General features: G+C 40.8%; 1 protein-coding gene across 1 annotated transcript; it reads right to left on the bottom strand.

The window, feature by feature from the left end:
* Window positions 1-21,496: 21,496 nt before the first annotated feature.
* On the bottom strand, window positions 21,497-27,023 carry LOC113134613 (Krueppel-like factor 6). Its single transcript, XM_026314069.1, has 4 exons — window positions 26,701-27,023; window positions 23,894-24,470; window positions 22,590-22,713; window positions 21,497-21,771 (listed from the first exon to the last, which is right to left on the bottom strand). Exons 1-4 carry the CDS (start codon window positions 26,800-26,802, stop codon window positions 21,720-21,722), a joined length of 855 nt encoding a protein of 284 aa, XP_026169854.1. The 5' UTR covers window positions 26,803-27,023; the 3' UTR covers window positions 21,497-21,719.
* Window positions 27,024-72,089: the final 45,066 nt, after the last annotated feature.

Below are 72,089 nucleotides of genomic sequence, written 5' to 3'. Positions count from 1 at the left end.
GAAACATCACACTGATATTAAACTCTGGTACCAAAATGCCTTATGGGTGTCACTTTGCTTACTTTCAACATGTTTATACTAAAGTATTTGCTAAACTCAAGCTGAGCATGACTGCTCAGTTGTCATGTCATGTTTCATTGCACCTTGTCACCTTGAGCCAATGACAAATGTGTTAAATACAATAATCGACCAATGTTCATTCATACGTATCAATATCAGAGCACGACCTTTAGCCAACCTCTAACTTTCTAACAAGCCACAACAGTAAAAAAAAACAACAACACACATTTTATCACCACACATTTGTGACATCAGACACCAGCTGATAATATTTAAAAAGGCATTTGAAATTTTAGTGGATTTGTTTGCCATGTCAGACCTCTTCTTTATCTTGACTTGGTGTCCATCTGGCCCACCTTAGAGCAGCTACGGGGACACCTACATCTGCTGGACTCATTTTTAGTGGATTTTGCATCTTTCTGGCTTTAGTCTACTGTACTCCCCATAGTAACAGACCACACACATGGCCCCTGCACCAACGCACGCACACACAGTCAACATGGCAGGATTGCTGGTGTTTGTCTTGCTAGGTAGGAGAAATGAGCAGAGATAAGGAGCTGTGATCCTCCTGTTTGTTTACGTCTCTATCACAGCAACCTGACAGCAGTCACACTCTTCAAACAAAGACAGATGGCTTCCAGGAAAATCAGGAAAAGTCTGTCTTCCTCTTGTTCCCTTATCCTTCCATCTATCTATAGTCCCATCTCTGCTACTTCCTATCTTTCAGTGGAAGTAGCAGCAGATTGAATCTGGACAAAGAAAGCTTCTAAACTTTATTAGCTGCTAAAGGATTATTCCATTAACCATAGTCTGTTGTTCGACAGAGAGTCTGCTCCGGTACAAAACAGGAAGAGGATGGTGTTTTTTGAGATCAGACTTGGATAAAGCTTTCAGGGAACCTGGTAACTTCAGATGACAGGAGAACAAACGTTCTGTCTAAATGTTCTTGTGCTTTCAAGATGAAGAGGAAATGCATCATAACAAATCATCTCACCTGATGAAAAAATCTGTAGGTTATATATTTGTACCCACGTCATATGCAATTAGCACTTGTTACTGGAACACAGTTATGGCTCAGTAGGTCCCTGCTTATCTACTGGAAGGCTCCCTGGGTTGTCATCATCTCATAGATCTTCTTTGTCATTGTTACAGTAACGAACAGCCTTGGGTTGAAGCACTAAAACTATGTGGTGAGGTTCTTCAACCACTGGAGGTCATCTATGTACCAGCAGAGCACATTAATTCATGCTAACCTTCTGGACCATATTTATGGCCATGATAATGGATGATTATTGCTACTGACTTTCACTTTAGCTGGCTGGTCCTGTGACTTGAATGACTGTAACAAAAATGACTCAGGGTTTTTTGCTCTGCCACAAATTCAATTTAAGTGTGGTCAAGTTTAAGGAGCTAAGACTAGTTAAAATACCTTCATGGTTAAAAGACACCGGTGGTGACGATTGGTCGGAGACAGGCTGCTAACCATGGTTTTTCCAAACTCAAGTTCTGTGTTTGCCCCGTCCAACCCAAACTCCTTTCTAAAGGCCTGGTCCAACCAGAAAAAACAATCACCTCTGTGCTAAAATATGTTGTTTAGTGACTTCTGTGAATTAGCAAACGACTGCCTACAACTTTCAGTCATAGTAACTTTGTGAGCTAGCTGCCATGCTAACTGTCTGCAGACAGAGACTTCCTTTGTCTGGTCTCGTCAGTTCTCCGTTTCCTCAAAGATCTCTTTCAAGACAATTTGTTAATAATTGATGACACAAGTGAAAACAAAGTTAAGCTGTAGCAGATTGATGCAGATTTGCTCTGCCCTTGTGACAGAATCTGCTGATTGTGGCAATTCCAATAAAATGATTTGATTTCACTGCAAAGTTCTGCCATTTTACTTGCTGGAATGTTTTGAAGTAGCTATTACAATCTCATGATATAAACACCGTCACTATAGAGAGGATAGTTGTTTTGCTTAGCTGCAAGAGGTCACTTGTTAGGAGAATATCGACATCATTTTAGAAATGTGAACAGACAGCCAGAGCTTTTGTTTTCCTGGTGAGGACAGTCCTTTTATGATCCGTAAGGGTTGTTAACACTTAAAAAGTTGCTGTTCTCTCCCACTCATCCAATGACTACCTTCACTTCCACTACATGTTGCCAAGGGTAAATGGAAATTTTTTTACCTTTGTTATAAAATATTCTATTCACCAGCATTCACCTTCTTTTTTTTTGCCACTGTGACAGATCACACATTTTTCAGCTGCCTGGCTGCTTCTGTGTAAAACTTCTTTCTAGCACATTGTAGGAGGTATGTGGCAATTTCTGTTTTGTTCATCTCCATTTGTTCTTTAAATTAGAGAAAAAACTTCATGGGGAATTAATTTTCACATCTGCAGCCACTGACAAATTCCACAGCCTGTTGAATATTGTATTACTAGTGTAACTTTCTTTTTTTATTCTTTACTTTTCAAGATTTTTTCAAATACCACGTCATACAGCTTCATTTCTATGAGAGTTTGCAGTATATTTTCTCTCTTACTCTGACATTTACCGATGTCTGCGAGAGCCCGCATGAATATGTGGGCCTATTTCCTCAGACTAAAAGTATCTGTGCATTTCCTTCCCTTAATAATAAGTGGTGCTTCACTTCTCCTGTCTTTTTCACAAACTATTCAATCTTCTATCAAACAGCAAAGAGAAACAGCCTTTTCCTTCACACTTTAAATACTCCTGCCATTGGTTTAGCTCTTGCCGTTGGTTCCCTTGCATACTTTTGTGTTTGGAGTCAACAGGGGATGGCATATTCCAGAGAGGCCGGGTAACGCAGTTTGGGTGAATACAGACGAGACGCCGGCTCCCTTGTCTCTCTCAGAGGCAGTGGAGCGTCCACTTCTATCTCACACACTGGCAAGCTTCCACCCAGCTATCTCATGGCTTTCATTTTAGGGTTTATGAACTCACATGCATGCAAGAGTGAACACATGCATGTGGGGAATAGAAAAGTGAAAACACACATTGCTGCTGCAATTGAGATGATTTCAGGCTTTTTACTCAAGTACTGTACTTAAGTACAGCTTTGATTTTTTTTATTTTTTTGCTTTTGACTGGACAATTTTTGACATATAGTACATTTTCTAAAACTTAATTTTAAACAAACACATTTAAGGAGTTTATATCATCAGAATGACAAAATGCTTTGTGACAATCATCAGCCTGTTTAACCCTCGAAGCGATCTGAAAGCAGGACAATCCTAAATTTTGTGTTAAAATTTAATTCCATATGTTCAGACAAAGGAACCTTTGTAATGAGACCATTTGATATTAGATTTTGTTTACCTCTACACACAGCACAGTGCTGACAATGGCATAGTTGATAAATAAGCAGGCAGTTAAGCCAGTTAATCTAACTCACTTTATTTGAAGGTAAACTGAATGCAGCCCCATCCAGAATGGCAGCAATAACAACTGCAATAGGATTGGTGGTTGGGCAAAGACAGTCAGTGTGTAAAACTGACACCAGTAGACAACTGTGGTACTGCAACAGAAAAATCCCCTGTGGCACGACAAACACTTTCCCAGTAGACTGCCATTATAAAATAGACATCTGTCTGTTGACAGGTCTGGAGTCGGGAGGTTGAAGTGCACCCGAACATGATATGCTTGGTTGCATCAGTATTGGAGCAGTGGAAGTAAAACCAAATGCATCATTATCCTCCCACATGAGAAGCTGATAAATTATGAAATCAAAAGGAAACTGCATTGATGTTACATGTTTCAAATAAAATGCATGTGTATGTGCTGTCACAAAAAGTGCCAGATAAAAAATAAACAAACTGAAGTCAATTAAAGTTCTTAAAATGTAAAACAATTACACAGGGAAACTTAATCTATGAAACCTCTGCAGGCAGCAGGAATCAGGAGTAATAACTCCAGGCTAACATGCTAACAAGCACTGAGTCTATTGCGACTCTGGTCCATGAATGAGTCTGATGAGTCCTGCCAGGTGATTTCTGCATTTTATTTTACATACAAACTGCAGTTCAGTTTATATGTAAATCTGTGCATGTGTGTATGAGAGTTGGTATCAGCATCAGCCAAGTGGTGTCCAGCACAGCTCTGTAGTCCTGACCAGTCTCACTGCACATAACTATGGTACGTCCCGAGGGGAAACTTGATTCAGTCCCTCACTGCCTGCACTGCCTACAGCAAGCTCAGGTTTGTCACAGAGCACTTCCATTTAAAGAGTGCTCCCATTTAAAACCTGATTTGTAATGAACTCACAGAAGTATCAATAGAGATTAGTTCATTTTTCAACATTAAGTCCTTCAAGAATGGAGACACCCCCACCACAATTGTTCTAGACTTTCATTTTATACCTATTATTTCCCAATTGTGGCTTTTATTCAAGTTAAGGATTCAGTTCTTCTCTCACCTGTCTAGGAAGAAACAAATTCACAAGGTCCAAGGCGATGAAACCCTTTTGTAACTAATTAGATCGACTCAAAATACAAGGTGTTTTACAAATATGGCAGTTTCTTCACTCCTGAAAGGAGGCAATTTAGGTTCTCACCTGACAGGGAATTATTTTATGTGTCCACATACGCTTGAAGACATATGCAAACACTCAGGTGGGCTGAAATACCAATGCATAGCCTATGTGCATACACTCAGGGATGAACACACACACACACACACCACATTTCAAAATCCAATTAAGCTGGGGCTGTTGGATCTCAGCCCTACATGCCAAATGGCTTTGAGTGTCTGCGCGTCATCCGCTGTGTGAGACAGCTGACAACAAGATTATGGCCATGAGCGGTGCATTTGTGATTCGGCCCAATGATAGCATATTATTAGCACGGCGGACGGGAGCAAATGCGTCCTCCGCCACGTGATGGCTTGTGTCATTTCATGCAAGAGAGGAACAATGTGAAAAAGCTTTTTTTATCATGCGCCGCTGATGTTTGACATATGCGCTTGAACATTTGTGCATGAATGAGTAGGCCTGTGTGTGTCAAGGTTTCTGTGTATGTGCCTGCAAAAAAAAAACAAAAAACAGAAAGAGATAAGCATTTTTTATGCTACAGAAAATATGAGAAAAATGTAAGTCACATAAAAACTCACATCAATTTTAAAAAAAAACCTTTTTTGCTATTTAACTTTACCCAAGAGAAGTTTGTAAAAGGTTGAATTGTACTGAAAGAAGCAAAACATACCCAGTACACTTCCAGCCTCCAAAGACGCTGAGCTACTTCTCAGGCTTGCAAAGCTGCAGCCTGCCTGTTTGTTGTTGTCTTGGCTTGAAATTCTTTGAAAACAGGGCATGGATGCCAAGAGAGCTTTGACATCTGAGATCCAGAGCTTTCCTACAAGCACAGAAAAGCAGCATAACTGTGACAGCTACAAAATTATAATAATTGATCATCACTGGCAAATATGGCTCATTGCCCAAAGCTCACCCATAGTTCTTTGATCTGAACACTAAATTGCAGGTTTTTAATTTTTTACCCACTGCTACATGTATTTCCCACTTCAAAACACATCTGTTAAATATACCCTCAGGATTCTTCAGCATTGAAAAACTGAGATCTCCTGAATAATTTGAGGATGGTATAGTTTTATTTTATAGCCATCAGCTTTAATAATTTAAACTTTTGAGAATTTATGTTTCTAGTTTGGTATAGAAGTTGCGTGTAAACACCGGAGAAGGAACCAGTTGCATGCACATGAAGATGCGACACACTTTATTGTTGCAGCAGACTTCAGCACACTTTCATGCATGTATGAGAAGAGCTGGACATTCACCACAAGTCTGGTGCCAGTGTCCTTGGCAATTGGACTTGCTGCCAGATTCCTCCAGGGGCCAACGGTGGCCTTGCAAACAAAAAATCCTGCAGCTCTTTGTATAATGAGTTTGAAACCATAAAAAATGCCAGCAAAACACTGTTAAAACACAGAGAATATGAGGAGACCATTCAAATCTGTGAAAAGCATACTGCTGATATTGCTGCAGAAAAGACCCACATATTGGTTTTAATTAAAAATCAGCTTGTGCTTCTTGATTGGATACAGAAATATTGCATTTTCTCATTTTGCATGCTGAGCAGCTTTGCATGTTTATGGCTCCTAAAAAGGATCCACTGTGGGCTTCACCAACCAAATTTCATAATTTAAAAAATGTAGATACTCTGGACATACTGTACTGGACATACTGTAAATATTGCACTCTTCAGCATTAAGGCATTACCTGAGTGTATCCAAGCAGCCATGTGCTGCTACAACCCTCACCTTTCTTTCAGCCTCTTTCAAACAAAGAAGCCAAACACTGTTTGGAGCTGCCGTTGCAGTCGGGGAACTGCTGCCACTCCAAGTTCACTTTTTCAGAAGGACTTACTGTGGAATTGCAGCACATGGGAAAGAAGGAAAAGAAAGAATGAAAAATTGAACAATGAAACTATGGATTGTTCTGCAACAGGAGAATGCCCTTAAAACCCTTCTGTATGTGCTTACAGTGTAGTTTTTTTACATTTCCCTTGTGGAGTCACTTTGTAGTTTTTTTTGTATCCCTCCATAGTGCGCTCCTCTTGCCAATTAGCTGACAGTTCTTTTTTATTCTTTTTCAAAATCTCAATTCTTAAAAGTGAAAGGGAGAAAAGAAGGGGGGGAAAAAACTGAGCTTATCATTACACCAGAGCATCGCCCCTGCACCGTGCACCCCCAGTCACAAAACCTCAGGAGGTTCACTCAGAATGGCTCGGTGATCAAAAGGCATGAAAATGACATGTTGTTTACACTGATTTGTGTGGAGTTTTGGAGGGAGAGGGGTACTTCCCAAATATTTGGAGTAAGGGGGAGTGGGAAAATGTCAAAATGCAGCATGGCTTCATGGACAATTAATTTTTCCTCTATCCACATGTCAGTCAATGATACATGTCGTGTTCGGAACAAATGAGCGTTAATTTAATGGGGAAACAATCATGTCACAGTCTTTGACCCCATCATGGCTCTAAATCATGTTTAAGTCTCAGCTGAATGTCCTGAGTTTGATTTAGAGTTGGAGGGAAATGGAAACAACCGTAGCTATTACAGAAAAAAACATATTTCAGAAAAGTGAATTTCAATATTTAGAGACCCAGCCTCAACTGAGTATTTGTACTTAACACTCCGTATCTTATCTAGATGTTAAACTCCAGTGGTTAGTACAGTGAATCCACACACACCAGCTAATACAAGAATTACAGGTAGGACCACAGTGATATATGACGGGTTCGAACCTGTCCTCTGAAATGAATTATAAATCCTTATATCTGTCGAAAACAGGCTGTTTGTTTGCCTGTCACACTCCTACTACCCAGCTACATTCCCAAATCCCATACTTCATGTCTTCCAGTAAAACATCCAGGCCGCTGGTTGTGTAACGGTAGTGTGCCCGTCCATGTACCCAGGGGACGCCGGCTCGACTCTAGATCACCTGCATGTCTTCCCTTCCTCTCTCCCCTAATCTCCTGTCTCTCTCCACTGTCTTATGAAATAAAGGCAAAAACTGCCCAAAAATAATCTCATTGCCTCACAACCTGGCTACTAAAGATGGTTTTAAGTATTAGCAGCTGGTGCCACTTCCAAAACACATCCTGAGCTTTTCCCCTTCGAAGGAAAAAGGTGAAGCCATAAGTCATTTTATTTGCAAGGACAGGTGACCATAAAACGTTGCTGAAATCCCAAATTCAGGTGGATCACAGTAACCCTAGAACAGAGGCAAGGAATAAGTAGCTGTCAGCTTTTCATTGAAATTAATCCAGCTGGGGAACTGGCCTGAAAGACTGTTGCTGTGGGACTGTCCTCCTGTATGTCGTATAAGCCAGCAGGTCATTACGATCAACAACTACGTGTTGTAGTTAGGTGACATCTAGAGGTGTGTCTGTCTCATTTTCATTTAAGACTATTGGGCATAACATCATATTAACTGTTTAAGCTTTAACCATCAAAATGACCTCAAGTCATAAACCCCCCCCGAGCCCCGCCCCTGCCTGTTGTACAGCACGTTATCAGTGTTGATATCTGCCTAAGCAGCTGACGTAGGGGACACAGCGGTGACCTAAAGAGTTGTGGGCTAAACACAAGTTAAGCCGAGCCAGTGTTTACATGCAGCGCAGCGGTTTGTTGCAGCGCGAGTCCCGTGGGATTCCTGAGAACAGCTGAGCCGAGCTGTAAACAAGAAGCCCGGGGATCTTGAGAAAATAAGATGATAAACCGAGGTCACATCCATTTCCCCCATATATTCAGAAAGAGAACTATGGCCCTTTCTATTCTCTATTAGTTTTTAAATTTCAAAGAAGTAGATAGTATCACCATTTATACAAGCGGAAAATCGGTTCATAGAAAAAATGAATGATGCATAAACAATATTAACAACAGGACTGGGCATTTAGGTCTGAGGGCCTAAAATAACGACATGTCCTGATCCCATCACATGTTAAAACACACGTCTCCTGTGCTCCAGCGTCTGAAAATGGTGGAAAGATGAATTTCAAACAAGATTTTAGAAACTTTTCTCATTATCTTCTTTACTTGCAGAAAGTTTTTAAGAAGCTCATTTAAAGGTGCAGCAACACCTTCATTTAAACTGCCGTCAACGTGCTGAATCTATCGGGTGGGTGAAGGTATTAAAAGCAGGATTTCTGCACACATGGCTTTGAAAATATCAATACACATTACAGCATGTGGAGAGCAGATTCTATTTTAACACTGGCAGTGAATTTGATCATCTATGTTTTTTAAACAGGGCTTTTACAAAAAAAAAAAAAAAAAAAAGTCCAGGACAACAGTTTTGGTTTCTCTTTATTGTTTCTGTTGAAGGCAAGAACCGTTGCTCTGTGCTAACACCGCCATCTCTACAGAGCCCACTCACCCCATAAGGGTGACGACCTGCTGCAGAGTTTCGGCTCATTTGACTCACATCAGTTGGCTTTGCCAGACCCATCACAGAGGCAGAGGAAATAGTCAAAGTACAACAGGTGAAATATGCCAGAGCAGAGAGGTACGTACGATAAAACTGCAGCTTTTACTGCATGTTGACGTGTTGACACGGGGAATAGGACAGTGCTTGTCAGATTACAGCACAATCAAGCCATTGCTGGTGTGCAGCCTTATGTAACAGCTGTTGACATGCAGTGCTTTGACATGCTTCACTGCTACAGGTGTGTGTGCTGCCCTTCAAGGGTGAATGATAGGACTTTTATTTTTAGAAGAAAACAATGAATGCTTTTGAAAAAAGTGACGCATTCAGCACAGGAAACTTCCTTGTCATACATCCTCATACATAAATCTACTCTTACTGGGCATCTGTTGTCGCCTTTTCTTTTTTTTGCAAGACATAAAATCATAGTGAGTTTGTTTGATATTATTTTGAAATTATTAAGTTTTTAAATCAGGGAGTCCAACTTTACAAAGTGGAGCTCGGCTTGTAATTGGATTCTGAGAGCGATGTTCCTGTGATTGTGTCCGTTGTGACAGTTCACATCTGTCTGTCTCCCTCTATCTCTTTTTCTCACACTGTGTCACACACACACACACACCACACACACACACACACACACACTGCCTGTTTCTGCATGTGTCCATGAACACAGGGGGGGCTTTACTCATGTGTTTGTGCGAGGTTAGTCTGTGTATACGTGTGTACAGAAGCAAGATGTTTTTGTGTGTGTGTGTGTGTGTGTGTGTGTGTGTGTGTATCCAGGGCACATTGACTGGACAGGGAAAATGAGAATGGATGGGATTGTAATTACTGAATGGAGATATCCACACAGTGTGAAATTAGAAAAGGCTGGGCAAAAACCTCCCACGGGCACAGTCGGTAAAGAGACAGTAGTTGTCATGGTGATAGGTGAATTCAAACAGGGCTTCGCAAACCTTCAGGGAAAAAGGTGCGAGTGTGTTTGAGTGAGTTTTTCCTTTGTGTGTGTGTGTGTGTGTGTGTGTGTGGGTGGGGGGTGATGGTGGTTTGGGGGATGCTTATGGATTTTTTTGTGAAACAGGAGAGGAAAGTTGCTGTGACCTTGATGAAGACTCACAGGGTGTTTTCAATTTATCAACATTCAGACCGTGCAGTGAATTTTACCTGAGCTAACAGTGGAGGAGTAAGACACAAGGACATCATTTCAACTAGGGATGGGGTGCACATACTACCCCGAGAACTCAGTTCTACCCTTTTAGGGTTTGAGCGACTCAGCTTTGAGTTAGGAAAATGCCGGTATGCTCCTCTGTGTTGTCTTCAGCTGTTACTGTGCAATCACAGAAACATCAGCACTCTTTGCCCTCAGTTTTGCCTCTCAGGCAGCGTAGGGCCTGACTGAGTCATTTGATTAGTGGAGCTTTTTTTTTATTTTTATCCTTTTAATAATCTCTGACAGGAAGTTCTGCAGCTACTAATGAGCGCTGAGACCTCTTTGGTATGTTTTTAGAAGAAAAAGAAATCCATAAACAGTATTTAGATTTAGATACAGGTGATGATTATGGTCATAAAAGGGGTATTCCACCGATCTTCCATTCACTCACCACAGAGTACCACTCACCCTGTGGAAACAGTTGTATAATGTCTTGTGGTTCTGGAAAAACTCTCTGCAGCCTGGGGCCGAGACTTGAGAACAGTAAATTGCAGGATCTTGTGTTTCTGGAACTAAAATTCAGGATTTCTTGACCTCTGCTGTTTCAGATTTGACCATCGTTACTGAACATGTCTCTTATGAGTATATTGGTGTAATATATTTGTTGTAACCATTTGATATTCTCCTTAAAAGACTCTGTTGAACATCGGAGATAAACTAGACAAACTAAAATATATTTGCAATTTATGACATTTTTACATGTTGGATAGTTTTATTGGATTTTTTTTTTTTTTTTTACCCACCAAAGGGAGAATTTTGTTCCAGACTTTATTGTATTCCTTCATTCACGAGTGCAAAACCTAGGGTAAATTAAAGTGCTGAAAAATTACAGTGCTAGCAACTCTAATGTTGAATAAACACATCAATACTTTCGCAAACTACAGTTACTTTAAGGACACAACAGTGCCCTGCTGCCAAATGGAGCCCAAACAACTGCTCTGGCTTCAGGGACACACGCCGTTGCCAAAATACTATGTAGACTGTTTAAAAGGAAAAGATTCAGAAACATTTTCAGTTTGCTGCCCCATTCATAAAACATTCACGTCTGTATCCTCAGGGTTATTCATATTCTCTAAGGCAAAGTTGATACTGGCTCCCAATCTTTGCAGATTAATTTTCCAGCATTTTATTTTTTGCTTTTATAGCATTTTAAGAGATCACAGCTTCCTTTGAAGACTTTGGAGTCAGTTTATTTGTAGTAAAACCTGTTACAGTCCTGTGTTGTTGCTTGACATTCAGCATGATGAATATTGCTGGTGTTTGGACAAAATAACTGTCAACAAGGTCACTTTGCTGCTGAAGACTATCAATCTGTTCAAAACGATAAGTGGCAGTTTCATAAAACACAGTCATTTGGTTTGTCTTAGGGCTGAAACGTGGATTTTTCAGTGTATTACCTGTAACTCTGACAGTGTTGGTCCACTCCAAGCTGATTTTTGAACCATATTCCAGATAATATTATTTATAGACTTTCTTTTCTTGCCCTGTGGATATCTATATACATTTGTTGGTTGATAGGCTGTGTGAGACAGACCACATTTTAATGGCTTTGGATCTAATTACATAACGCAATGATGAAATCACTTTCCACACAATAGAAATTCAAGCCCAGCTGCTGCCGCAAAGCCCAGTACTCTGCTTAATTTTATTAAAAGTGCAGATTCTCACAAATAGTTTGAACAAAATTTAATAACGAGTATAATTTTAACAGGCAAACATAATTTCCTGTAACAGCGTTTACACTGGCTGGCATGTAAAATTCATCAACATCTACATGAATTAATGGAACCACTCACCATGGTTTTCATGTTTTCTATTTTTAAAAAGAAGCACTGTTGTCACTCTGATTCATTCATTCTGATGCACTGCACTCAGTTTCACTTGCACATACCATCATAAGGAAACTCAAAACTTCCTGTAGTTTCCCAGTAACAGCCTTCCCAGAAAAGGAAGCACTTATAGCCACCTAACAACAAAAACTATGTGAAATACATGGGAAATTATAGGTAAAACATAGGAACCTGAGAGCTGTTTCTAATAATAACTACACTGTATGTCAAATCAAGGCCTTGAGGCTACTGGTTTTTTGCTAATGCCAGTAAAGTCGTTGAAGTTCAGCTGTGTTGACATGGAAGGATAGAAACAGAGATAGTCTCGGTTCGCTGAATAGCCAGAATTCAGTTCATGTGGCTGTGGCGGCATCTGGGAGAAGATTCCGGCGTGGGACACACTGAAACCTCTGGCAGCGATCCACCTATTTCACAGACTGCATTACGTAACCACAAGTTCGAGACAAGGAGGAGTAGATGCCTTTGTCAGAGGTCAAAGGGCACCCTGGAAGGATAATGGCCTACTTTTATCACCATGCCATAGTAATGAGCTTGTTCATGAGCTCGGGGAGGCGAGAGTAGGGGAAAGGGAGGATGAGTGGGTGTACAGAGGGGGAGGAAGGCTGAGGAATGGCCATCCATCAGGTGCTGCACCTAGAGTCTGGCCAGAGCCCCAGCCCCCTCAAACCTAAAGACTTCTTCATCACTGTCTGTGTACATAAGGGCTGGAAAAGCTCAGTACAATATAGAGAGGAGAGCAGAAGGATTTCCTCCAACCAGCATGTCTTATTTTCTTCTAAATCTCCATGCTGAGCAGAGTGTATTGTGCATACAGAGCTTTGCCTTTGACACCATACACTGTGGTTCGTGCCCAGACTCATACCAACAGTCTTACACAACTTTTATTTAATTTGTCTGTGAAGGCAAATGAATCTAGACACATGAAATATGACACACGATGGACACGCAGAACTGACTGTTTACATCCAATCAAATCAAATAAAAAAGCTTTAACGAGTAGCTACCAAGATGTTTATCTGTTTGTTCCTTCACGTTTGACTCCACAATACATGAACCACAAAACAAACTGCATCTACATAATATTTATAGACCTAATATGGTGCCACCTTCCACAGAAATTCACAGAAAATACTGTGCATGTACAAGTGAGACCACAACACAAATCCTGGTGTACATCCAGCCATTACCATCCAACCGTGGAGATCAGAAGACGCATGTGTGAGTCATAGAAGTTACACACAACCTACTTGTCCAGGTATGTGGACTATTATTGTTATTTTGCAACACAAAAAACCAAAGTTGAAGAAGTTAAAGCTGAATCATTTTGCGAGCTTGGAATGTGGGAGTTATTTTTCTAATGTGGATTAGGAGAAGAACAGTTTCATATTGGGAGTCTTTGTGTAGCTGAATCATATACGGTGGATCCTGGCCTCCTCCTACACATCACTGTCAGTCAGACGCTTGCTGGGCCGCTTGCTGCGAGGTATTTAGAGCTGTTGCTTAAGCAGGATGGATGTTGTCACTAGATGAACAGTGCACACTAGATTCAGCTGAAGCCTAGTTAACACTCCTCTGGATGTTACCTCTTTAATTCATTATCACAGCAGTCCATAATAGGACTCAGCGAAATGATATATGCTCTGACGAAGGCTTCAAGCCCAAAAGGTCAAAACATGTCAGCAAATTTGTCAGTTCATTAGTCCAACTCTCCAGAAAAAAAAAAAAAAATCAATTTTATTTTCTCTGGGTGAAATCTACCAGACAGAGTATTTATTGCATGATATTTAGAAGAAGCTTTAATGTTTACTTATGCTGATGTATAATTTTAGGTCATTAATGGAAATGACTCTGGACAGAACATGTTAAATCAGCAGGGCTCAGCTCAAGAGTGAAAACCAGCCGGAAGGTTTCAAGCTGACGAGGACTTGACGGACTACCATCCCCACGTCGGGTCGCTGAACCCCACTTCCCTTCTGGTTTATCAAGCAACCCCCCCCCAGGCCAGCAGGACATATGAGCTCTGAGGAGGGGGAGATGTGTGTGTGTGTGTGTGTGTGTGTGTGTGTGTGTTGTCTGTGTGCATACATATGTGCATGGGGTGAAACCTTGCTCTGGGGAAGATCTTGCTCTCCTCGTCAACCTTGAATGTTCTCATTCATTTAACTGATAGCTCTGAATATGAATAGCCTGCATTCTTCAGATACTCTGGTAAAGATTCAACCCAACAAGTCCTCCAACCTAAACGCCTATAAAGTAGCAGCAGGCATACCAGACCTTTGTTGTTATGGTTACAGTATACTGGCGGCCGCATATAGGACCTTCATTGTCATGGTCCTAATAATAACCACGAGGTCGAGCTTATCGAATGGTCACAGTTCTTATTAAACCACCGAGGGTGATGCAGGGAGCGTTAATGATTTAGGTTAAGGTAATTACTTCATTAAGGTTCATTTAAAGGAACTTGTGTTGTCGTGGTTACAAAAATAAACAGACATTTTAGTGAACGAATGGTCTTGATTAAAAGAAACAACATTGAAATTTGGTTTCAAATGGGAAACAAACAGCAGTTTCCTGTGTTTTGTGACCCATGGACCCACCCTGACCTACTCCTCATGTGGACTTTGTCTGTCTTTACACTCTGTCACCAGACTTCCTCCTCCGCTCCCATCATAGTTACTAGAGGCCGCCTGACAATGAAATGTATCTGTGGGTGATAACATGCTGATTACAGACGACATATAGGGCTGCTTTTATTGGAGGACAGTCTCCCTCAGCCAGAAGGAAGATAAGGAGCAAATAAAAAGAGCAAAGCAACAACTCTGCCAAAGTTGGGGGGTCGGACTCCTGCTAGACCTGCCCCAGCATAACTGTCCCTACATACAACAGGTATTTCTTTTCAAATGCATTAAAAGCCCAGCAGGTCAGACTTTGAGACAAATTCCAACCCTGAAAAGAATAAAGTTGCTGCTTTTGGCAGGAGGAACTGGAGTAACAGGTTGTTGTGGCTAGTCAGACCAGTCAGGGCTCTAGGATATCATCTAAACAGTTTGGGGCAATGTGGGGGTTAAAATGACATAGGAAGGAATTTACGTTCTACAAACACCAACAAAATACACACTGTGGGTTTTTAAAGGCTAATTCTGACATTTTTAAGAGTTAACATCTTTAATTTTGACTGTTTATAGATGAAAACATGAATTTAATTAACTGGATTTAGTATTTCTCCACCAAAATGACAATCCTAGGAATTTTTGGATTGTTTGAAACAATCCGGGGATAAAATTTAAAGTGAGTTACAAGGTTTTTATAATATTTCATCAGTAGTGATACAGTGCAATGCAGTTAAAGTTCCTGTTCAGGGATTTTGTATTTGACAACCCTTAAAACATAAGGACTAAACCTTCTCTGCTAATGAAGTCTTTACACTCTGTCCTCTTCCTTCACTTTTGTTTTTCTGTGCTCAGAGTTGTTCTCAGTCACAAATTGTTCAGCTATCTGGCCAATAATCTTTCTTCCCATGCTACAGTACATGAATCAAGCAGCTGCTGGACGCCTCTCTATAAATATCTTTGTGATTCTGTTTCTTCAGACCTATTATTGCACATCCCACCACCTCTTCACCACCGCTAAGATCTTCAGATTGTTATGGGAAACTCAGACGAGTTATTCCATCTACCTGCTGCCTCGTTCAGCAGCTCTTTGGATCAAGCTGATTAATTCCAGCTGCTAAATGTTAACTAACTATGCAAGCACTTCATCTACACTGCCCCACTGTATCTATGACTGCGTTAGTCTGATGGTTCTTAAAATACAAAAATTCAACACATCTATTAACCGTTTAAAAATGTATTTAAAGGTGTAGCTTTGACAAAGCTGCTAACTAAACTTTAACGTGCCTGTGTAGAAACATGGATTGTGGCATATTCCTTCATGTAGCCTTCCCTAAAAACCACATATACTCAAGTTCTCTGTAGGGATCCACTTTCACCACTAAATTGACCAAACCAGAGTACCATGTCTCTAATTGTACACACAGTGGGAAGCCTAATAGCTCTGGAGGAAGAAAATAAGGCCAGTTTGAGTCTGTCACGGTCATGCATATTTAATTGATAGTGCCATTCGTAGAAAAAAAGTGTCAGCACACTGACAGAGAAGTAAAGAAGCTCTACAGATACAAAAATAGCTCATCTGTTTGCCATGGAAAAGGGAACAAAGTGAAAAAGAAACTGTGATGAAACGTGAACGTTTCTGCCAAAGGAACATCTTACAGACTAAGTCACTCAAGACATATAAATGGGCCATCAGACTATCAGCAAAGACCAATCAGGGCAGGAGGGGTGGGTCCACAAGGTGTTCCACATGAACTCATCAACTAACTAGGTGTGGCCACACAACCTGCTTGGAGAGCAGACTGTTTACACAGAGATAATTGATGCTACATCCAGGAGGTCCAAATGAATGAATGATCCTTCACTGCTCTGTAACAGCTCACTGTCCTGTCAGTTATTAGCTTGTTTTATATTTAATTGTTTGTACATGCATTTATATGAGTTCATGCAGGATTAAGAGATAATTGAGTTCTGTCTACAAATGCATTGTCAGTGTAAATATGCTGCTCTCCATGCAGGCTGTGTGACCACACCTTAATGAGATCATGTGGAGCACCTTGTGGTCCCCGCCTCTCCTACCCTGGTTTTCTTTGCTATTCATTGTCTGTGGAATTCCAGGCTCTGTTGTGTTAGCTTTATAGTGTTTATAGGTTTTAGTTCTTCTCTTTCTACACATGACATGAATGTATTCTTCAGTGTGGGAGCAGTTTGTTTGTTTGTTTTAATGAATAGGCCAGTCAGTCTTGAAGACAAACTTATGATATCATATTTTAAAACGTCTGCCTTCAAACACAGTTACAAGTCGGGACTCTAACATTTAATTGATATAAATGCCCACACAACAGTTGGCGGTGTGGTGATGAAAACACTGTGCTCAATTATCCAACTTCTTGAATCTTCAGGATAAATGAGATCCTGTGAAAGACAGACTAAAAATGTTGGCCTCTATCCACGAATATTGAATTGAAAATATGACTGCTCTTTATTTTTATCTCATTTTTCCTTTATTCACACTCTCATTTTGTTTTCTTTACTATTATTATTATAGTGCAGTTTTTAGTTTGGGCAATTTGAATTAAAATACCAATAAATATATTTTTTAAAAAACTACTTTTGAGTGCTTCAATTATTTAGGGGCTTTGGGGCACGGATTGCGGCTGACTCTGAAGCAGTGTTAAAGCTGAATCACTTTGTGCTTGCAATAGAGGATGAAGAGGCTATTTGTATGTGAAGTGTGCAAAGCTCTTATCTGGGATTTGTTTGTGGCACAACTTAATTTGCATACATTTCTTGGAGAGTAAGATGAAAACGCGGCACTCTTTGGCTGGAGCAGGAGGCGCAGATTGTCCCCACAATGCACATTCCACCAAATGGCTCCTGTTGTTGTTCTGATGCTGAACCTCAAATAAACTTCTCTTCTAAACACCCTGGACATGAATATATCTTAGAAATAAACGGAATATTCTCATTTTTGACAGATATGTGCATATGTTTCATTTCTATATACCAGCAGCAAATATCTGGAAATATGATCACATCCAAAAAAGACCAAAGAGGAGGTTCTTGGATGTAGTGAAGGAGGACATGAGGATAGTTGGTGTGGGTGAGGAGGATACAGAGGACAGGGTTGAATGGAGGCAGATGATTCGCTGTGGAGACCCCTGAAGGGAGCAGCCCAAAGGAGAAGAAGAAGAAGATGGTCACATCGAAAAAAACTGAAGGTTTAAACAAGCCGCTGGTTTATCCAGATTCTCTTCACTTATTGCAGTAAAACATGCTGACAACAGCCCAAAGTAGGGTAGACAAAGTTAAACCAGGAACCTGTAGGGGACTGGTCTTGATCGCTAATTTACAGTTTGCCTTCCTTCTGTTGTTCCAGTAAGTTTTGGTGATGTGGGTTTGTTTAAAACCTGTCTAATCGTGTTTCTTCCTCCAGTGGACGTCTCTGTCTTCCCAAATTGCTTTGCTTCCAAAGCTCAACAACTACAGGATAAGTCTGTCAATATTCTCATGAAAAGTCCAAAACCAATAATGAACTGATCCTACGAACTGTGCCAAAGCCTGGTGTATCTTTTTTTTTATCTCTGTGCCAAAGACCTGTATCATTATCAAAACACTATTAAAAACAGATCAATGAACTGTTGTGTTGGTTGATATGTTTGATCATTACGCCCAGACGCAGGCAGGAAGAGAAATTGGACAGCTCTGAAACACATTGTTGGATTTAGTCTTTTTTATGGACTTTGTTAAAGATGAGAAAAACGTGAAATAACACCAGGCCATGTTATTATTACTGATATTATCGATGGCATTTAAGACCCAAGAATACTTTGATATGAGGGTTTTGAAAAGAGCTGCAACCCTTGTTCTAGTCACTGAATCCCTGCTGGTACGGTGCTGTGGTCTAACTGACCCTGACCCTTGACCTCTATGGGAAGCTGGGTAACAAAGATAATTTCTCCTTTGGGAATCTACTGAATATCCTATAAACAAACACTTCCTGGTTGACTCTTTGCTGGGAGGACTATAGAAGAAAGAAAAACAGAAACCACATGTAGATCCAATAAATTCTTTTTATCGATTTTTCCAATAAAAAATACATTCATACAGAAACTATTTTACAAAACAATTCCAAATGAAAAAATCTTGTTATGCCATAAAACAAACAAAAATAGAGCCTCATTTTATCTCCATGTTTATCCAATAAAGATTCAATAGCTAAAGATAGGGTGCCTATGAAGGGCTTTGAAAAGTTGAAAGAAACCACATGGCAAAAAAAACCCCATAATACTTAGCGGGCACCAGAATGCAAAATGATGCCAATTCAAGTGTCCAGAACAATTCGCTTCTGAAAAGTATTTTGTTTTGTTTTTTCTTGATGATAGGCCACAGGTATAGGCGCTATGGATGCCTTTTTAAAACATACATTTGCTCTTATCTTTCTTCAATCAACTCAAAAACAAAGATGTTACAGATGCAAATGAAGCAGAATGGAGTGTGTCTATTTTACAACAATTCAGCCTCTTGTCTTTATTGGTTCATCCTTAGAAACAACACACTGCACCTGCGTTTGGTCCCATACCCTTTCAAAATAGAAGCTTCCTTACAAAATTCTCTTAGTTTACAATGTACATAGTCTTTGCATTTTGACATTTCTCAGTGTAAAAAGACACTCTACTAATTTTTACTGTTAACCAGGTTGACCTGTGAAGTTGTTGAATTGTAACAAGGCTACCTGTGTTGCTGACTACTGACAGACACTCTTAGGTGTTATGACCACTTAAACCAGCCATACTCTTGCAGCAGACAAGTTCTTTTTCACTTGCATTTACTTTTTGACAGTATATGGACATTGTGGTTCAAAAAAATGTTTCCTCGGCATAGGGAAAATGGTGGAGTTTATCCATTAATGAACTGAAGGGATTGCAAAAAAAACCCATGAGATCAGATAATTATATCAACTCACAATGAAGTGTGTTGAAGTCATGTAACTAAAATTAAAACATATAGTGAATATAGCATACAGTGAAGTTGATACAGACATACATCTGGTCCTAGTCTCATCTCAGTTCAGTTGCAGAAACTGACATAAACCTCTAGACCTGCAGCACAGCTCGGGTGAACTGGTTAGACAGGTTCAGGTACCGTTTAGTCAGATCACGGGTTGTTTAAAACCAGGACTGAGTAAAGATACCGACTCACCCCGAGGGTGAGACTCATTAACACACACCATCAAAACAGACTCATGATTGAGAATGTTGTCATTACTTTCAAGGGCACGTCTTCTTCTGTTAAACTGTGTACACTTGTGATACCAACGTATAGAAATCCCCCCCAGTGTTAACGTCTTCTTTGCCGTAAACTCATTAAATTTGTCACAGCCTTGGTGGCTGAGCATGCCACACTTCATGAGAACATGTTTCCAAGACTCTGTACCTTTGACAGCAAGTTTCAGTCCGTCTGATGCGAATCCACACCGCCTTATACTACACAGTAGTAAACCATTATAAAATGGAATTGCTTTTCTAAGGACTTCACAATTCTGTGTCCCACCTGACATTTTGGAGAAAATTCTGATATAGTTATGATATATTCAACAAAGAATGCTCAAAAATGTAAAAATGGCAGTTACTATGAAGCTGATACTAGTTACTTTTCTGTTATTCTGGAGTTTAGGAGTCTTGTCGCGAGACAAAACGGCAAAGGTGCGACTGTATGGATCAGAGCCTTTATAAAGCTATTCAATAACACACTACTGCATTCGCAACCCCCATTTGGTGTGTGTGTGTGTGTGTGTGTGTGTGTGTGAGAGAGAGAAAGAGTGATCTATTTAACAGGACAAGGCCACTTACATAAGGCATCAGTAAGGTCAACAGTGCATTTACAGATAGAACAAAACAGAAGAGCAAAAGTGAAGAAAAAGAAACTAAAATCCCATAATCAAGACAGTGTCCAAGCAACAGTGGTATCCCCAACTTATCAAGAAAAATAACAGAAAAAACAAAATGACTGCCTTATGTGTTTTGTACAATACTATGATACGGAGTAATATGAAGATAGCTGCTCTCAAATGGAATTTTGTTGTCCTATAAGCAAACAGGTGAGCAACACATCCCCAGTTCCCATGCAACTTCTGTTATAATGGCAATAACTGTTTGTGTACAACCGTTTTTTTTTTTTTTTTTTTTTTTTTTTTTGTTTTTTTTGCTTTTTTTGTTTTTGAAGATACAGAGCTGACACAATGGACAACAAAATGAGCTTTATAGCATGTATGTTTTGAGACAGGCTACGTAATACATTGCACATTTAATAGCTGCACTAAACAAAACGACCTCCCACTTTTAAATAGGGAGCTGTAGTTCCACCTCCGGGCCAAAGGGGGCACTCTGTAGCAAAACAAGCTCTACCAAACAACCCCATACTCCTTTTCCAAGCCAACAGACTCAAACAGCACAGACATTGCTATTTTTCGCTTGCATTCATTCTCAGTGAGACAACAGATATCCCCCCCCCCCTCCCCCTCCCCAAAAACCTCCCTCACATAACAGCCCCCCTTCATGTCATTCACTCGCAGTTTCACAATGCAAGCTCCATCCGTTCCATAAAGCCAGCACAGGCATCCAGTCGCAGGCACTCACAGTCCCCATGCGCACAGGCAAACACACTGTCATTGGAGGAATGGCAGCCCGCAGGAGTGCCAAAATCCTCCAGGAAAAAAGCGTTGAACACCATACAAAAGAGTCTCTTCCCATCTTCTGCAGCCCAGATTTTTCCCGTTTTTTTTAAAAATTTTCTCAAGTCTGTCCCCACCCTCCCACTCCTCCGTAAAAGCCTTTCAAGAGCAATCTCCACAGCGAGGTGTTGGAGGCACTAAGTATGGTGCAAATAATAGCCTGCGTTGCTTCATGTTTTTCCACTGCCTGGAACACGGCGGTGCTCCTGTTAACACTCCCAGGACACACCGGCCTCGCTGATCCCCCACAGGTCAGGACAATCAACCAGAATCATCCCTCAGAACTCTCAACACGGAGGCCATCTTAGATGTGCCTCTTCATGTGCAGCGCCAGGTGGTCAGAACGGGAGAAACACCTGAAGAAACCAAGCAAGAGAAAGAAATTCAGCTATTGGATTGAAGACTGAATAGTTTAATACACCAGTATATCGTATTTCCAGACATGCTTCTACATCCCTCAGTGCAAGGTTTCTGAGGAAATCCTAATGATTTTACATTTTCAGTTAGTTTTAGAACAAACTGCACAGCATTTGTCCAGCATGTACGGCGTTAGCAGTCCAGGATATACACACTTAGCAAACGCACTGACAAACTGAACAGAAGAGAGATGCTACACATGAAGTTATTATCACCGAGCTGCATGAAAAGTGGAACTAAACCTAAACTGACTACTTTTCTCATACTTTGGTCTCATGCAGTCTCCTGTTCCAGCCTATAATATTGTGTCTAATGTTGTTATCTGTCCTTACACAAATCACATTGAGCTGTTGTCGTCTCACACCTGCTGGCTTCCAGCCATTTGACCCTTCACTCATCCCTTTGTATTAACCGTATTTCCATCCAACCCCCTTTGACCCCGAGCCATTTCTATCAGTCCGTCCTTGACCCCTCGTGATCTCTCCATCTCATGTGTCATTTTCATAAATTACACCTGTTTGGAAGTAAATAATCTGGAAATCGTCTGAAGAAAAATCAACAGGTCATTGTTAATTTCACCACTAGAGAAAATTCAGCTGCTGTGTTGCAGTGTGAAGATATGGGACTCTTAACTTCCTTGGCTGCTTGTTATGTTGACAATCCAAAAATATTTTTCCATTTGTACTTGCTGAAGGCCACCCACCTTATGTGTCAGCTGTCATAAACGTGTACTGTGCAAACTTTCCAGTGTTCTCACCTGTCGCAGTGACTGCATTTGAATGGCTTTGCTCCAGTGTGCTTCCTGAAGTGTCTGGTGAGTTCATCACTTCGTGCAAAGCGCCACTCGCAGCCCTCCCATGAACACCTGTAGGGCTTCTCACCTGTAAAAAAATATCACCAGGAATCACAAGATCAACATCCATCAAACGTCCACCAAGAAGATTTGTGTACATTTTTCAGCCACTTTGCCTTTAACAGGTTGTGAAGAGTTCACCCTTCAGTACTTCTAAACACACGGCAGCCAGTCTGCACATGAAGTTTGTCCAATAACCCTCCTTATCTACTGAGCGATGGATTATTATGTGATTATTTACACTTTGACAAGTGCACAATTGCAGCAACTGAGTCATCAATCGCAGCATCAGAATATCTGACATTTTCACATGTAACTTCTCAGCCAATATTATATAAATAGTTTTCTTCAGTCTGATGGTTGTTGCCCTGTTGATTTAAGAGTAAATTGACCTGACTATTGCACCTTCCAAAGATAAACAGCCTTGTTCCTTATGGGTCTTGGGAGCTGTGGTATGCAGCTTTAGGGAGCTGCCTGACACCTTATGTAATGAGGGAGAGCTTCAAGAAAAATCCAAGACTGTTCCTAATGGTCCTAAAGGGCACTGACCATGGGGATATGGTCGGAGAAGAATGCTGGGAATGCGGCTTCCTCTGCTAATGGGCAGCACAACTGTAAACAGCCTGGCAGAGGTCAAAGTTGATGAGGGAAACGGCTCAAATGTCAGATTCCCATAATTTTCCTTTTTTCTTTTTCTTTCTGTTTTTTTTCTTTACTGTGAATGCAAATGAGCGAGTTTCTGAGTCTTTTCCCAGGGTGAAATCTGAGAACTGTTTTGCTTTCAGGCTCCACATCCTTTGGTGCTACTTGGCCACAAAAGAACATCCCTCCCCCTCCCTTTCTCTCACTCTCTCACTCCTTCTCTCTCTGTCTCCCTTCCCCCTGCATGAAGTCACATTCCTGTGTGTGAATTAGGTCATAGTTGAGGGCATTCCTCCTGGCAAACTATTCAAAGTATGTGGGAGAGTTTTCAACACTCTCGGGTTAGAAATCAACACTTAGGTAGATCATACTCACACTTTAGAGAAGTTTTCGCTCTTCAAATGTTAAGTTTTACTTTTCAAAAAATGTTTTTAAAAACATGATGTCATAACCAGTCTGGCCAGTATCCCATCCCCCCCCCCCCCCAGTTGCAGCGAGTTTGCACTGGTGACATGACCATTTACTTGGCGGTATTTTAAAAACACATGATTGGTGTACATCCTTACCTGTGTGCGTGCGCTGGTGTGCCTTGAGGTGTGAGCTTTTGGTGTACACCTTTCTGCACCCGTTGAAGTGACACCTGTGCACCCGCCTCCTCCCATCAGGTGATGCCTCCCCGCTGGTCAGCCCCGACCTCTCCACGGTCCTCTCGGAGCCCCCAGTCCTTATTTTCCCAGGCGATACAGTCTGTATCCCAGTCCATACCTGGGCCACAGACCCCTCCTTGCCCAGCTCAGGTGAGGATGGCGGCGTGCTGATGATGGCAGAGCCCAGTTCTTCCCCACCGTCTCCCAGAATGTCAGTCAAAGAGCTGGAGGTGAAGTCGAGGGTAGGGGAGAGCTCCTCAGAGCTGTCCGAGGCCTCGCTGCTGGCGTCAGAGTTGAAGCCGCCGGCGTCGAGGTGCTGGTTCTCCTGATTGTCTTCCTCCTCCTTGATGTGGGGAATCTTTGGGTCTGGCTCGTTGGCCTTGTCCCCACAGGCAAGCATCAATTTGCTCCACAGGTCCTCCTGGCTTTCAAATTTGAGGTCCGTGGCTGAGACATAGGGCTCGCTCTGGAGGTACCTCTCCAGCTCGAGGCATGTCTGTGTGGAGGGAAAATTAGATAGCAGTGAGTTCACAAGTGCAAAGAGCCTAGGGCCTGTAACAAAACACTTCTGTTTGACTGGAAAGTCCCTAAAACACCAAAAAGTGACTTTTTTTGTTGGAAACACAAACTCTGGTGTTCGACACACTATAGTTGATGTTAGCAGCAGCAGCAGCAGCAGCAGGGTGAAATGCTGTGACTCTGTAACACTATTGGCTCTGCTTCCTTCCTGCCTGCATGAATGAGGCAAGACATAATGTCCTATGCAGAGGATAGTCAAATACTGAAGCTGCCCTCTGAGGTCATATCAGGGAGGATTACAAGCACCACTGTTCCTTCTGAGAGCATGCAAGAACAAGGTGCTCTTACCCAAGAATGCATGCATGGTTTTGTGTGTGTGTGTGTGTGTGTGTGTGTAAAGGTGTGTTATAGTCGGTCATGAAATTTACATATGCTACAGAGTCCCCCATTGGGTTAGGGAAGTGCTTGTAGATCTTTTAAATCCTTCAATTATTCAACATAATGTGGATTTAATAATGCATTCGGAGGCATCGCTAGAAATAACATAGCACACCAGGGACTGAGAGGAGGGAGGTCTGGTTCACGGGGGTCCATAAAAAGCTTGGCATGAATACTGCAAGAGCCGCTGTGGATTGTGGGCTTTTTTTTTTTTTTTTTTCTTTGAAAAGGAAGTGACAGAGCACTTCCTTATCCTGTTGTAGTCACCAAGCTAGATATGAGAGTCTCTGACATGCCTGTGCAATTTCCTAATGAGGAACGTCCCAATTTGCAGCATACATATTTAGTCACACAATCCAGTTGAATAAAGCAGCTTGGCTCCAAAGGACCACTAGATAAATATCTTTTCTAACTTTGTTTTATTTAAACTTGTGGCTCTACATGGATCAGAAATAAAATGAGTAAGGGAGATATATTTTGGCTGCTCACAGCTGAGAGTTATTGAGCATGATCCAAAAGAGCCACATCACCGGAGACTTTCAAAAGAAATGTGCAGACTCAGCTTCAATGAATTCAAATGTAAAAGGGACACGACACTGAAATAACAACAATTTCATTTAAGTATTACAGCAATGCCATAATGGATCATGTGTGTAAGGATGTTGCATAGACACAGACACACTTTGAATGGAGGAACCAGTGTGATGAGATTGTTATGTATGAAAATGGCAAAGCAACTTCACAGACACACTTTAAATCTCATGTGTGGGAACATCGTAGTAACTTGGGAATGAGAGAGGCCGCATTCAAGGCAAATGTTTCTCGTCAGCAGTGCTGGATAGATCCCAGGCGAGCTTTAAATGCCTGGGAGGGCGACTTGGCCCGAAGCCCGAACAGATCTGATAGACGGAGAGATAGAAGAAGACCGGTGCGTGTTGCCAATTCATTTCATTTCCCAACACGAAACAAGAACAAGAGTAAATTCGCCTTCCTGTCGTTTGCAGTATAAAACTCCACTGTTCTGTCAACTAGGGACCGCTTGGTCGATCCAAATTGGAATAGAAATCAGTCTCTTTCTGTCAGTTTGTCTCTCTCTCTCTCTCTCTCTCTCTGTGCGTGTGTGCGTGCATGTGATAGAGAGCAACACGGAGCAAGAGAGGTAACGCGAGAGAGAGAGAGAGAGAGGATGAGAGGAAGGAGGAGATACGCGCAAAGACGCACGGGTCTCCATTCACTCGCTCAATCTGTGTTTTTTATTTTATCACAAGCCGAAGCGTCTGAACGAGCAGCGGGCATGAGCCGAGAATACCTGCAACAATATTTTCAGCTGTGAACGTGACGCGGAAAAACAAGCACATGCACGCTACAACGTTAAACGCAGTAAAATGACGACGTAAGTCACTTTAACATTACCAAAGAATATTCTGACGGTATTTCAGCAAATATCAAACAGCCCTAACACATATAGTCACAATGTACCGTGAGCACAGTGTCAGGACATACCGATATATCACAGAATCACAGATCTGCCTTTGGGGAACTTGCATCACTTCCCCCACAAAAATACGCATAAGATGAGTTTAAACACTGAAATTGATCTGAAGTCTAAACTAAACTAAACACGGGGTTTCATAAACAACTTTGGCATTTGCACGTCCACCCGGAGCTGTCAAGTTTCCCCAAATTACGCACATTCCTCACACTTCTGTAAAATCACACACGAACATGAGACGATGTGTCAAGCTGCGTATTTAGAGTCAGATCGTTACCTGCTGCCAGTACTCCTCCAGAGATGGCAACGCTGAAAAGTATCCGGTGTCGTGCACAATTTGGAGCTCCTGAAAGATGCTACACATAGGGATGACATCCATTGCACTCCTAAGATGTAGCCACAAGTAGAAGCGATATCAAGCTTGTAGAGCAAACTAAGCCTGCTGTGTTCAGAGAGAAGCCGGAGTCTTGGCTGTATTTGCATGTATAATAGTCAGGAGTCGTGCGCTTCCAATGGAGGGTTTGAGCGTGTGACGCACTGAGAGCGCAAAACACTGAACTCTCCAAAAGTCCGTCAGCGAACTGTAAACTTCCCCCCGATTCAAAATTACAGACAAACCCACCCCCATGTGATTACATTACGTTTCTGCAGGTCTACCAATGGGCTCACAGCAGCGGACTACCCGCCTACCAGACCACCTTTGGCCAATAGTGAGCCAGAGCCGACTCATCCTGCCTGTTGTGGTTGGTGCGTGGTCGGAAGCTTCTCCAGCTGCCATTGGGCTAAATCAGCGCTATTTTTAGAGGCCTATATAACCCAGGCCTCTCTCGTACCAAAACGAGGAAGTGGAGTTTTGTAGTGATTCTAACGGGGCTCAGCTTCTCCTGCCGCTGCTCCGGAGAAGTGCTGGCGGCTGGAGGCGACAGTGAAAGCAACGTTTCAGTTTCTAAATCACAATTAGACTGTTTTTAATTCGGCATCTCTTCTCTTGGTGACTTAAAGTTTGAATATGAAGAGGCTGCAGTGAAAGTTTCAGTGCTCAGTGTTTCTCCTGTTTGTGCATTGTGAAAAAAGACAATACTCTGAGTCGCCTGCAAACTCAGGGGGATTGTTGAAGATCTGATCAATTTCTCAGCTCTGTGAAAGAAAAAAAACTTGTACTTCTTTTCATAGCTGTCCAGAGATCCATAAGGATTATTATGAGTCTCCCTGTGACCATATAGACAGTTTAATAAGCCATTAAAGTTATAATAGAGTTGCATAAAGATGATTATTCACAAAATACTGTGCAGGTTATTGTAGTGGCAGCAGCTTGAGGCATATTGTCAGGGACATGTTTGCTTCTGCTGCAGATAATGTACGTGTGTGTGTGTGTGTGTGTGTGTGTGTGTGTGTGTGTGTGTGGTGATGTGAGTGTGTTATATAATCTTTATCACCTGTGGCTCTCTTTCTAGAAAAGACAGCTTAGGCCTACTTCTCCTGCAGCAGAGCGTGTTTACTATTTTCGATTAACATCATGAAACCACAAAGTCGGGTTACTCGTTTCCTCTAGAAGCAAAAAAGCAGAAGAGAAAAAAAAGAAAGAAAAAAAAAAAGCGCGGGCCAGTAATGGCACATCAAATCCCAATATATTTCTGATGACTGTAGAATAAAGTGGTATAAATATGGAGTGGCACTTAAACAAGAATGTATTTCTGGAAGAGCAGCAGTAAAAATCCCTCCTTTGAATGAAGATAATCGTTGCTCTGCTGTGATCAGTGCTTCCCCACATCCCTCCTCCACAAAACTAAAGAAGCATGAAAAATAATAAGAGCTAATAGGCCTACATGTTGGTATAGGAGAGATTTATGTCCTTGATGTGCGATCTGCATCAAGCTCTTTATGTTGTTAGAATAAAAAAAACTTAATTTGTAAAAAGTAATATCTCACTCCATTATGGAATGGCTTTAACACACAGAGGATCCAATCTGTAAATGCTTTTATTTTGTTAAATGAGGAGTTAAGTTCCTGTGCTGTGTGGCTGGTATTAAGCTCCCTAATGCCTAATATACTGTACATGTGAGTAAAACTGCATATCTAGTTGCATAAGATATGGGATAAAGTTGAAGTCAAACAGAACAACAGGAGCATTGACGATTTAAAGGCAGGCGATGTGACAAACAACATATTTGGAACAGAGCGCCATTGTTTGACCCATCGGCCTGGTTGAGCGCCTCCACAACGGAGTCTCTTTTGTTGAGATCTCAGCTGTGGGCACATTTGAAGCACTCAGCAGCATCACATTTTGTCATGAGTGTAGGGGGTTCAAGAACAGAGAACACATGGACAGGGTCTCTGTCCTAACACACACGATAGGTAATAGATGGGAAGCGTCATTCTTCCCTACAGCATCAGTGATTCAATGTTGACCTTATAAACAGCGTAAAGGGACAATAGAGTATTCATATCAAGGCACATACTGCATGCACCTTCAATACTTCTCTTTATATGCAACATAGAGAATAAAACAGGCATGGGGAATTGGCCTGTGCATTAATTTAACTGTTACGTGTTGAGAAAATATGAACCAAAATCAGTTTGTTTCCTGGTCTGTCGTTAGTTCAGCATATGCTATGTAATCTGCAAACAGGATATTTGTATGTTTTGTGAGTGTGTTGAGTAAAGAGATGAAAGATCACGACTGCTTGTGTTTTATCAGCTTAGAAATATTGAATTTGTTTGATATTTGCAACTTTGGTGAAGATCAGATCACATTTTATGACCAATTTATGCAGAAAACCAGGAAATTGCAGAGTGCGCCATTATTTCTTCTTGCACAAAACACAAGTGTGTTTGTTACTTCGGTCTAAATAAGATGTTCAAGCTAAATTCACATTAACAGCAGAAGTCATAAATATCTGAATGTGACATACTGTCAGCAGGTTAGGGTTTATGTTTCAATTCATGTTTGCATATATAATAATAGCCATAATGCTAACACTTTGGAGTGATAGAGCCAAATCCATCCTACTATATGTTTAGACTGTGTGGAATTAGGAAGCAGCTCCTACTAGCTACTTTCCAGTTCAAGGGATTTTGTTTCATATCTTTTTGTTGTTAACTACAAAGCAATTTTTATGTAAAGACCTAAACACCAACTCACTTGGGCTTCTAACATTTATATCCAACTTTATTATTACTACAACTGGTTATTGATCTGTGTTTATGATTTGAAACTCACACCAGTCATACTCCTTCGAGGATTCAGCATATAGTAGTATATATATATATATATATATTTACTCTCTCTCTCTATCTCTCTCTATCTATATATATATATATATATATATATATATATATACACACTGTTGTTCTAGTGTCAGTAAATAACATGTACGCTTCCTTCTGCATTTAGCATCTCTACATCATCAAGTGAAATTACTGTGCATTTCTTATTCGTGGTATTAGAGGCTGCTCAGATTGTGATGTAAACACAGCATGAGTCATGCGACTGTATAGAAGGAGTGCAGTTGCCATGAAGCAGTGACTGATGTTGCTGGTGATGCATGTGGGATGCTGTTCTGTGACAGGAAGAATCCATAGCAACAAAATAATGAGCATAAACAGTGTGCAGATAAACAGCGCTGCTCTGTACGGGCCTTATGTATATGTCTATTGGCAGATGTCACATGGACCTTGTGAGTTGCATGTGTGATCACTTTGTGAGGATATATCTGAATAACTGCTGCTGAGTAACGTGCAGAAACATGGACCTTACAACATGTAACAGAAACCCAGACAGAACAATGAGAAGAAGCAGATGCATGTGAATAATCATCTTTTACATGATTTGATTTGTATTTAATTGTATATATTAAAGTTAAACCCCAGTTAGGTCAGGTTAGGTTCCTACATGCATTCACAGGGATACTGCAATGTTATTCTGGCCCAAGAGCCAAAACCATGACTTTAATATTTATACCATAGCTGAAAACCACAAAAGCAGCTAGCACAGGAAATACATAGACCACAAAGTAATTCCGTTTTATAAAAACGTAAACATAATGTCAGGAATCAAGCAGAGAAAACAGGCCATTTCATCCAGCACACAAGAGTTTAAAATCCTGCATTTGGAAAGCTTGCCAAAAAATGGTCACTCACTTTTAATTAGCTGTCCTAAAATTCTATGCACAGCAGATAATGGCCAGTTCTTAATTTGCAAACAGTGTCTGGTGTCTGATTAGAAATCCACCATTGCAATTAGGCTTAAAAGTTTTGTTGTGGCCATTACAAAAGAAATGTCAGATAGCATAACAACAAATGACAATGATATAGAGGCTGTGCATGTAGTTAAGTCTACGTTTCTGACTGATTGTCTCGCAAATGTATGCCGTTTGGGTGGAATTACCAAGAGAGCTGATTTTGCTAACACACTCAGTGTAGGGCACCCCAACTGCCTGTCACTTGAATCTAATCAAAATGCAAAGATATTCAGAGCGAAGAAAAGTACAGTATGTAAAAGTGCAGAGCAGGCGCACTGAGCAACAGTCTGTGGAGTGACACTGCTGCAAAAACAAGCGGAGTTAATGTAATTGGTTCATTACATAATGTGTCTCAGCGATCTTGTGTTTTAATGGACTGGAGATGAATCAGAATCATAAGACCTGAGACATTCACAGTAAATGTTTTGCAGCGCAAACATATGACAAGAATGTTCCTTTAAATCCTGAAAAAAACCCAAACAAGGCATGTTCTGCCCTTCTTCACCGGCTGCTGCTAAAGAGCCTCCGAACGAGGTTTTTCAGGCCCCAACGGAACAAGATGGGATCATCTGAGTAAATATGAAGCTGACATCCACTTCCTAAAATAAATCAACCAAACATGGAGGCTATAATGTGTACAGTGATACATGGACAGGGTTGCCAGATTTGACTAATGCCAAATAGCCTAATAATCAGATCCTTAAAACGATGCAGGTCTTTTTTAAATTATATTCTGTCCAGCCCCCTGCCAACCCCATTAATGTCTTTACTTATTTAAGAAGAGGAGGAGCAGAGTCCCTGGCTTGTAGCCTAACTTATGGTTTGGAAAAAGCAGTCCAAAACATACAAAATAGCCAAAATGACAACAAGCCTTTAAATTAAATCAGGAATAACAATCTGGTAACACTGTGAAAAGCTGTAATCAGTCAGTGGGACTGCCTGTGTTTTCTCCAGCAAGTTTCCAATGTGGGTGATTGTTGACGGTAAAGACAACATAAAGTAAGCTGAAGAAGGGCTCAGTAATCTTTTCCACTGAAGGGTTTCTCCTTTGCATTATTGTCCCTGTCAGCACGAACCATATGAAGACAATTACTCTGGCTATTAATGAGTGCACACCGGTGTTCCTTCTCGGTAACTTCAGCTCCAAAAGACAAACTTTTCCATTTGTTGCACAACCACAGAGTAAATGGGAGAAAATAAACATATTTCAAGACATATAAACAGCATGTCCTGACAGTAAGCAACACATCTTTCAAGTGCTGTTTGCTATTATCCATAGTGGGACTACTGTACATCTTAACACACATGTATAAATCTGCCTCTGGATAGCAAAGATGGGAGATGAGAAGAGAGGTAGTGGGTTTTTCCATGTTTATGAGGCTGATTTGAAACTTAGATGGCAGATGGTTAAGGGGAGAGCAAATTCCTATTTATTCAAACTGATTTTACAGTGTCAGTACATTAAAATCAAAAAGTAGAGTCAATAAATGAAGTACAATGAAAGGGATTTTTATTTGAGAATGGGAATAGTATATAAATGTTATTAAAACCACATGCCTGATATTGTGTGGGTCCCCATTGTGCTGCAAAAACAGCTCGGACCTGTTTTTTCAACACACCCATTTATTCCCCAGGTAAATCTCTCACACACACACACACACACACACACACACACACACACACACGGCCATCCATATGATGGAAAAGAAAATGTGATTCTTCAGACCAGGCCTCCAGTTGTGATGCTCATGTGTCCATTTGTAGGTGCATCCAGTGGTGGACAGGGGCCAGCATGGACCCTGAGGGGTCAGAGCTCTGATGGACTGCGTGTTCTGACACCCGTCTGTCACAGCCATCATCAGGCCTTTCAGCAATTTGTGCTACAGCAGCTCTGCTGTGGAATCGCAGCAGACAGGCTTTCAGTCCCCACACACTTCAGTGAGCTTTGGGCACCATGACCCTGTCACCAGTTGTCCTTCCTTGGACGCTTTTGGTCAGTACTGGCCACTGTGCACTGGGAATACCCCGCAACACTTGCCATTTTGGAGCAGCTCTGACCCAGTTGTCTAGGCACTACAGTTTAGGCCTTGTCATGGTCACTCAGATCCTGTCTGTTTTTTCAAGAACTGACTGTTCACTACCTGCCTAATATGTCCCACCTCTTGCACAGGTGCCATCCTAATGAGCTAATCAATGTTATTCACTTCACCTTCCAGCAGTTTTAATGTTGTGGCCAATCGGTGGAGATTATACATTGATCAAATGTGGGGAGCAGGTTATTTTCTGGAGAACAAACAGAATCATGATGCCGAAAAAAAAAAAAAAGGTTTATTACATCCGAGACTATAATGTGATAGAAGTCACACGTTTGAAACTTGGACATTGTACAATAAGACATATCAAGTACAACAATCTAATTAGAGGAGCTACAATCAGAGTAATCCTCCATCTTAATCGAAACGCCAAGGACACAGTTCTGAGAAAGAGCCTATAGCAGCAGCCCAGTAGCCAGGTACACAAAGAAAGGTCAACTCCAGCATCTTTCCCACATCTATCAACTGTACATTCGATGAGTCACGACTCTGCTTCATCCGATCTAAGAAACACATCATTTGTTCCCCTCGGGGATGGAGGCCAGGTTAACTGTTTGCTGGAATGTTGCATTCTGGGTCTTAGTGGCCCAGCGGAGCCCTAACGCAACGATCTAAGACAGCGAGAGAGGAAATGAGAGCCAGTAAGAGTCAGATGTAGGGGGATGGAGAGTGTATGTTTGGCTCAGCATGTATGGAACGCTTTTAAATGACATACCACGCAGTGTTGGTAAATTTGTTGCTGGTGACATCATTTCTTAAAAGCAGCAAGTGACAACATGAAGCACTTTCCCAGCCATCAGGAAAACGCAAACATATGGAGTCCCAGAGCATTTGAAGACAACTGGCACAGCTGATGCTGATCTCAATGACTTTCTTGTTCTGATGTAGTGATTCCAAGAAAAAAAAAACAAAACAGAATAACAAGTAGTGGTGGGGCAATTGTATTGATGCGCTAATCGCTGTGTGATGTCATCTCGCCACCTCTTATGGCTTTTTGAGTAGCCAACAGCTACTTTTAACGAAAGGAAGGAGGCAGTTGAGCCCCTGGCAGCCATAATATTTTGGCATTGCAGTGGTAAAATTGTGTCCTGCAGTCCTAATCGGACTTTGAAGTGATAGTAGATGTTTTATGATATGATTAGCATAATACAACATCAATTCATCCATGAGGGTAGAAGACGATAATGCATCCTGATTTCATAGTTTCCTTAGGATGCTGAATAATTTAACGTAACACCATAAAACCCCCATACATTTAATGGTGGGGATGATATAATGTACTGACCTTCAATGTTAATCCAATGAAGGAGCAGGATACTTGTGGGCGTGTAGCGTTTTAGGTGCTATTACACAGCAAACAAATGATATGATGAGTCCACATGGTGCTGTATGTGTAGATGCATGACTGTCAGTGTAGTAGTGAGCTGCCAGATGGTTGCACTGCTGCAATAGAGCCTTTAAAACAAATGCAGTACAGTTGTTTACTGTAGTTTCTTGCAGCTGTACTTCTACTTACAGCACCAAAGACCACAAATTAATGGATGCAGCTGTTACTGACTGAACTGAATAAATTTATCTCAGGTTGTATCATGACTGGCTAATCATTTTGCTGCAACACAACACAGCAAAAACACGGTTCTGTTGTGAAGGTGTGAACAGCAAATAAATCTCCGCAGTTGTTCTTTGCAAGGGGAAGATATGGCTGACACTTCTAACTTGGAGTTTGCAAAGTATTCCATCTGCACATGTCTGCACACGGGTTTTAAGTTAGAGCTTTTTCACAGAACCAGGGTTTGAGGAAGCAATGAGCCTGACAAGAGACATTGAGGGCAAAACAAGAATCACAATCACAGATTATTATCATTTTATTTAACTGTAAGTGCATTTCATTTCTGGATTGTGCTGACTAGTCCTTAAACATACAATATTTTTACAGATCCACTTGTAAATTTAGCAAAATCCACCTATAAACAACCTGATACTTTTTGTGCATAAAAGACTGTCATGCAAAGGTCAATATATTGTTTTACAGTAAATGCATGGACGAGTGCATGTATTTAGTAGCATCATCATTCTGCTATTAATCATGTAGTACTTTACACACTCATATATGCATTTACTGTAAAAAAACAAACCTGTTTACCTTTGCAAAAAAATGCCCACCTGTACATGTGTGGACTTCTATCTGTATCTCTGAATGTGTGTGTGTGTTATTCCACTCGGTCTATGTGGGTATACCTGTAATCAAAGAGGCATTTACCGAAATAATCAACAGTGGCCAGAGTGAGTCATTTTTAGGAGGGGCCAGTCACAGCTGACTATGAGTCATCTTCGTCTCATGACCGGGTGCTCCTTGGAAACAGAAGCCTCCACTTTACCTTGACCAATAAACTGTGAAGTGTGTCACTCTGCTGAACTTATCCACTTCAGTCCACAGGGAAAACATTCCCATGCTGAATATTGTATTCCTGTAGAAGATATGACAGATCAGCAGGGTGACCGAAGCTCACGGGGTCACACGTTTGAGCCCAGTGAGGAGGTATTTTTATATTTGACTAGACAGAATCTTACTACTCATTGATATATTTTAGACTATACATTATTGTAATTGTTTTATTGTTTGCATGAGTTTTTTTCACAGATAAATTCCCACAATACCCCAAGAATTTACTATAGAAATAAAGGAAAAGTGAATAATTCAACATCTTTGAACAAGACAGCGAACCATCCATTCCACACGATTGCATCAGCTAAATGTGCGAGATGTAAAAAATGTAAAAGATAAAGTATTGATTTCAGTTTAGGGGCGCGCAGCTGTTATCATCAGTGAGCGCTGAGGTCAGTTGCTTTAGCTTTGCTTTAGCTCAGGAGATTTATCACCTCTGTTGAATCGCAGCGAGGGAGAGAGATAAATTGAATGCTAATCCTCGGTGGAATAAGGAAGCAGCTTCGCTCCAAAGTGAGATATATGTGCGATATCAGTCGATGCATTTACGCCACAGAATGTGATTGATTGTGCGAAATGAAAACACCAACTTATCAACAATTATTACTGAGGGGTAACTTGAGTTCTTGGTAGGAAAAGTCAACACTTTTCAGTGTTATTGAATAATACACCTAAAGTAGTAACGTTTTCCCTTTATTGATGGCGCAAACAAAACAAATGACATAAATCATCTCCTTCATGGTGGTGGATGGTTTTAAAACTCAGCATGTCTGGAATCTGCCGCCAATCTACAGCTCTCCACTCTCTCATGCTGTTAGACCCTTTCTATTGTCCTTTCAGTTGTTTTCCTCTCATGTTAAGCAGTGGCCAGTCATAATAACACCAGTTAAGTGCAGGTCGCGCCGTAATGAAGCTCAGCGCCCATCATCTCAACAGTGCAGGGCCACCGGTTTCAAAGGTAGGGTCAATTTGGTTCCTCATCTCCATTATCAGCCCTACACTTAGAGAGCGCCTTGAATTAATGAGTTGAATCATCAGAATCTCAACCTGACAAAGCTGAAAAAAAAAAAAAAAAAAAGATGAGTGCAGGTTTGAAAACGGCTAAACTGCACCTCAGGAGCTTATGGCTGAATGAAATGAATGAAACATGTACATGGTCTGTTAATGCTGTGTAAAAATATCATTTATCCATGATGATATGTGGTACCGTGCTCCACCGCTGATGGCATCTCTTACAGGAATCAGGTTGTGAACGTTTCTAACATAATTATGTCTTTTACATTGTACAGCACGTTGTTATGACAGTCAGAGTCACAGCAACACAAATATGAAAGTTGTATTTTTGATCATTACTTCCCCAAAAAAACTTTCCAGCTTGGTGCGGCAAAAGTGAAATGGCGTCATCAGCACTATGGAGAGCTAAAAATGATTTGTAGGTTACAAAAACCTGCACGTACGATCCAACTAGCACACATCCTGTTGTTCACGAGAGGAAGGAAATCGCCGTATCCTTGCAAATGGGAAATGCAGAGGACACAGATGAACTGATAGGAAAAACAGGTAGTGGAAACAAACATTTGACAATGCGGCTAAGGATATGGCAGCGGCGTACAGACACAGAAGAGGGTGGAAAGTTACTTAAAGGTCCTTGCAGCCAAGAGAGGTTCTGTCCCAGTTTGATCCAGTCTAAGCTTGTTTTTCTTGATCATTTTTCTTTCCTTTCTTGTTTCTTGGTGTCCTGCTTACTAAGGAGTGTCCTTTAAGCCAAAACGATGAAAAATGTCTTTAGTGAGGTATGGTAGATGAAACAGTTCAGGGATTAAAACCAGATGCCAGACATTTTTAGGAAACAGTGTCAAAAGATGGAAAAAAAGTAGATTTTGGTGTAAAGACAGCCTTGTTTTATGATTATGTCTCTGCTGGTTGTTATGGAGAAGCCCTTCAATCGGCAGAAATGGTGCATTCAGGTTGCTCGGTTTTATTTTAACTGTTGTCAGTCCAGGGAGGTTTGGCTGAGCATTAATGTTCCTGTTTTCAAACTCATACATTCATGCTGGGCAGCCACACTACAGTGCTTCACTCAGCTGTATTCAACAGGATTCACCTCATCGTCACAATTCAAGTCCAACCCAAAGTTCAGCATGCTTGTGGAGTGTACATCATGGGAGATTTTTTTTTTTTTGCTCTTATCCTCCCACTCAGCCAAGCCCCTGCAGCTGTGAATGTGATGATAGGAGTGAATGACCCCAGAGGACCCTGCACAACCCACCCCCATCCAGATAGATCTCCGCTGCTATTTGGGCTGTACGTGCCATCCCATAATGCGAACAAACAGGAATGTGACCTCTTCCTTCCCACTGTAACCCAGACTTGGAATCCAGCCCTTCTTTCCTCCACGCTCCGAGGGGAATCCTCCAGCCGAACAGTGGCATTCCACATCCTGTCCCGACTCTTATGCAAAGACAAAACTGAGCTTGTTGGAAAACTGAGACAACCTGAAAACACAGAAAATGTTAAATTTAATGATGGTCTGGAAATACTGAACATTTGATCAGTATTTGTAAAAGTAAAAAAAAAACAAAAACAAAAAACAAATCTTTGCTTTGCTGTGAGTGCAGAATCAACCTCAGAAACAAACTAAACCCACTTACTGTACCAGACTTTTGTTGTCACGGCAACAACACTACGACGCATACGCCTGTCCCACGTCAGGTGTACCTAAGCTTTGTTGTCATGGAAACATTAACATGTTTACAGTTATGCAATAGTCTTGGTTTCGTCAGGTTTAGATGCAAAAACAACTTGAGTAGGTTTAGGAAAAGATTGTGGTTTGGGTTCAAATAACTACTTCCTTAATGATACAGGGCCTTCGTTGTCATGGCTACAATAATAAACACAGTCGTGGTTGTGGATAAAAAAATAAAAAATTCACGCTGATCTGTGGGGAAGTCCTGTGTTTCCTGACCCTCCTCATTCAATCCCCCCCTCACCACAGACTTTGTCGCTCTGTGTCTTATGTCACCACTTCCTTTTTCGCTTATGTCATAATTACTGCAGCCACTAGAAGCCGCCTAACAATAACACTGTTGTCGGTAATAAACTGCTGGCACAAACAGACCATTTTTTTCAGGCTGCCCACAGAGAACACCACCACTGGGGAAATCAGGATGAGATTCATGGTTTCATAAAAGCTTTGGTCAGCAGTATGACCCAATCAGAAAGCTGGACAGATCCATATCACTGTGCAAACACTGGGAAGCTGCTTAATGGCACTGGCAGAAAAAAATCGTCTTTGCTTCTGTCCTGCTCTTGCATATTCAAATTATGTGTAAATCACATTATGATCTCACAATAGCTGTTTGTTGTAAAGCCCTCCCAACAATTTGCTTTATTCATTTACACTTTGCAAGACAAAGTGTGTTGCAAAAAAAAAAAAAAAAAAAAATGATAGCAGGTTGGCCGGACATGATGATGCCAGCTCTTAAAGCTGAAGCAATTTACGCTTGTAGTTGGTGAGGAAGAGGCCTAATAGCTGACGGACTGCTCCCTCTGAGAGCTTGTTTGCACCACAGCTTGATTCACAATTTTTTTAGTGAATCAGAAAACACCCCTGTGGACCTTCCACAAGAAAATAAAGGGGAAAAAAAAATGCAAATTGCCCTTACAATGGAAGCTTTAGCCTTTTTCAGATGGGAGACATTTCTTTCAGTGTGGCTGAGTGACTTTTTCATGCATTTATAAGTGATGCATTAATATGTGATTGCCACCACTCATTCTAGTAATAATTATAATCGGAAAACCTACTGCTGTTGTTCCTCTCATAAAGTAAATCTGCACAGAGAGCTCGTGTTTTCAAAATCTACCTTTGCTTCACCCGAGATAAACTGTGCGTCCTGTCACTCATTGTCTTAATGCACAGATGGAGTTACGTTTGTCAAGTCGGCATTTTAACCTGGTAAATCCCAGCTCAGTGCGATCAACAGACGGTGTAGTCCTGAGGTTCTTTGACACAACAGAAAGAAAGAACAACAATTACGAGAGAAACATTGCAAGCTCCTGAGATTGGCCATGGCAGGTCTGAATAGCCTCTCGGTAATTTGGCTTTCCTAAAACTAATCTTATGTTTCATGAATCACTTCTTACGCAATGCCAATGCAATGCATTAGTTACTATGACAGAGACATTTGATTCCCCACCTCTTCTTGGAATATTAATCCTGTGCAAAAATTTGAAGGGAGTGGAGTGGAGTTCAGTGATCGTGCCTCTTGATGTCATTGGAATTTAAAGTACATTCATAACAATATTGTTCTTTTTAAAGAGCATGAGAAATTGTTTTTTTTTCTTCCCATCTCAGAAAACTATTCTCTCTCAATTCAAAATGTTTAACAGGCAACGTTTTAAGCAAGTGCAGCTTGGCTTCATACAGTTGCATTTTGCTTCAGCATGTAAGTGATAATCTCAACAGAAATTATAGGAAGACCTTTTCAGAATGACAACCAGGCAGACTATTTCTGTGGGGAAACCCCCCCCGTGTAAATGCATGCTTTCCAGTACAGAGTGGCAGCACTCACGTGTTGCAACTGTATGAATCACTCCACTGCAAACAGTGAATGAGAGAGCTCAGCAGGAATAATAGAGCTGTATTTACACAAGCTGTGGGTTTTAATGTCAGGGTAATCTTAGGCATTTGTGAGTCACTCGGCCCTTCAAACATGTAGTTGCTGCAGCCGCACTGGTAACTAGGCAATCATGTCGGTTTGTTGGAGTCCTGTGTGAGTCACACCAGTTGGGCCCGGTGAAGTCTGAGTACATCTCGTGTTTAGAGGAAAACAGGGTGGCATTCCAAAGTAATGGACTCTATATTCGGCTCTGGAGTGTATGTGTGCTTCTCAGTATGTCGGCTGCTATGTCAATGCAATTGCATGTGGGAGCATTTTGTGTGTATGTCAATGTGTGTATGTTTGATCTCTTACATGAATGGCACCCCTTTTTTGTTTTGTGCCACCCTGGCTCTCACTGACAATGAACACTGTGATCATAGGCTTGTGTGTAGGTCGTTTTGTGTATCTGTTTTTGAGTCTGTGTGTGGCCAGTGTGTACTGGGGCAGCCAGTGTGGCAGAAGGACACTCCCCAGAGCCATCCAGTCTAACAAACAAGCTCTGCTGTGTTACAGCTGCTGTAGTAAAGTCGATTCAACTGTGCTGAACTTTACTTCGCTACACTGGGGAACATGTGAAGTGGATACAAAACAGAAGCAATATTTCACACAAATTAAACAAGTAAGGTGCTCAGTTCATATAGTACATCAGACTAAGCTGAGCAGACAAGTTTGGCAATAATACACTTATTGCAATGCATAACGAGAATTTTATCTGCGTTGCTACATCAAACACATGAAACAGAAGTGATGGGAACAGTCAGTGCCAGCTGGAGATTAGATATATTGAACTCCAACAGCAGGCAAACAAGTTCAAAAGGAGCAGGTAAGATGGCAGAGTCCAAAAACAGGCAGGACAGAATACCAGAAATACGGGTTGAAATGTAGCCCAGAAGATAATCCAGCTGAGGGTGTGGCAGTGGACCAACTTTATAGCCGGAGAATAATGAGGGAATTGGAAACAGGTGAGCAGGTGTGTAGGGAGTCAGGTGATCGGGAAGGCAGGAAGTAACAAGGCGAGTGTGCAGGATCTAAATTGACAGGACAGTTGATGCAGATGACAAAGGCAGACCACGTATGAATAACTGAACTGTGAACTATTTTACTTGTGTTTTTGCCGGTTCGTCAAATGTTTCTGTTAAGAGACCAGAGGTAAAAGTTCCACCTCTAACCACACCAACAGTGCTATAGGATGTTTGGTTGTAGGCAGAGGTGTGTCGTACTATTGCAGCCTGCAGTATATTTTCACATCATTAGAGCAATTATAAAAATTACATGAACGTACATCAATTACATTCATTTTGATGTGCAGTTCACATCCTATCACTGTTGCTTGGGAATTCCTCGAAACACTGCTTAACTAGACGTAGTTGTGACGTTACCTAAATATCTAAGGAATCTAAAGAAAGACAAAAGAGTTGAAGAGAGATTGGAACATTTTGTCCACCAGAGTACAACATGTATTCATCTATTGAAGAACTTGTATAAGGAGTAATTAAAAAAATAAAGGATGTTATAATTCTCCTAACCTGTTGAGGAAAATCTCCAACTAGTAATTCGACGTGTGTGTCCGTTTGTGCAGAGCTTTCATGGTATGATGAGAAGAACTGTTCTTCACAACGAAAACTTTTACTATTGAGAGTATTTTTACTTTGTACAGCTACTACATACAAAAGCACTGTCAAGTAGAGTTCTGATGAATGAGTATTTTTGTTCACTGCAGTATTAAAACTTTTACTTGAGTAAATGTTCTACTTCCTGTGCGTGTGTGTACTAGCAGGAGTCAGGTTGGATTGGGCGTAACTTTATGAATGACAAGCAGAATTAGACAAACATGCATGCTCAGCAAAGCTGCCTTGTTTAAAAAGGCTAAAAATATTTCTGTCATGTGTACAGTATTATGGCTGACACAGCTATCAGTAATTGGCCTGGCATGTCTTTCTGTGAAATAAGGGGAAACTGACTCATTATTAGCTCCCACTGTGGTCAATTTCCACTGTTCACTCTGCTGGAATGTAAAAGTGAAAATACTGACTTAAAATCTAATTTTCTTCCACTACACCGAGATGAGTTACAAAGATGAAGTCGAGCTATTAAGACCACCAAATGCTTATTGCTTGAGGGGTTTCAATTTTCTGCGTCTAACAAGAATTAAACATTTATGGCGCCTTAAATGCACATTAATCAGCATCAATAAGTGTTAATTAGTATTGAGTAACATTTACCTTGTTAATCAACCTGAAGCCATGTGCCCACGGTGGAAAATTCATTTTCCGACTCCTGTGGTCGTGTCATGTGGTGTTACCCACAATGCAGAGCAATGACAGTGCCAAGGGCTTACCGGGGCAGTCTGTCACTCTGTCCCAATTCTGTGGCTTGTCCACACTGAAGCTTCTTCTTATGTTGACTCTCACACACTCAAAAGTGTCAAACGCTTGGGATGCCACACTTCAACACCTACTGCTCCTCCTCACTTCTCACTTTCTTTCAAAATCTGGAGGAAAAAGTGTTTTGCCTTTATGTAACTGGACTGTGCAAGTAGCACTACTTAGGATGGTAAAATCAGACTCACATGAAATACCCAAGTAAACAAGTAAGACCGATATTAATAATCACTTGAGATACACACTCACAGTACATCATATTAAAAGAGCAGCTGGTTATAAGCCTGGATAAATCTCAGCTAAAAACAAAGTGCAGCCAGCTCTGTGGATCCTGCCCCGGGTTTCTTCATAATCAGTTTAACAGTCACAAACACAGAACCAGCGCTCGTCCACGGTTAATCATTTTGCAGCAAATAACACACACTTTAATAAAAGTGTGTGTATGCGTGTGTTTATGGCATGTGGTGGATGGAGGGTGCCAGGCTGGATCGGCACAGGACGAAGTGACAACGGTGGCGGGCTAATGACACACGCCTCAAGCTGTTCTCACACCTGCCATAGATCTGCCTCATTCGCTTGACATTAACATTGAAAAAACGGGCCATCTCAAACACATGCAAGCACACATGCAAATACAGCAGCATAAATGCACGCAAACAGAAAAACAACACACACACTGTTACATCCACACACAAACAAACAAATAGGCCATTATCCTTGAGAGCCCAATTAGGCAGTAAATGGGAGCTGAGTTGTTAGAGTAGGAGAGTAAAGCACACACGACTGGGTGACAGGATCGGGCAGAGAGTATGGAGGTTCAAGGTAACATTTAAAGGCTTATCTTTTGTTAACACGCAGTAATTTAACATTTTCTTAAAGCTGATTTAGGTACAATTTAATATTTAATGGAAAGTCTTATTACCCATGTTGCGGCATAAAACAGCATCCTCACCCTCAAATTACTCATTTGAGCTCCCAAATTACAAATCATTTCCCTAAATTACTACTTTGTGTGCTATTATCTCAGTTTAGTAATTTGTACTAAGGAACTATATAATTTGTTTTCTCAAATGAACAATATGTGCCCCTAAATTACCGAACCATGGCCTTAAATTTCTGAACTCTGTACAAGACAGTTTTATATGAACAACCATACAGCTGGTGAAGACAGTGCATCATTTACCAGCTAACATTCCTCTCAGGAGGTGGTGGAGTCCAAAGCAGAGCTAAATGTTGAATGATTACTGGACTCTCATTGATCAGGTAGCCAGAAACAGGATTCCTGGTGAGTGCTAATGTTGCTCTGGGTTTGTTAAATATGATATAAGCAATTGTTTTAATATGTCACTGTCCTGTTTACAGCATGTTATGCTGCCCCTGGTGGCCTAAATAAATAAATGTATATAGGTTTAAATTAATTCCCCCCTTATGTTGTGTTTTCATTTATCCTTAAACCTTTTCTTTTTCGCTACAGAGCAGCTGCATTTATTGGACTTTATTGTGAGCTCTATATTTGTGCATTTATTGTAGATTTTGGCTAATTAAAACTGAGAGTTCATCTCTGCAAATGTCATAGTCTGAGCTCATATGTTGCAGGTTTTCTTTTTTTTTTCATGGTTCATGAGGGGGCGGCACACTGAAGTTTTGGTTTGCGCTGTTGCTTCTGGATCCCGTTCATGCCTGAGGCCTTTCTGTGTGGACTCTGTATGTCCCCCCCTGTGTCTGCGTGGGTTTTCTCCAGGGGCTCTGGCTTCCTCCCACAGTCCAAACACATGCCGTTTGGGGGGAGGCTAATTGGTGGCTCTGAATTGGCTGTGGGTGTGAATGTGAGTGTGAGTATTTGTTTTTATGTGTTGGCCCCGTGATGGACCGGCAATCTGTCCAGGTCGTTTGCTCAATGTTGACAGGGATTGGCTTCAGCAACCCCTGTGACCCTGAAGGATGGGCTGTAGATAATGGATGGATTAATGGATGGATCTGAGGACTTTACCTCAGTTTCCATCATTGTGACTTGATGCGTTTGTGCTCGATGTCTTGATTATTTGTGTCATGAGAGACATGAGTGAGAAGTTATTGACAGATTTGACTAAACAGTGTTTACGAACAGAATAAGCAGCTCGAGCGGCCCATGTTCACAATCACTGCCCTGCTTTTCTTTCTACACGTCTGCAGCTTTGCATTAAGGTAAAAATGCATCAGAAAAGTTTGGATGTTCTCTCGCTCATTTCTCTTTTGTAACAGTTTGCTTCCCATAGTAAGATAAAGTATGTCTAGTGTTTTAGAATGCATGTCACATTATCTTATTGCAAAGCTATGGAAAATAATTTATGCAAAAACATAAACATTGTCTCCTCGTGCTCCAAAAATCAGAAGGAAATTCCACTTTTTAAAGTTTGTCGTGCATGTATTTTTCCTTGTAAATGACTATTCTCTAAATGAAGTTTAGAAGTTTACTCTCAAAGACAAGAAATCTGCAAATGTTTTCTTGGGCACTGGAGTGAGAGGCTCGTTTTTCTTTGAAATGTGACTGGAATAGACTTGTGCACAAGGTCAGACAACAAAATTACAATCAAAATCATATAAAAAGGTTTCCATTTCATACTGTAATTCACTGCACACGCACCCACAGTGGCAGGAGTCCAGGAGTGGATGAGCTCAAACAGAGACTGAGAAGCTTTAAATCTGAGCTAAATGGAGCACAGACCTTATGGAGAACCTTTTAAATTTCATCTGAGTGCACAGTTTGTAAGTGAAGACACGCTGTTACTTGCTGCGGTGTGCTGGTACACCTCAGTGCCCTCAGGCAGTATATATGGGGTGCACTGAGGTGTTTTACTACAGTTTGTGAGAGCTGGAAGAGCTGGGATCCATCATGCATCTGCTGGTCTCCCGCTTGAGCGCCGTTTAATCTGTTCCATGAGAAAATCTGTCGTTGTAGTAGCGAGGCAAGCCAAGCCGAGTTTTGGCAGAGCTTCTTGAGGACAAAGTTACATAACACTCTCATTCTCTCTCTCTCCCCTCTCTGCTCTTTTAGCCGTTTTTTTTTTTTTTTTCCTCTTTCTGGTTTTGACAGTTTTTTTTTCTATCTTACTTTTCTGTGAGGGATTACAAAGTCTGTGCTCTGTTCCTCTATTTTTCTTTCTGTCTTTCCTTTTTTTTATTGTCTCATTTTACTTTGATTTTCTGCTCTTCTCTTCCGTCTGTGCATTCAATCACGTTGGACACTTAAGACTAAACTTCGCACACACACACACACACACACACACGTACACACAAACACTCTCAGACATTCCTCCGGAGTCTTACTCCAGCAAAACGTCTTAAGCCTGGACTCAGACACCAAGCAGGCAGTTACTCAATGTTTTGCAGAAGACAACGCTGTTACGTAACAGCAGACAACTCATTCATTCACTCCCCCTCATGTACCACATGTATTTTTAATTTGCAACTTGAAACTTTACTTCTCTTTAAGTATCAAATGCTGCAGAATAAATTTTGCACAGTGAGAAAGAAAAAAAAACATTTTTGGTTTTGGACTGTTTGTCTTCTATGTGTTTTTGGAGGCTCTGGGTTTCTCAAATCTGTGAAATCCTCTTGTGCATTATTTCCTACACACATTGTCCCAGATTTTCAACAAACCGTAAATAAAAAAACAGGTACAGGTCCACTAAAGTTTGTAGGATCAACAAGTGGGGTGTTTCTTTGTGGCTGCAACAATCCAATATTTACCTCATTCATTTTTACATTTTTCTCACTGTCAGTGCTGTGGCCTGCCTGCACTGTGGGTTTGGGAAGTATAAGGTAATAAGTTAAATATGGGATTTATGCTTGGTCCAACTGTGTTTATAGTATATTGCAGAAATGATTGACAGAATTGTTTATATTACTTTTAAACTGTAAAAACTTATTTCAGGAGTGGGCTTTATGTGGAATTTATGTGGGCTAACTGCCTTCCTAAAAGCTTTGGTGAGTAGACAATCACCCAATTTTCATTTTGGGGTGAACTCGTCCTTTAATTAGCAGACGCAATAACATCAGAACCAGGATTAGATCTGCACAGGGGCCACCCATGATAAAAAATGTCCCCAGTCACAAAGCTGTATGTTGCATCCTCACTAACATGGAAGCCAATGAAAAAAATAAACATTATAATTCAGTTTCTAGACTTGTGGTTTTAGTCAAACAGCAAAATGGAGTTTACAATTATATTTTCCACATCTTGTTTGCAGTAAGTCAGAGGAGCTGGATAAATAAGCTTCTGTTCAGTCTGTCAGCATTGGACTGATGAATCTTTAATGGTATAATCTAAAAGTGGGAATTCTGTTCAATTCATATTTTTGTCGTAGATATGATGATATCTATATCTAATCGTCAGGATTTATGAGAAACAACGCCTGTGTTTTGTTTAAAAGTTGATTGCAACCAAACCTCGACAGCTGGTGCGACAAGTAGCCAAACACCACCTGAATCATCCATGAGGCAGACGGGGACTTCGTTAGGGGAGCAATCATTTGATATTCTAATGATAACACAATTGTCAAATACTGCTGGCAATTTAAGATAATTCTGAAAAATCATGTTCCCTCAAATTAATAATCTGTATTTCAATTAGCATCTCTGACGTCTGAGGCCGTGGTTCTCAGGTGGATTGCTCCTTCAGGTTGGCAGTGAGATTGACAGGGGGATTGGGACAGTAATTAAGGTGTTGTACTAAACTGCTGTGGAGAAGAGGGAGCTGAGCTGAGCTGGAAGGAAAAGCTTTCAATTAATTCTACGTTTCATCCCTCACTTATGGTCGCACGTTATAGGTAGAGACCGAAGCAATGAGATAGCAAAAATCCTTTTCTCTGCAGGGAGCTTGGCTCAGACATCTGGAGGGAGTTTGGAGTAGAGCCGCTGCTCCATCACGTCAAAAGACACCAGCAGAGGTGGAGCGAGAATCTGATCAGGATGCCTGCAGGGCTCCTTATATTGGAGGTTTTCTGGGCACGTGTATCTAGCAGCAGGCCCTGTGGTAGACGCAGAATTACTGGAGAGACTTTAAATCTGATCTCACCTGGGAAAACCTTATGGTCCTTCAGGAGGAGCTGGAAAACATTGCTGGCTAGAAGGATGTCTTAGACTGCCATGTCCATCTGCAACTAATAATACAATTATTAAGAGCTAGAGTGGCTGAATGTTACTGTTACTCAATGACTAAAAATCTTCTAGACAATCATACATGCTTGAAATTAGTGGAGATAACATTACTTGCTTAGAATATGGCTTATGAATAATTGAACTGTCATTTTCTCCATCTGACATGCATGCAGACACAAAATTACACACAGTCACAACCCCCCCACTATAAAAAAAAAAGCATCATTGGCACAAGAGGCTCGTTCCTCCATCGCCAAAGCAAACACACAAAGAAAACTCCCTGCTTTTCTCACCCAGTGATACACAACATCTAAATGTCACAGCTGAGGCAGGCCAAGCCTTTTATTGGGATTGATGTGTAATGACATTCCCACTGTGAGAGAGCAGCATTGGTGGAGGGCCAGGGGGTTTGCATGGACAGTCGCCCACTGTGAGATCCATCTGTGTGGGAAATGCTGCAGTGTTCGGCCCCTCTGACTGCAGAGGAGATGGATCTCTTACAGGTGCCTCTGCCAGCATGTACCAATTAGGAATCTGATGCACACATGTCCAGAAACATGCACAGGTGCACACACACTTGCACCGCAGGAAGCATCAAAACCAATGTACAACCGTAAACAAGGAACTCTTGAACTTTGTGTTAGTACAGGAGAACAGTTTTCCATAAACTCCATATGTTTTGTAAAAATGTGTAAACATCATCCATACAGGAGAGACATGAATATCCCTTTGAAGAAAATAAAAATGCCTCTACTTTATTATGGAAAATCAGAAAACTCTTATCACTTTTTAAAAATTTTTCTTTGTTTGGGGGGGGGGGATTCAGATTTTACAGATTCTTGACTTCACTGAACGGATGCTCAAGGCACTGATCATCACATTATGATTCATTTCATTTCATTATGTGAATGCAATTCATAAAACACAAAGGTCGGGGGTTAATTAATAATTGCACAAGGTCCCTTGTTTAATAATAATGCAATGAAGATTCTGCAGAGCTAAAAAAAAAAAAACACGCACGCACACACGCACCAACATGCAAGATTTATGAACCTGCTCAGCAATTCAACAGAGAACACACACATTCTTCTGTCTGCGTCAAATTCTTCAGTCTAAAAAAAAGAAAAATTGACCTTGAAGTCTGGGGGTCAGTGTGTTCAGTCATCAACCTTTGTCACCATCGTGACAGTTCTGCTGTGTTATCAAACTTTTTATTTTTTAATTGCTTCAAATGAAGCAAAGTCTCCTTGTGATGCATGGCCACCGTTTGCATCTGTCTGTGAGGGTCAGTACCAGGTCAGTCAAACAATGAGTTCTGCTTCTCGAAGAAAAGTTTGACAGAACTGACGAGATAATCTACATGAAACAAGACTGGGCAGCCACAGCTATGCTCTCTAGTGTATTTAGATAAGGAGGTGCTGTGAGTTCAGGAAAAATGTCAACATGCTAACATGGTCAAAATGATGATGCAAGCGCGTAGGTGTGACGCTTCTCATATTAATCTTTGTTTAACACAAACCGGAGTGTTTTGACCCGATGACTGAAACGAGCACAATTCATCAAGGCAAACTTGTCGGCCTGCTCTTGGAGAGGAAAGGGCCAAGGGATCCACCCAGCTGCAAAATTTGATGGAAATCCATCCAATAGTCGATTCACTTTAGTTTTGATATTAACCCCGCCTACAGTCACGCTGTTACTTTTACATGTTATCATTGTAGGGGTCCGCACTGAGTCTGGAGACTGTCTCTATAATAATTCAAGCAAAAAACGAGAACATACATTTAGACATTTAATTGGAGAGTGCACTCGTCAGCAAAACAAAACATGTATAATTCATCTGAGGGTTTGGACCAATGCTATGGTTTTCATGAAGCCATCGCCGGAGTTGCTGCAAGGTGTTTCCAAATTTACACAACATGTTCCAGAGTCTTAACTTGTGGTTTTGGAATCTGTTGCGATCACACTGCTGTGTGTCAACACTTGTCCAGACGATGGTTGAGAATTTTCCATGATTGTACTGTACTATTGAAATGTTTATCTGCAGTGCTTTTTTAAATCCCGTACCTGGCTGGAACATGCCCATAGTTGTGATAAACACAAAAGTTCTAAGAACTGATATAAAGGTCTGAGAACCCTTATCATGCTCTGAGAATCCATAACAGGTTCTGAGTATCCTGCAGACAAGTAAGGAAAACATTTGTCTAGACTTGTTATTGTCATTGTGTTCATTAAAAACAAAAACAAAAAAAAAACATACATGACATTTCAATTAAATGACAGCAAGACTTTTAAGTTAAATTATAAATGATACATGATCATGCCAGTATGCAGTACTGATTAAATACTGGCATAGTGGAATGCTGCTAAAGCAATAACCGCTAACAGCTAAAGCCTTTGCTAAGCCTGGGTGGAGTTAACCTGTAGTGTGGCAAACATTGTTCTCATGACTAACCCAGACTCTTTGGCACTCTGGTGCAGTGGCATGTCGTGCACATCCAGAGACACCTGTGACTTGAAGCGCTGGACAGAGACCTGCATGTGTACTCAGCAATGAAGAAAAATACACAAGGCATTTCTACTGGGAGACAACCATGAAGATTCCCATACCAGTGACTCACTGCTGTATTGTTGCCTGACATCCACTGTCAGTTGCTTAATCTCATGCCAAGTTTTGTAGAAGGAAGTAAAAGTGTTCTCATAGTTTAAATGAGCATTAGCCTGTGAATAGTTCACAGTTTTGAACAACGGTAAGGTCAATTATGGCTTTTTTTTTGTTGTTGTTGTTGCTAGAAGCCACAGGTAACCTTTTCACTGATAGAACAATAGTTGGATATTTTATCAGTCATTGTTAACTGATCCCTTATGAATAACAATAAAACAAAAAATGGTAAAATAAAGGATACAAGGGAAAAAGAAGCGTGCTCTGAATTTGGTTTGAAAAGAATGAGTGGTACTAGCAGTTGTAATGTCAGGTGGCGCCGAAGAATAGGAGCTTGATAAGAAAAAAAACAGGGTTGTTGAAGTCATTAACGGAGCTGAGGGATGTCATGGTAATTTACGAATCAGAAAAAATATCTGCAAAGTTATCTGCAGAGCTCCAGAAGACAGCTAACACATCCCCAGGTTTTTTTAAGTGCAAACTATCCGTCTGCTGCTTCAGCCGCCTGCAGAGGCGTTACCTCAGCCTCGGGCTACGTGACAGCTCATCGTTATGACCGACAAGTCTTCACTCAGGAACTTGATCCACATTAGTCACTCAGAGAAAATCTGCAAATTGCCACAAATTAAAAGGGGAAATCCACTCTGAAGTATATTCCTCATATTCTGCTTTGATTATATTATACTTTGATAATCATGTAAGTGTGAAATATGAAATGAATAGTAGAGATCCAGGCTGTAGTAATGATGTCTTCTTGGGACAAATGTTGGAGCTGCTCCATAGACAGTGAATAATGGAACAACAGTGTGACAGCACCCACCGTGATTTTAATGAGATATCGGCATATTTCCTCTTTCACTGCTGTGAGCTTTATGTTCATTTAAAATTCATGGCAAAAACATTCATATGCACATACAGTCAGTAATCTGTTGTAAATAGAACAATTCACTTGATCACATCTTCAGTTCTGGAGACAGCTCGAAAACAAAATCACTGAAGAAGCACAATGTAAACTGGGCTGTAAGGTGGACTACAGTAGCATTAAAATGACAAGTGTCTATGGATCCATAAAACTGTATCACCCCGCCCTTTATATTTCGGTCAAGTATGCCATAGATTAAAGACATTCATTTGTAAGATCCACTAAAATGTATAATTTAAAGTCTTTGTAGCTGCTTTTGCAATACTGTGAGCGGTGATCGCCTGTTTATGACTTTTTTTTTCTATGTTGCATTGATGCAGTTTTGAGTTTCTGCAGGTGGTGCACTTTTTTAATCATTTAAGCAGTGGTAGTTGCTGGTCATGCTAACTACCCTGTTTTTTTGTCCATCCCAGGGTTTTCCTGTAACCGACTTACAAGAGAGCGAGTGTTTTTCAACAGCAAAGATCTAACGTGCAGTGTACTATACTGTAGGTTAAATCCCTATTGTGTTACAGCAGATTATACAGAGGTGCAGACCAAACAAGACCAGACCTGATATGCCCTTTATGAGAATTGGAATGATTACTTCATGCACATGCTGGCTGGCAGGAATACAGCCACTATAAAGTGTTACAGATTTATTTCTCCCATGGCCTGATTCCAACTTCTGTTATTAGCGATGGTGTAATGTGGGCCTGTCTGCTTGTGCCTGCTTGTCCCTGAGAACTCTAGAGGAGGTGTTATTGTGAGACAAAAAAAAAAAAAGAACACGGTGCAGGAGCTGACATGCCACTGCTTCTAAGCTTGCATGACATTTGGCTCAGCCAATCTGCTCTTGCCCCTTTTGTTTGCCCCATTCAGGGTTGCACTTGACCACTTGTGCACTTATTTACCCTGAATAATGTTCAGCTTTTCCAACTTAGCCACAAGTAGATTAAGCTGAGAGCACTGCAGTGTGAGTGTAATTTGTTTACACTGGTGCACAAACATGCTGACAAGTGACACCTTGACATTACATAGCGCTGAGGACCACAATGGTAAAAATGACCTAAATAAGGTGCAGTGGGTGAAGTAAACAAACACAGAATTTCAGATCAGCAGTCAGGCGACCCCTGCTTAAATACAGTCTGAGTGTGTTTTACAGAGACTGACTGTGTGTTCTGTGATTTTAATTAATATTAAGGGTAAGGCTCAGGTCCAGTACCAAGCTCGGTGAGTGCGTAGTGGGTTTGAAAAACTGGATCCATGCAGGACTCTGCTCTACACACGTTTCATATTCACACAGTTTCCATTCATCCACTGTACAGAATAAACTATGCAATATTGAATGAAAACTGAATATTGAGAACATTGAGCAACACAGTTCAGACCTGATTTAATATCTTAGCCAATGAACTAGTTTTAAAATTGAACCCATACAAATCTTGCCTCTTCATCATCTCTTTCATCATCCCAAAAACCCACCCACTGCTTGGCAAATGAATGGTGGGGGGTGCATTTCTCAGTGAGTATAAGAAAAAACAGGTCATTTGGATTGTGTGAAACAAATCAACTTGTCACCTCAGGGGTTGTCCCGACTCTGAGAGCACGAGCCGGTTCTCCTGCGCAGACTTGCAAGGCGAGCTAATTCGTGTGCAGAGTGCTTCAGGCTGTTCTGCTGGTGTTGTCAGCCCTTCTCACCGTCCTGCAGCCTCCACCCCCTCCGCCCCCACATGCACGTAGCCATAGTAGCATTGGAGATGATGTGTGCACATGCATGTAAGCTGCAATTTATTTGTTTGAGCTCTATTCTCTGTTCTGTTTGATCTCCTGTTGTCTTCATTTAGTCCTGCAGGAAAATTTGATTTGTAGAAAGGGTTGATATAAGAATTCCCCACCCCCTTTGGACACAAGATACTATACAGCGTACAAATGATACTTTTCATTGTTCACTTTTCTTTTTTTACGATATCTTTGACCTCAGTTATAAGTATCTGTTTATACAAGTAGTAGGTTGCAAAGTTCTTGTTCACATCCTATATGAACCTGCTGTGGTTGTAGGATCTTATAAGGTCATACACAGTAGCTTTGTGGCACAGATTCACAGAGTAGGTCAACATCTCTAATTACCTACATACGCTGGACTTCCATCATGTCATTTATGATTCTCAGTAAAAGCAGAGAGTCAAAACAGAGAGCTATTATTTCAGATCCGGTACTTACTGTGTCCACATGCTGAAGCAATGACTAAAATGTGACTTGCCCCAGAGGTTTGCTTTGCTGTTCGAGGCTGTTTGGAGCCTTTCATTACAACATGTGATATATGGCATTCGAGAAAAGGTACCATATGGTGTCATTGATGTTATTTTATGGTTCATTTGGTAGCACAAAATTGCCTCTGTACATATAAAAGCAGACACAGGCAACATGAGCATACCCGCTGGAGTTAATATAAGTCTGTTATTCACTATCCTTTTACCTCCGATTTGGTCTCCACCAGTTCCTGAGAAACATTCCTGCGACTTGATCTCAGCTGTGACTTTCTGCTGTTTGGAGCTGATCATTCAAGAATACATTTAGCTTGCACATAAAAAGTCAGACATGGTTTCACTACATAGTAATGTAGATGATGTCAGCTGTAAACAAAATCATCTTCACAGTCTGGTTTGGTAAAATTAAAATTAAAACATGATGCTACACATTAAATATTGAAATGCACCTGTCATTTGGTTAGCATGTACCATAATGAGTGTGTTTATTTTTCAAGGGGGTAGTAGTGCAGTCTTCATATCATATTTTCAGTAGTCATGTCTCTTTTAGTCCATGCCAGCTAAGTTCTAATAATACTCCAGAGCACATTCCTTACTCTGATTATGGGTACAAGAGTGATGTAATATAGGAACAGGCTGCAAAACCAGAGAACATAATCAAAATGAAGAATTTCCCAAGTTGATTCATGACTTTTATTCAACTGTTTCCAATAAAAAGTTCTCTGGAAAGCAACATAAAAAACAGAAGCACAAAGCTGTGCCAGTGCTGCACAATCCGTCGTTTCAATTCATCTAACAAAGATTCCTCTCTGTTAAGTTTTAGGCTAAATTGATTTATTCAGCTCGCAAACCTCCTCTTTGAATCTGGATCAAGCCTTTATCTCTGTTTGTTTCAGTTTTGTAGTTAGGGCTAGGAGAAGCATCTGATTTCAGGCAGAAACCCCAAATTTGGATCACCGCGTACAGTTGATCAAAATCGATTATTCTAAGGGACAAGGTCTATGTGTTGAGTAGACCCTGTGGAAATTAAGATAATAATAATATCATAAAGATGGCCACAGAAACTTGAGTGGACTGTGACAATCTTTCACATTGTGCCTGTCATTGATTTCACCAGGATGAAACAACCTTTCATATTTAATGATCTGTAAACACTCTTAGACATGCACATTTAAAGTACAAGCCTTATAGCAAACAGTAGATGCTATTTAAAGGACTGAAGCACACTGCTGACTGAACCTGTGATTCTGCCATGAACCCTGAATGTATCAGCTGACAGTCATGTTTGGTTTTGGCTCAGTAAGTACCCAGCAGTGATCAGACAGTAAATACTGAGTCTATACAGGGTGGAAGACTTCTCCATCTGCCCCACAAAGTTAGGAAGCATCACACAAACACACACAATACACATATATATATATATATATATATATATATATATATACAAACACAGCTGATCTGGAACCTGAAATTAGCCTATTACACAGTGCATTAAAAACTTTAGTTAATCAGTTATCCTTTATTTATTATATGTTTTTTTTGTGTGTTTCTTATTTTTCCTTTTTCATTTTGTTCATGTTTGTGAAGTTGCCATGACATTTCTGTTCATGCTGGCAAGTCATTTTGACTGACAAACCTATTTCAGTCAGCACAGTGGTTGCTAGGAGCAGGTTTAACATATGCAACGTATACAAAAGGTGTTATTCCTGCATGCATTCAGACTTGTTTCTTGAAATAGATTCTATCTTTGGCACAGGATAATATTGCCGTTCTTAATCCTGCCTACAGCGCTGTAATTGGCCAGGTTGTTTTTCCATCTGGATAAACAGCTGTGTGCACTCAAACCAAACAAACACCAGACCGATCTGAATGACTGCAAACACTGATGAAGTGGACAGGAATTTAAAGGTCCATGACCAGACTAGCCACTATGGGTAGCATTTAAAAATCCCCAGCTAGTGATGACACTGTGGCGGGCATCAACAATGCTTGCTTTAAATGAAGACATTTAAAGGCCAAAAAGGATGATCATACTCCTCACTGGACATTTAGCCTGTGAGATGAATCCTTCCTCCAGAGCTGTTGTCCCTGTAATCCATCCACTCTGATCACTGCAGCTTAAATAAACACACTATTCTTTCTCATTTACAGGCGGTTTTTGTAAATGAGAATTAACATCCACACATTGTCAGCGGTTCCTAGCTGCGTACTGTAGGAGTGTGTGTGGGAACAAGCTGTTTAGGAGTGTTCTATTAAGATGCACAGCAGAACTGTTTTCCATTGATTTCTGGCTCACGATTGAACAATGTACAAATATCGCCTCGGGAGTATCACTCCTCCTTTGGTCATATCCAATATCTGCAATTACTTAGACTGACTTTAATGGCACTGAGCTAACTTCCAAACAGTACTGATGCATCACAGTGGTGACACTTGGCGTTTGTGACGGCCTCCCACAACAACATCACTTCTGGTGATCATTTATCTGTTGGACGATCTGTGCAACATAGATGAAAATAAACGGTGATCGGAGTAAACAACATAATTCCTGAGAAATCCATTGTGCTTTGTCCCACATGATAAGTCAGAAATTACCGAGATTCCAGTTCTCCCCCACCCTGGCCTCTGGCCCTGAGGGAGCCAAAACAACAAGTTCAAACACATCTCAGTGCAGCCATAATAGGATGCAATCGTCCTCTGTGTTGCAGACAACCACAAAACATCATCAGGGGCATTTTCCCATAATGCCGCTGCAACATACTGTAATTAACTTCTGAAAGCTTCATTCACATGTGGTAAGAGCTCCCTCATGTTTGATAATTTCCTGCCACTTTACAGAACTACAAATGCAACCTCAAATTGCCGCATGCAGAAGTTTCCCCTTGGCAAGAACACGGTCATCTAGCATGTTATCAACTTCTTGGTTCAGATTACTGTCACTGGGTAGCAATTAGATTTATTGGATTAGATGCCGGGGCCAAAAGTGATATTCTGCCTTAAAACCAAACGCACTGTAAAAGGAAAGTAGGAAAATGGAACTAAAGGTACTGAACAGGTGAAGATTAAATTCATCAACAAAGTATTTTCCCCTTTCGCAGCCTAATTTATAATTCAAGACAGAGAAGCAATGAGCAATGTCCCAGATTTTTTTTTCAGGCTAATAATAGGTTTTGTACCAGGAGTCATTTGGGTTTTCCCTCCTGTACATGGCCCACGGTTCTGTCAGTTACAAACATGTTTTCCTTTACTGAGTATCACTGTCATTTAGCCTCAAGGACATTTCAGTCTTCTTGCTCTGGTACTAGGAACTCTGCCCCCGCTATCCACTCTGTTCCAGCTCATTAATGAATATCTGTCATGCAGGCACATCACGGGACTTGTGTGGTGTTCATAGAAGGATTTCTCTTTTATTTAGACAAACATTTCTCAGTATTTGGTGCAGTAAACCTCAAAATGGTTAACACCAAAACACCGCAGCAGAGCGTGTAAAAGCAGCTGTCAAACCCACAAATTTCTACAGAGGTGTTTTGGAGCTGCTGCAGCTGAAAAAATAAAGTTTGGCAAAAATATACACAACAACACAAAAATACAAAACTGAGAACGTGTTAAAGGGAAAGATGGGGTCCAAGGGCAAGCAGTGCAAAGATAGTATGAAGAATCTTTGTAAAATATAAATACATTTATCGAATCTTCAGATTTATAATAAATAAAATAAAAATATTAAAGGTTTTAATGAGAGAAAAAACAATGGGGAAAAAATTGGACCATGAAATTTAAAAATCTAATTTGTTTCAGTGTCCTAAATCAAAATAGCTAATGTTAGTTTAGCAGCTGGTATCATAAACATGAGTAAATGTAACTGTGGCAAGACTTCAAGTGCTTGTCAGAGTTTATTTTTTAAGTTGCATTGGAGACAGAAAGTCTCAGCCTCTTAAGTCTTCTCCATTATGCTTCAGTGTCTTCAGTCTAGGTGTCTCTATATGTTTAACCACGCCCACCATGCACATCTGCAAGCCCTCAGTCATTAGGTGATCCCAGTCATCTGCAGCCCTGAGGGGGATTTGTGAGTCACCAAATCTTTCTTTCTGTTTTTCTAATTAACACAAAATGATAACCTGCATGCACCAACCGATAGTTTCAGTCAAGCAGTGACCCCACAACATTATCTGTAGTTTCAAATTTGACAATGTCCAGTCCCCAGAAATGAAAATGTGCCCAACAAAAGGCAATAGTGAGTTTGTACAGGCAGGGAGAGCTGTGTGTTCGTCACGTAAGGTCAGAATCATGCAGGGAGGAGGCTGAGTTGATGTCATCCTAAAGCCAGCTACACCCACATTTCTCCCAGATTGTATCAAACATGTATTTAATTAAATATCCATAAACTCCACATGAATGCATAGACACACACACATATATTGGAGGCAGATAGCTCATCTGATTTGTTGACTTATATATACACTCCCTCAACATCCCATGTGGCCATCAGTGCAGGTGTGTCTAATTTAGGCAGTTCCAATACTGTCTCACTGCAGCACAATGCACCAATAAAGGCAAAAAACAACATCCTCAAATGTTGGAAAGGTCAGAGAATCATAACTAAAATATTTATTGGATGCCTACATCCACTGTTTGTTTACATTTACCTGTCAGCTGCCTTTAATGGCAATGCAATGATTTATAATTGGTCATCATGGACTCCACCTGTTGCTTCTGCCTTATTTCTGCTAATAATAATCAACCTATTCCAGATTTTTCAGTCTTTAATGATTTTTTTCAGAAGAATGCCTATGCAGTAGCTTTTTTTTTTTTAAAAAAAAGAAGGGTAACAAAAATATACAACAGCTGAGAGGTTGTTTACATGTGTTTCTCATGGTTTTTACTTGTTTACTTAGAACCTTTATTGTAAGTTTTTATTTTCTAGCTGCTATCCAGTATATCCAGAAAGTTAAATTCACTTAGGCCTCTCCTCAATTAAGTCTATAAGTCAATTTTATGCTTCCAGCAGAGCCACAAACAGACTTTAAAAGGGGCTGTTGGGCAAAATATGCATCTTTAAGAGCAACAGCAAAGAAAATACTCATTGTAGATTAAAGGATGTACATTTTCCCTGTGTTTCTTGTGTTTTCAAGACTGTGAATTCTTAGAAAACAACAGTGTATCCATCACGCCACAGACCCTTTCTGGTTTTAGCCACACTTAGGTACTATAGGCCTCTGGATGCCAGAATTGCAGAAATGAGTTTATCACTTCCACGTATTCTGGTGATCTGAGTTTGTGCTTACACTTGCATTTTCATCCAGTTTCAGGAAATTAGGAGTGTGCCTGGACAGCCTTTTAAAGTTGGTTGCAACAGCACTTGGCAACTGCTTCCTTCCTGTTCCTCTCTGCTCCTGCGTCTGTCACTTAGTCTCAGTCAAACAGTAGCCAGAAAACTGTTTGGTGCTTTGGCTCAGCCCATTGAGATTTAATTCAACTAATGAGATTATTTGTGTCTCTGAGAAAATGTTTGCACAACCACAGTACTTTTTTCCATTATTTCCCGTCTCAAATACATCTTTAAAAATAGTTTATGTGGGGACTATTTGTTTTTACAAATATTAATAAAAGAAAACAAAGCAACAAATGCAAACAAAAATGGACACACCCTCCAAGGGCTTGATGAAAGTGTTTCTAAAAAGCAAAGTGGAATAAGTCTGTAGCTGCACCGTGGAGCAGATTCAAAGAAACAAAATATTTAATTAGAAGCAAGATCTTTCCTCCTGCTCTTGCTTGTTTTGAGGTGATATATTTCTGAGGCTTCTGGGAGCTTTATCTCATCTGTATTAATTAGTTGTTTTCACTCTATTGTTTTGTAGTCTTACTATTTTGTTTATCTGCTTTTACTTGTGCCGTAACAGCACGAAACATCTTTCAGGCTAAATTTTCCAGTAAATCAGATTTGACCACTTTGGCAAATTTGCATTAAAAATATAATTGTTTCAGAATTTGTCATATTTACCCTCAAGCAGTGTTTTTCTGTAATTTGTCAGTGAGGCTCACACTGAGGCTTTTATCATGCTTTGCTTCAAATTTGGCCATAAATTCAATTGTGCCAATATTTTTCAAATGCTTCTTGAAATACACACACACACATTTTGTAATTAGTGTTGGAGCTTTAATTTGTCTTCTCGTTGTCTAATTGCTTCTCCCCCTTTCTCCTTCTTATCTTTACCAGCTCTGTTTGTGTGAGTCCCTTACTTACTCTGTATGTCTGTCCTGTTTCCTTCCCCCCAGTCTCTGTCCTCCCATCTGTCTCTGTTTCTCTGCTTCACTATCTCCCTCCATCTGTCTCTTTTGAAGATCTATGCTCACTCTTGATTTACTGAGGTATACTACATGCATACAAAGCCCTGTAAGATTAGTGATGCTATCACACTCTTCTGCAAAACTTCAAGGGATAAATCCCTCCTCAGATTCAGTGGAGGATCTATTCTTAAAAGAAGACCATATTCAATTTACAGTGACGCAGTGTTAACACAAAACAAGATCTTTTGAAAAAAAAAAAAAAAGTGAACTTCTCATTGACCTGTATTTTTTTCAGCGTCACTTAGCAACTACTAACTAAACCTTCCTATTTATACTGATTTTTAACCAGATCACAAAGCCTCTCCTCGCTTCAGACATTTTTTTTTTTTTTTTTTTTTACATATCATCCTTGTTATCACTGTTTATCAGCTTTAAATTATATATTGTCCTATTATATATCATTTCATTTTCCTGAAACTTTGCCAGCTGGAGTCTCCTCAACAGGAAACCTGTAGACAGCAGGTCTGACACAGACATTGCACACACATATGATCTTATATGGCAGGTCTAATTATCCTGGATTATTCTTGGTGAAAGTATTTAATTGTCAAAACGGATAAAATAATGTCTGAACAGCTTTTTCATTGTTCTTTCAATTAAGATCTCTGTCAATCTGCAAAGAATGGTTAAGTCTGTTAAAGTCATACCCTATGAATGCTGCTATTCTCAATTAATTATGTGATCTCATCTCACCTGACCTCAGGTGATTCCCAGATTAGCTCCACCCACCTTCTACCTGAGCAAAGGTCTAATTACCCAGAATAACTGGCAAACCCTGTGAGTGTGATTTGTGCTTTTACCTTTTTACCTCATTACGTACATATAACCTGATTTTTCAGGCAACGTGTTTTGACATGTCACAACCAGACATACACAGATGTAAATAATGGAATGAATGGCTTTACTGGCACACTCAATATTACTGGAAACACTTATTGCTTTTCTTATTATGACAAGTCAAAAAGTCTGCTGTGAAAAAAAAAAAAAAAATCGGTTGGCACTAAATATTGGGAAGAATACAGAAAATACAATATGAGTGTAAGTTCTTGAAAATCCTCACTCCAGCTAAACAATGAAGCTCTTGAGCACAAAAGAGCGTTTTGTCAAAGCTTAAACGTTACAGCATGAAATGAAAAGTGGTAAGTGTCAAAATAAATATTTCTGACCCAACCTAATTTCTGACTTTAGGTGTAAGTTCTTGTAAACTGCTGCAGAAGCAGAGCAGCTCCGTGTCATCCCGCTTTGGGCAACGCGGCGCGACCTTGCTGCATAACTCAATATTTTGATACATGTGAGCTTCATGTTCACTCCATCAATTGTCGGCAGCCTACCAACAAACTGACCAGCAAGAACATATTAACGGTGGCGGCCATATACCCATATTGCCACATACAATCTAAGGCCCTCTGATATGTTTATTGAATTATATATCTTCTTGGCCCCGTTTAGAGTTGCCTTTGTCACCGCGAGCGATCGATACGCTGGCGCTGCTGAGGCTAACAAGGGGCTTCGTCTGCTGTGGCCAGCACTCCCGCTTGTCACCAGATGGTATTTATTACGTGCTTTGTTTTAACATCCATTCAGTATGAGTGGAAATCAATTTTTCATTTGGACCTAATTGTCTCTGTGCAGTGGCAGCTCAAGGCTCTACGGCCCTGAGCCTCGGCTCCCCTCTGTGTTAGAGCGGCCCAGGCCCACCCCGCCCTCCACCCAGCTGTATTTTATACCTAATTACACATGTCTGAGGCCCACGGTGAGGAGTACGAGGCTTTGGGGAATTGTTGCTGCAAAGACGGGCCGAGGGGACTTACTGTTGGTATCTGTCTGGTCGAGATTTAGTCATGCTTACAGTAGCTGTGCGGTAGTCTGCAAGCGACTCAGTGACCCAGACTCGCTCTGCCTCTGGTGTTTTACATCACTGTTGAATGCTTGGAGTTTGCGGGGAGCTGCACAGCTTAATGGTTACATGATGAAACTCGCTGTGTGGCTGAGTTAGAGTAAGGACATGGCACCAAGGATTTCATTCCACTGGTAGTCCAGAATACTAAACAGCATCTATTGAAATGTTGCTTTGAATTGCTGTTATATTGCATGCCTGTTTTGTTTCTGAACCATTCAAGTGCACAGTGAAATGTGGTTTATTTAGTCCACATTCTAAATCTCTGGTATAATGTGCATGTTTGCTTTGGTAAATTTTGGAAATGCTTCTTTTTTGGGCACAGCTTTACCTTGTTGCATCTTTTGCCCAAGTCTCTCTATACACACACATTTAGTGACCCATGTACTAGAGTAAAAACTATGTCATAGTATTATTATCTCAAGTCTTGACCTGTATAAAGCCCAGAGATGTTTGTATTATTTTGCCATTTATATCAGCAGCAGTAGACTAAATAATAGAAACACCTGTTTGTATAATGCAGCATGAGCAGCAGCATGAACTGTGAAGGACCCAGTGGTTCCCTTCACTTTTTAGACCTTAAATACTCGGCAGTAGAAAATTTACCTTTAAGTTTTAGTTTGATTGTTTTGAACTTGAGGCTTGTTTGTTTTAATTTCTTCAGCTCTCGTGCGTAATCTTTGCTACTGTGCTCGGTCAGTGTTTATCGGGGCATGAATATTGGCCAGTGAGGGTGAAAATGCCTGCAACAGTGTTGTGTTTAGTGGCCTCCTTAGCCAAGAGGTCTCTTGAACATCAAAAAACACAAGTTTACTACGCATCTCCACAAGATAGATCGTTCTCCTGTAGTGACATCCGAGCCAATCATCAGAGAACAGCGTTTTTAAACCTGCTGGGGCTTCTCAGGTGTGTGATGCTGTCCAGCTCTTTGCTGCTGTTCTGGTTGTTTGTTCCTAATGAAGTGCCAGGTGGGACACAGTAATCTGCATTGGATCAGTACTTCTGTAGGCGATGCCTATTTGAGTTGTTGTGGCAACACATTATGTTTAAAAATAGACCTTTGTAGTGTCTGTATGTAGACTTCTTACAAGGGACTACAGTGAGCATGTGAACAGGTCCAGTTCATTGGACCTTTCTTCTCCCTTTTGATTTGTAATCGTTTTTTTTTCCACTCAGCCCGTTTTTTTTGAAAGCTTCTGTTGGACTGGACTCTTCCTCCGCCTCCCACATTACTGATAAATCTCTTGTGGCGTTTGAATCCCTTGAAGCTGCTGAGTACTATGGCTTTTCAGCCTTTTATAAAGCATGTACCTTTTCAGTAAGCTTTGCAAGGCTAGACTCCATTCAGTGCATAAACATAAGATAAAATAAAAGAAAGCAGGTTCAAGCTTTTCAAACTGCAAACACTTCAAAACAAAAGCACAAATACCATCTAAGTTGTGATGCAAACAGTGTTAGTTTTAGTTAAACTTCTGTGGAAGCCTGTTTTCCTTTCACTCCCACTGTTGCATTTAATGTTGGGTGATTTTCACAGGGAAACACACACACACACACACACACACACACACACACACACACACACAGCCCTTGCAGTCACCCAGGGAAACTGAAACACACTATCTCCACTGTTACTGGAAACAAAAGTGTAGCTGGATGAGATCAGCAGTTCTTGCTAGGCCGGGGATGGGGGGTGGGGGATCTCTGCCTAACACTCTTTCCTGGATGCCAGAGTGACTCGGGCCGAAGCGACTGATAGGAAGCTGACTCACTGAGCAGCAGATGCTGGCTGGGTAGAGAAAGTAATGTGAGGTCAGGGCATTGCTGAGTGAGAATTGTGGAGAGTTTGTTTATGTGCCTGAGAGGTTCAGACCTGGGAGCTGAGATGTGCTGTGGTAGACCAGCTCCATTAGATACATACACTTTGAATTGTTTAGTATTTGAAGACTTTAACCCCCCCAAGCAGCTGGGCAGCTTACAGTATGGCCTTTAAAAATACAGAGGAAAAATGATGACATTTTAAATAATGTTTTTCTCTGTGCTGTAAAATATTTATTCACACCTAATTGAAAATTGCATCATTCTTTTAAGGAAAACATTTATAAATCTGCATTAAATTACAGTATTAGACTTTTGACGAATGAGCTGCACATTAACAGGGTAAACACACAAACCAAACAGATGGATGGCAGCTTGAATGTGTGATACTCGTCACCCAGATGATCCTCAGGAACAATTTTCTACTAACCCTGAATGAAAACCTATTGCACACATACAAAAAAATCACTTTCGACTTGATTTCACAAAAGTTTATTTTCAAATTTCATGGAAATACACTGGAACTTGTTTAGGACACCCTGCTGACAGAACAATACATGTAAAGACATTGTCTGTGTGGAATTGGATTGTCAGGTGAGATCTGCTCTATCGCCACATTTAAAACACATACTATGAAAGGAAGTGACTCTGTGACAATCAGTGAGTGAAAGAAATCAGATCTCGATGGATGGGCGTACAGTAAACATGTTAAATGTTTACAGAGGTGGATTCCATGCCAGGTGGAGATAGAAATCCTGCTGGATGTGTGTGGATATGAGGCGGATGCTGGCTTCCTTCGTCTCCACAGGCCCACCAGTTGGTCCAAGAATCACTCTTGTATTGAGATTACTCTATTTGCATTAATGGTGCAGCCATAGAGTGGATATGAAATTGGACACTGCCAGAGCACAAACATTACTAACATATTGGAGCGCTGTCTTGCTGCGGTAAGCGATGAGGATTGTAATGATAGCACATTATAGTCTCATCAGCAATCTGCTGCTCTGATTTGATCTTTTTACTCACTGATTAATCCCAATAATTTCGACGTTGCTGATCTTTTGTTCGTCTTCGGGTTTACTGTGACTACAGCTGAGCACCTCGTTCAGATGGAATGACCGTGCCTTTTGAAACGTCGATGCAGGGAAGATGGAGCTGCATTGACAACACACCCAGCATCAATGAGTGCTTCATCATATATTGGACATGCACAGAAAGACTAATGGAGTTAATTAGTGAATAGGAACGTGTTCGTTAAAAAGCGAGAGCAGCGAAGTGACTGTTGTAGAGTAAATGTGCAAATATATACTGTACTAACCTGGAGGAAGTGCTAAGTGCCTGTTTCACACAGAGGCCTGGTTCTGTCTGTCTGTCTGTCTGTCGTTAAAGAAAAACTACTTTAAACCAAACTAAACCTCATTCTCCTCTTGACTCAAAAAGCAAATCCTGCTATCGGACATACAGTAAAATCCATGTTCAATTCTGTTAACACAGTCCAGCAGTAAAAAGCACTATTGTTATATGATGTAATGCAGCACAATACATTCACTTTCCAATTAAGATTGAATTGGTCTCATGGTGGCAACATAAACTAATGTGTTTGGAGACCAACAGCAATCTGACAGCAGCAGCTGAGGAGAGGTCACTTTACATCTCTCCGTGCTTGGTGTTGATGGAGCTGGTGTTTAAAAAGTTACACAGTATATCGACTTTTAAAATGACCGTCTTCTAACACCTCAATTTTTATTTTATTGAGGAATTGAATCTGGCAGCGGTGTGACATCTAGCGAAATAATGTAGACTGGAGTACTTGATCCACAATGAAGTCACACAGGAATATCCCTTAAATGGTGTGAGTCATGCACATTGAGAAAATTGGAAATTATCATCCATTTTAAAATCTGCTTAGAGCTACGTTTGAAAAGATTAATGAAACAGATATTTTGTGTAATCTTAGCTTAAGCTCTCCACACTTTTTTAAAAAACTTCTCTGTCTTTCCTCTTGCAGTGATCTTCCTCGTAACACTACTGGTCTAAACCAAATAAACAGTAACACACTGCACCAGCTTTTGGAGTGGGAATCCCAGCAGAGTTTCCAGGGCCCATGTGACTCATCCAATGAAACTTTGATATGATTAACTCATCCGTCATGATGTCATGGAGTTGGCCACTGAATTTACACTCCTAAAGAGCCCGGGCTCTATAAAAATCTACAGGCCCCGGCATGTTACACACAAATTTCATGCACATATTATATTCATACACGGATTTGCATTCATGGGCGGAAAAAAAACACCCTTTCAGAAAGACCAGGAACACACTCTCTCACGCACACACACACACACACACACACACACACACACACACACACACACACACAGTAGCAGTAGGATGACATCACCCTGCACACTTAATTTCCAGTGGCTTTAAATCCACTCCGGGCCAAGTGGAAATGACTGAACATGGAGGAGCCTAAGTGGCTTTGTCACATTTGAGCAGGGAGCAATATGAGCAGAACAACACTCCACTCAACAATACACAGCACTCCAGAATTATTACACTAATGTGCCTGTAAAAAGCCACTAGATATTACCTGCTTATTTCAGTGTGTCTGGCAGGTGACAGATAGCGAGGCACTGAATAGCCGCATAACAACTATAAAGAACCAGCAGCCGCGTACGTTAAAGATGCCATATAGAGGGAAATCAAATTCGTTATTTATGATCGCAGTTGTTTAATAAAGATTTTCTCAAAAATGCGAGTTTGCTTTAGTTAAAATAGTATCTTATATGTTCAGTGTTGTCTGGTTTAGAGACAGTGGCACTGAGACAAAGACAGGAGGCAGAGCTGGAGGTAGCAGAGCTGGAGATGTTGAGGTTCTCTCTGGGAGTGACGAGGATGGATAGGATCAGGAATGAGGACATCAGAGGGACAGCTCATGTTAGATGTTTTGGAGAAAAAGCCAGGGAAGCCAGATTGAGATGGTTTGGACATGTTCAGAGGAGGGACAGTGAATACATTGGTAAAAGGATGCTGAGGTTAGAGCTGCCAGGAAGGAGGCCTAGAGGAAGACCAAAGAGGAGGTTCTAGGATGTAGTGAAGGAGGACATGAGGATAGTTGGTGTGGGTGAGGAGGATACAGAGGATAGGGTTAAATGGAGGCTGATGATTGACTGTGGAGACCCCTGAAGGGAGCAGCCCAGAGGAGAAGAAGAAGAAGATGTTCATCTCTTTCATGTTGTAAAGATGTTCAGTCCAACGTGATGACTGGGCTTGAACGGTAAATATATAAAAGAAATTATATAAAACTGAAGTTCCAGTTACTGATTGGACTTCAAGTCAATTTGCTTTCTCTTAGAAAATCCACACCGACATGGGAAAACACAGACTGACGACAGAGCAGCATGGTGGGACAGTGGTTAGCAGTCGCCTCACAGCAAGAGTTTGGATTCAATCCCCAAATATTATCTTAATTCTTAGGAGACAGGGTTGGTGTAGTAAGTAAACACAGAGTGAAAACACATAACTGGCTAAATCCCTGTTAATAAAGTCTGTTTATAATGTCTGAACACATGGCGGCTGGGTGTGATTTGATAGATTCCTGAACACACATGGGGCTTTTTATGTTATTTTTCTGCTTTTACACTGATATTTGAACCTTAAAGTCAGTGTTAGAAAGTCTTTCTATTGATTTTCTGTTTTTTATGTATCGTATTTCCTAAATGCATGCAGCAAGTTGCACCTCTCCAGAATGCTTTGTCTGTTATATCACATTTCATGGAGAATACAGTGAGTAAAATAGGACGTACAGGCCTTGGAGTGTTAAATCACATAAAAGGCAAAAAAACATTGTTGAATTTTGAACATATTCTGTTCAGAGACTTTGGCGTGTTTGTTATATAAAAACCAGTAATGGTGCTCATGCCAGCCCTGCTTTTAGCTGGATAGGGATCATTAGAAACACTGTTCAGACCATGAGTCAGTGGAAAAAACAAAAACATGAGAGGAAAATCATAAGGCACCTTTAAGAGTCACCTTAATTCAACTGTTTCTGTCATTACTCTCTGTCTTCACCATATTATCTTCATAAATGAGATGATACTATTGAGTGATGCTTTACTGACAATCTAATCTTAGGGGTTGATTGGAGAAAAAAAAGGTCAAACGCGTATATCTCCACTTTAACAAAGCACATAAAAATGTGGGTCATGTAATCACGCCACTCGATCCAGTGCTACGCAAAGAAGCCCTGATTTAATATGTTCTGTTGGTTATCGACTGAATGTAATATGATCATCAGAAATTCTACATGGTGCAACGTCTGCGAAATCTCATTACAGTCTCGTGTTTCACTCGGCCTCCCCTCCTCCCTGCTGGAGCACCAAGGCAAAAGGGTAATGCCAATAAGAATGAGATAAATTGGACGGCAAAAAAGAAAAAAATAAAAAAATCCATGCGTCCATTAACCCTGAGGGGGAGGGAGGGAGTGGGGGGTAGGTTGATGTTTTTTTTTTTTTTTTTTCCTTGGTAGAACGTGGGTGCTGAGCCAGTCTGCAGGGTCATTATCCATATGCTGCCTGTGCTAATTTCTCTCAGCTTGGCCAGACGAGCCTCATCCTACTTGCTGCCCTTTCGAAAAGGTCACAACCGCATGACCTAATGGATGCTGCTGGACATCACGCCACAAACCGTGCGTGATGTCGAAAAAGCCGACACAAATCAGATAAGAGAAAATCTGAGTTGTTTAACATGTTCATAAATTCAGCTGAGTCCCCTTTAGCTACTGACGGGCCTTATTTACAGCGGACATTTCACTTGTCATAGCCAGAAAATGTCTGGTGTGCGAGATAACATTAATGATGGAAAAGCTCAGTAAGAGCTTGTATTAACAAGACCCTGAAACTTGCATACAAAGTAGAAAATAGTCATGATTCACGTAATTAATTGTTGACATGTCTAAATGTTTTCCTTGAAAAAGCTCCAATCCTGTGTTCTCAGACCAATAAGACTCAACAAGTACTTTCTGAACCTTGTGGGCCTGGTTTTCTCCTCACAGGCAGGTTTGTCCTAATCATTTAACTCGTGGAGCCTGTTGGGGCCAGTTTCAGAAGAAGACCGTCAGATATTACTCAGTTTCGATTGGAAGTGGCTTTGTTGTTCATGTGTAACCGCAGTATCTTTTACAACAGTCATGCTCGTCTCTTTTTACACCCGTTCGGTTTCAGATGCATTTATTTTCAAATTTCAAATTAATCAGCACATGAACCTTGAAATAAACAAGCAATTGGACATTCTGAAAAGCCATCATCTCTGAGGTGACATGCATCTTTTGAAAAGTACTTAATTAAACCAGTATTTGAAAATAAACTTTGAAACACATGAGAAAATTCTTTGTTCAAAAACAAATTATTTCTGTGTTTGTGGGGTTGCTGTTTCAGTAATTTTTCTTTTCACGCTCCGAACAGACAAAAATGCAAACACTACCACAGAAATGTAATTAAACACAGTCAAATACTTCTCTTATTACATTTTTCTGTAGCTCTTATTAAGATGCTGAATAAAAAAAAAAAAAAAAAAAAAACATATACCTATTATAAAAATAAAGGTTAAGCAATTAACAAAACCAGACATGGCTAAATTTTACATTATGCCTCAAACATCAGAAATATTCAGCAGTGACTGTGGCTGGAAGCAGAGCCACGCCTTAGATATGTGAGCTGCTCACTAAAATGAGAGGTGAAATCCTGCTAAGCAATGTCCATAGAGTGTCTTCTGATATATATTGCTTCTAGCTTTTCACGATATGACTCCCCTGACAATGGCAATGAAAATGGGCCACAGTGAGCAAACAGATCAGCCTACATCAAACATCCCCTCATATATTACACACATAAAAAGTCATTATCCTCAGTGGAAATCGATAGCCGACTTGGTCAAGATGAAGACACCCTCGTGTGGTTTTCGGGGTCAGCTTACAAAGGAACATGGCTGCAAATGATATCATTTTTCTATCATTAACTGGCCCCCAGGTCGATGACCATGTTTAATGCCAAGGTATAACGTTACTTATAATGTCTAGTAATGAATGGCATGCTGGTTGGGATGTGTCCAGCATTGATTGAACATGTGGACTAGAGGGGAGCAGGAGGGCTCAGTGAGGCTGAGGTTAATATGGACGTGTTTCCATAGCACAGCTGCAATATTGAGGTGTGGACAGGAATTCTATATGGTGGCGTGTTTTATTTGGAGATCTTATTAAAGGACTCTGTTAATGTTTGTCCAGACTAGCGGTGTTTGTCTGCAGTCTAGCTGCAGCAGATGCCTGGACTTCCATCAGGTATCAGAATATCACTTTCTGTCTTTATTGTTACACTTTGCTAAACCCAGAAGGAAACTACAAATAAAACTAAAAGTCTTGCTATATTAATAGTATTAATACTTACATCTTATATCATAATTGTTGTACTTGCAGTAGTTCTTTCAGTTTTACCAGCAGTTGTACTTAAGAGTGTGTTTCCTTCCCTGTCAAAAATTGATTACCGATAGACTGCTAGTATTATTAAAAACTCAGTTTCTTCTTCTGTATTCATGCACTACTGTACCACCAGCTAATGAAATACAAATATGAATGGAAATAGCTCGAGTGACAGAAAATAGGAAAGAATTTCCTGTGTAGTTTGGGGGAAAAAATGGATAATTGCATTTTGGTGCAGTGTCCTTTGTATGAAGAGCTGACAAATACCCTTTACAGTAAATTTACCTTCATTTCTTCTTAATTAAAAGATTATGAATAAAAATGCTTCCCATAAAGTCGATTCTTTGTGGCACATTTAATCTGCAAAACAAAAGGAGAGCAAAGAAAAGGGCAGTAAGCTTTGATACTTATATTTATCCAGAGCCATATTACAGCTTGTCATTAAGCCATTGATCAGAAATGTGTTATTTAATGAGAGCTAAATTGGTGTGGAGCTACACCACCAGGAAACACCATCATAATGTTCCTAATACACAAACACATCTTAAGGCTGCTTTTCTTCTGGCTGCTTCTCCAACAGACCCATCCTTCACCGTGCACACACACATGCACAGACACACAGATGAGCCTGTGGCCCGTGCATCGGCTGACACAAGAGGCCCATATCCGGCCTGCTTTTTAACACAATGCATCTATTGCTTCAATGGAACCGTTCAAAAGGGGCAGAGGGGAGAAAAAAGAAAAAAGAAAAGAAGAATGACTTAGCGCCATGACGGCATGCACTCACTGCTCCATTCTAGCTGAGTGTGTATCATCCACAAAATCACCCCCGGTGCTACTAAAAGAAAGCGCTGGGTCGTGAAGATGTATTTCTTCAAAATTGCATGGTTTCAGCCCCTGTTTTGCCACTTCTGTTTGGTGTTTAGAGGACAGACATGCCGGGTATAAAGTCAGTCCTGCACAGATGAGAACACATGTACAGCCACAGTAATATCTCATGAAAGAGTTTTTGGCCTCAGGTGGGAGTACACACCAAGGCTGGACCAATATTAGCCTTTTAAATAAACGCCCGGGGAAAACACTGAAACTTCGTTTTGGCACAATAATAGTAAAACGTTAAAATGGCAAAACATCAGCGGTCTCAGCACAGAGGTACTGGCATTAGGTTGGTCACCTGCAGTTCACTTGGTTCGGAATAGATCAGAGATATATGCTGCCTCTCAGGGTGCACTCACTCATGTGACCTGTACCAACCCCAAACATGTTTGACCCCAAAGTCCAATTCATTTAACTGGTGCGATCTCTCTGTGCTACGCTTGGGCAGGGTTCAACGTACCATGTCATGTCCTAGTTAAATGTTTTAACCACAATGTGGGCAGGACAGTGGGAGAGTGGGGACGGGGGACACGGTGCAATGCAAACACGCCAACCATTGGTACTCCCTTTGTCACACACGTTAATCCCACGGTTATTAAATGATCTCTCCTTATTGTATATGAAGGTAAGAGATGTCGGATGGCCTGAGTTTCACATGATTGACTATCAATTAGAGTTAAGAGTGACAACATTCACAGCAGCCTAAATGAGACGCACCAAAGTTTGTCTGCGCCGCAACAAACACGTTGAAAGACTGTGAAAAGGCCGTTTATAAAGCAAAGATCCACGTCCCACTTTTTTCTCTTGATGTCCTGTTTCTCTCACTCTCCCACACAAACACACATGGTCACACCAAGCTCACACCAGAACTGCCTGGGGTCTCACACACAGATTGTTTTGTCTGTACGTGTCATCCAGTTCAGAGGCGCATTCTTACAGGAAGACACAGTGAGGCTTCACAAAGCAGCCCTCGGTCTCCTCCTCTTACCCCCCTTCTTCCTTCACACATCCTTCTTTACTGCTCTTCCTCTCATCTGTTTACCGTCGTGACCGCTGGAGCTAGACACTCATTCAGTTAAACGCAGCCGCTGTTTCTTATCATTTTTATTAGAATGTCATTCCGTTTACTTCTGCCGTTGGCTGTGCATGCACGCAGGGGGTTAACAGGTCAGTAATGAATTTTAAAACATGGATATTTAAAGCTTTAAAAGTCAGTGCTAAAATTTTAAAATCAATACAAAAACTTAACAGGGAGCCAGGGCGAGGTGGCTGCAGCGGGGGGGGGGTTATGTTCATGTCTCTCCATCCTGGTGATAATTTGTGCAGCAGTGCTCTGCACCAGTTGGAGCCGGTAGCAGAGACACTGACTCATTCCAGATTAAAGAGAGCTGCAGTAGATACCAGACTCCATCTAACTGACCACCCACCTGTTTCTATGTGCGTTTTGATTTGCAGATTTAACACTGA

The sequence above is a fragment of the Mastacembelus armatus genome, chromosome 17 (genome assembly GCF_900324485.2).
Source record: "Mastacembelus armatus chromosome 17, fMasArm1.2, whole genome shotgun sequence".
Lineage (NCBI taxonomy): Eukaryota > Metazoa > Chordata > Actinopteri > Synbranchiformes > Mastacembelidae > Mastacembelus > Mastacembelus armatus.
This window is presented reverse-complemented; position numbering and strand designations above follow the sequence as displayed.

Coding starts and splice junctions, on each gene's coding strand:
- LOC113134613 (XM_026314069.1), bottom strand. CDS start 26,802: ATGGATGTCATCCCTATGTGTAGCATCTTTCAGGAGCTCCAAATTGTG. Junction 22,714..23,893: donor ACACCAGCGCACGCACACAG/GTAAGGATGTAC, acceptor ATTTTTTTACAG/GTGAGAAGCCCTACAGGTGT. Junction 21,772..22,589: donor AAATGCAGTCACTGCGACAG/GTGAGAACACTG, acceptor TGGTTTCTTCAG/GTGTTTCTCCCGTTCTGACC.